This window comes from Ranitomeya variabilis, chromosome 2 (assembly GCF_051348905.1).
Source record: "Ranitomeya variabilis isolate aRanVar5 chromosome 2, aRanVar5.hap1, whole genome shotgun sequence".
NCBI lineage: Eukaryota > Metazoa > Chordata > Amphibia > Anura > Dendrobatidae > Ranitomeya > Ranitomeya variabilis.
In genome coordinates, this window is record NC_135233.1 from 574,319,678 (window position 1) to 574,391,766 (window position 72,089).

Consider the following 72,089-nt stretch of genomic DNA (forward strand, 5'->3'; position numbering starts at 1 on the left):
AATTGTTACAGATGAAAGCAATAAATCTTTTCTCTATAGAGTTGCCAACATTTAGAATTACCCTATTTAAACCCTGGATAGTTATGGCTCTTAGAATTAGTTTTTTAGGGGCTAATTCTAGTTTTTTTGCTCATTCTGATCTTGTGTTCCCTTTAGGGCGCAGAAAGACGGCCATATATATTGGAACAAGATCGGAACACAAGCAGCTCTTGAGACCTGATAGTGACAGCTTCATGTATTTCTATGCAGCTCTCACGATCGGGTGGGGAGAGCTGCCGGCCAGTCCGTGCACTACGTTCCGATGCCATTCCAATTTATATGGCCATCGAATACATATCCTTAACACACACACCAGGAACATGAACTATGATTCTATAGTGAGGCTGATCAGTGAGTGGAACAGGCTGCCACGAGAGGTGGTGAGTTCTCCTTCAATGGAAGTCTTCAGTCAGAGGCTGGACAGACATCTGTCTGAGATGCTTTAGTGAATCTTGCATTGAGCAGGGAGAGTTGGACATGATGACCCTGGAGGTCCCTTCCACCTCTAACATTCTAGGTTTCTATGAATGTGTATGCGTGTGGGGGAAGAACATAAATAAGAAAAAAGCTAAATGCATTTCGAAACAAGCCGCGTTCTTAAATTTGGTCTGAGCATGAGAACTTGGCTTGTATTTGAAATGCATTTTTTATGATGTTCTCCCCATTCCCCCATACACATTCATGCTCCTAATGTATGTAGTTTAAGAATTTATATTAAAAGGATACTTTTTTAAGATTATCATATTGGAAGGTGGATCGTTTTTCTTTTCATCAAGTCCCATGAAGAGTGTGCAGTAGCGTGATCATGGATCGTTTGAACAAATTTACAAGAGTGAGCTGATGATTTTCTTATCTACCCATGATCATATGGTACAAGGTGCAACAATTTAGACAGTAAAACACCCATGAGGGGCATCATTGGCCTCGCAAACCGATATTATCCCACTCATCGACTCTTCAGCAGGGTGGGACACGGTGCTGGGAAAGTTTTTATTTTTCAAATGCTATCACAGAACCCCAAATTTCTGGAAATTTGACTCAAATTTGAGATTCTGCAGATCGTTCTCAGATACTACTGTAGTAGAAAACTACTGCCAGCTCGATGCATCAAGAGGTCATCATCAGCCAAATTATTTTATTTCTCTCTACTTTGTGCTATCATTTTGTTTTATGGCTAAATGAGTATTTTAGGGGGTAAAATATATTTATATCTAAGAAATAACTACATAGGTGCTGCACTTTTACGATTATTTTGGTTCTATCCAGATGTAACATTTTGTTTAGTTGTTGTGTTGCGTAGTTTTCGTAGAGAAATAGGTTGGTCGTGTGTTCAGATTTCTCAATGTGCTTTGTCTTCTTTTTTTTGTTAAGATGAACATAGATGAATATTTCATGAGAATAAAGCAATATAGTGGCATTGTTTCCAGACTTGCCACCATTCCTAGGACAAATTAATTTGACTGAATACAGAGCCGTCACTAATGAAGATCGGAAAATGCCAAGTCAAACGCGTCAAGTAAAACATTTCCATCCGCACCTTGGGCACACACAATATAAGATAGTCAAATCTAGATTTTTAATTTTACTCTAAGGATTAAAACCACATTGGGATTAAGAACGTTTAACATTTTGAAATTATTTCTTTTACAAATCGCTCAAGTTCTTTGATCCGACCGCTAAAAGGGAGACGATGATTCGGAACGAAGACGTAGGACGTCTTATTAATGTTGTCCAAACGTTGTTTCTTTGGGCTTCGATGAGTTAAATCAACATGAAACAACTTGAAAGATGCTGAATATGATTGGGATCCTATCCTGCCCCAGGCTTTGGGATTACCGTGACGTCATTTTTCCTCCTCTTCCATGGATAAATGCTAAAGAACTATAGATAAGCAAATAATACAACAAGCCGTCATCACATCTAGCAAGATTTATTCATCTTTTTTTTAACTCGTCTGCTAAAGTCATCTCTCCTGATTTATTATTCTGACAGGAAGCCTAACCTCGTCGTAGCATTGTCCTGCAAGCTCAAGATGCCGTTAAGTGCAATCATATATAATTAAGTAAAAAGCCGGGGCTCGAGATGGGCATCTGATTCCGCCTTCGGTTACGACTCATCTGCGGGTAAACTATTATCTATGGTAATAAAAAAATCAGGAGCAGAGATGTCATTTTCTCAGTTTGGATATCCATATAACGGCAACTCTCAGGTAAGTGACAGCACTGCCCGGCCGATCTGAATACATAGTAATGGAAATTGGAAATCCTGGCTTTTTTTCAGATTTAAAGTTATATTTATTTTTATTTTATTTTTTTTAGATTTAAAGTTATATTTTTTTTTTCATTTTTTTAAGTTATATTTAAAAAAAATAATAATTTATTTCCTAAATCATGCAAAACATATATATATATGTGTGTGTGTGTGTGTGGTGTGTGTATGCGTATATATATATTTATATATATATATATATATATATATATATATATATATATATATACACACACACACACACACACATATAATGTAAACTTTAACTTGTAAATATCAAAATTTAACAATGTATCACTAAATTCATAGGATCAGATCTAAAGAGAAAACAAAATTTTTGCACATATATATATATTTATACATAATGTAAAGTTGTGAACTTCAACTTTCATAATTAAATATCAATTTGCAAGAATGTATCACAGTTTATTTGAAAAATATACAGCAATATTATTTTTACTTAGCTTAAAAGAGAACTGTTACTAGATATTAATAAGTAATTAATGGTGCTATATAAATAAATAATAAGTATAATCATACTAAGACTTTCCAGTAGCATATGGCATGTATTATTGCTTGTGGACTTTAATTGAATTTTGCCTTTTTATATTGCTTTATATACTCTATTATTTTCATTTTATACATTATATTATGTTTCATTTGCAGTTTTTGGTTACTACAAATCCAGGCACAATGTGTTATGACTCCTCAGTCTCCAGATCTCTGCCTGAGGTCTCTGCTGCTTCTGCCCAGACCCCAACCATCTGCTGCCCCTCTTATGAGAACAGGCTGCTGGTCAGCACAAGGACTGATCTCAGTGCAGCTCTCGGAGTGTATAACCCTCAGTATAGCACCGCCAGCCCCAGCTACACTAGTTACCTACCCTGCAGCTCGGACCCAACAGCCTTATATTCTACTTTGGTAAGTAATATAGATGAAATCATTAGTTGCATTATTAGATAGATAGATAATAGATTGAAAGATGGATAATAGATAGATAATAGCTAGATAATATAGATGATAGATAGATAGATAGATAGATAGATAGATAGATAGATAATAGATAGATAGTAGATAATAGATAGATAATAGATAGTAGATAATATATAGATAGATGATAGATAGATAATAGATAGATAGATAATAGATAGATAGTAGATAATATATAGATAAATGATAGATAGATAGATAGATAGATAGATAGATAGATAGATAGATAGATAGATAGATAGATAATAGATAATATATAGATAGATAACAGATAGATAATAGATAGATAGTAGATAATAGATAGATAGATAAAAGATAGATAGTAGATAATATATAGATAGATAACAGATAGATAGACAATAGATAGATAATAGATAGATAGATAATATATATAGATAGATGATAGATAGATAGATAGAAAGATAGTAAATAATATATATAGATAACAGATACTGTAGATAATAAATAGATAGATAATAGATAGATAATAGATAGATAGATCGATAGATAGATAATATATAGATAGATAACAGATAGATAGATAATAGATAGATAATAGATAGATAGTAGATAATAGATAGATAGATAGATAATAGATGATAGATAGATAGATAGATAGATAATAGATAGATAGATAGATAATAGATAGATAGTATATAATATATAGATAGATAACAGATAGATAGTAGATAATATATATATAGATAACAGATAGATAGTAGATAGATAGATAGATAGATGGATATGAGATGGATAAATTGATAGATAAATATGCATATAAAAAATGTGTGTGTACAGCTGTATACATCTATATATGTGAACACACACACATTTTTATCTAAATGTATTCTTTCTCGAACACGAATTCTGTTTTCTAAATGAATCACTAAGAATATATTTAAATTTTTTTATTTCAGTGGAAATTGCTGCAGATGATTTCTATACATGTGAATGGATATATATATATATATATATATATATATATCTTGTAAGAGCACAGTGTCTGTGAGAACGTCTTGTCTTCCGGCACTCAGTCCCATTAGCTTCAATAATGTTTTAGATAATTCTTTCTTTATTAATATATTGCAGACCTCACAGTATGACATGAAGGATGGCTCTGGATCCTTCCATCCAGGGCTCGCTCAGCCCGCTGCCTACTATCCATACGATCACTCCTTGGGGCAGTACCAGTACGACAGGTAACATTTTCTTTGATCAATAAGAATAACTAATGTTCTGTCTGTGATGCTGCAACAGACATCAAACCTCACCATTTCCCAGGGCCGATCGCTACATATGATGAATCCCAAAGCAAGCTTATAACACAGGAAATGTTTGTAATCTCATCAACTAAGTAAGACCCTAGCATGGCAGAATGCTAATGTGGAGTTACATTACAGAATCACCCACACTGTCACTCGTTCACTCGTCTTACTTTCTAAGGATACTTCATTACACAAAATAAAAATCATGCCCTTTACAGCGGGTACGGAAAGTATTCAGACCCCTTTAAATTTTTCACTCTGTTTCATTGCAGCCATTTGGTAAATTCAAAAAAGTTCATTTTTTTCACATTAATGTACACTCTGCACCCCAACTTGACTGAAAAAAAACCCAGAAACTTAATCATTTTTGCAAATTTATTAAAAAAGAAAAACTGAAATATCACATGGTCATAAGTATTAAGACCCTTTGCTCAGACACTCATATTTAAGTCACATGCTGTCCATTTCCTTGTGATTCTCCTTGAGATGGTTCTACTCCTTCATTGGAGTCCAGCTGTGTTTAATTAAACTGATAGGTCTTGATTTGGAAAGGCACAAACCTGTCTATATAAGACCTCACAGCTCACAGTGCACGTCAGACCAAATGAGAATTATGAGGTCAAAGGAACTGGCCAAGGAGCTCAGAGACAGAATTGTGGCAAGGCACAGATCTGGCCAAGGTTACAACACAATTTCTGCAGTACTCAAGGTTACTAAGAGCATAGAGGCCTCCATAATCCTTAAATGGAAGAAGTTTGGGACCACCAGAAGTCTTCCTAGACCTGGCCATCCAGCCAAACTGAGCAATCATAGGAGAAGAGCCTTGGTGATAGAGGTAAAGAGAAGAACCCCAAGATCACTGTGGCTGAGCTCCACAGATGCAGTAGGTACATGGGAGAAAGTTCCACAAAGTCAACTATCACTGCAGCCCTCCACCAGTCAGGCCCTTATGGCAAAGTGGCCCGACGGAAGTCTCTCAGTTCAAGATATATGAAAGCCTACATAGCGTTTGCTAAAAAACACATGAAGGACTCCCAGACTATGAGAAATAAGATTCTCTGGTCTGATGAGACAAAGATAGACCTTTTTGGTGATAATTCTAAGCATTATGTGTGGAGAAAACCAGGCACTGCTCATCACCTGCCCAATACAATCCCAACAGTGAAACATGGTGGTGGCAGCATCATGCTATGGGGGTGTTTTTCAGCTGCAGGAACAGGACGACTGCTTGTCATTGAAGGAAACATGAATGCGGCCAAGTACAGAGATATCCAGGATGAAAACCTCTTCCAGAGTGCTCTGGACCTCAGACTTGGCCGAAGGTTCACCTTCCAACAAGACAATGACCCTAAGCACACAGCTAAAATAACAAAGGAGTGGCTTCAGAACAACTCTGTGACTATTCTTGACTGACCCAACCAGAACCCTGACCTAAACCCAATTGAGCATCTCTGGAGAGACCTGAAAATGGCTGTCCACCAACGTTCACCATCCAACCTGACGGAACTGGAGAGGATCTGCAAGGAAGAATGGCAGAAGATCAAGAAATCCAGGTGTGAAAAACTTGTTGCATCATTCCCAAGAAGACTCCTAGCTGTACTAGCTCAAAAGGTGCATCTACTCAATACTGAGCAAAGGGTCTGAACAGTTTTTGTTTTTAAATAAATGAGCAAAAATTACTAAATTTCTGTTTTTTTCAGTCAAGATGGGGTGCAGAGTGTACATTAATGAGAAAAACAATGAACTTTTGGCTGCAATGAAACAAAGAGTGACAAATTTAAAGGAGTATGAATACTTTAATTTCATGAAGACAGTTTGCATTTTATAAAAAAAACAAAACTGTTGAATAAATAAATGTTATGTTTCTTGTGATTTTAAAATAGGTAATCTATAGTATATGATAGATAATAGATAGATATTGGACACATAGATAGAATGATAGATGATAGAGAGATAGATAAAATGATAGATAAATAGATAATACTGAAGATAGAATCTATCTAACATATAATATAGATTACCTACTTTAAAATAACAAGAAACACAACATTTATTTATTTAAGTTTTTTTTTTTACAAAATGTCTTCATGAAATTATTAGCTAAAAATCTACTAAACATTACGTATAAATGAATATGGATAATAATACATTATTAAAAACCACGGCTCTCCAGTGTCTAATAAATTACACTCTTCTCTTATAACACCAGAACGGACGTCCTTTAGATATCAGGACAAAGTTTCAAAAACATTTTAGTAACTGGCCGATATGTGGTAAGATTGTTCTCAGTAGCAGCCATGTATATCCGCATACATGTGAGACTTCCCGCACATGTATCCATGTGAACTACTTCTACAACCATTGGATCATACCCTGAAGGGTCCACTAGATGGTGCACCAACACCACAAATGCTTCTTCTAAATCTTTTCCAAATATTCACCTTTAGCTGCCTGATCTCTGCTTAATAAATATGATGTGTCTGGAAATAATGAATCAAGAGGAATAAAGAAGAACCAGAAAGCCGACTAGTAAAACCTTCATCATAATCCAGAGCAATACCAGGCGCTGCAGCAGATCTCCGAGAAGATACCACCGGCCCCCAGTAATGTCTCATCCTCTCTCTCTGCAGCAGGGCGCGTGCTTCTGTGATGAGATTCTGCTGCTGGGCACCTGGGAATTACCATAAAATGTCAGGAACCCAGAAGTTACGAATTACTGCCTGCTACATCTGCTATATCTACTCTTCTGACATGTCTGACTTAGTATATCATCGTTTTATAGATCCCTTTTGCAATGTCGCCTTGTTCTGTTCCTCAATTATGCCTCCTGAAAAAGTCTAAAAAAAAAATTACAGCTGATAGTTTCCATTTGCCTTGTCACATTGTGATACCATCCAGTCAGTACTTACAGCATCAGGCTAGGGCAAATCTTTATGAGACTACAAAGGACAACGCCCAGTTGTCAATTTACATATAGTTTACTAGGAGGAATAACAGAGGAACAGCACACAGAAGATCTTTGAAATTGTTATTCCATGAGTATTAAAGAGGTATTACCATCTCCAAAATCACATCCCAATATGTAGTAGGTGTAATAATAATATTATTAGGGAATACCTCCAATTACTAATGTAGTATAGTTCTTCTGATTCGCTATGTTTCTTTCCTCATGTGCAGTGTAAGAAATGGAAACAGAGGCACAGATGGTGAAGTGAACATTTGTTTAATTAAATTTTCGTGGAACCACATGACCCCTGTCCGTGGGGGCTCCGAAGGGGGCGTGACTAAGCAAACCCTAAACACCCGTAGCAAGACCCCTCAAACAGGGACAGGTTGGAATGCCCAGGGGATGCAAGGTGCTACCTCCAGTTAGACCCCGAACAAGTGGAAGCTGACCCAGCAGGACAGGCAGGCAGGAACCGCAGGTGGCGTGGAACTGGATGGATGGCAGACAGCAGGAGTGGGTAACAGGCGGCAGCTGGTAGGCTCCGGTGCCGGAGGTACTGACGTTGTCCGAAGAGAGGTGGTGGAATCCGGCAAGTACTCTGAGAAGACAAACCAGAGTTAGCAAGAGGCTTTCAGAGTAAAGACACGCTGGTACAGGAACCTGAGTATAGTGTGGCACCGCAGGAGTTCAGGTACCACAGTGGTGCTGTCTTCATCTTGGAGAGGGTAATGCTATGCCTGGAGACAGGAGGGATCCCTTTGGCAGGTAATCTTACATGCAACATTTTCTGACTCCAGGCCAGAAGGGGGAGCTCTAAACCCAGTTTAAGGGGAACTTCCCTATATACATCCTGGTCTGGAGGAGGCGTCAGTTAGTCTGGTGCAGACAAGTAGGGCAGGCAGTTGGCAGTTAGTAGCAGACAGTGAAGGAGCACAGAAGGACTTAGGAGCTAGAGGAGGGCTGTGACTGGGCCCTTCTAAGCTGAGCGCAGAAGCCAGGCACCAGGAGCCTCAGGTCGTGAGGAACTACACGTCCCACGGCAGAACCGGAGGGCAGGAATCTGAAAGGGACTTGCCCACGTAACACCTGAGGTAGAGCAGCAATCAGAGCCCGGAGTCACCATGGACAGAGACCCCAAAGAGATGGCTCAAGTTGCCTACCATGCACGTACTGTCCCTGGACAGGGGAAACAGAGGACCTTGTTAGACAACTACAGGCAGCAAGGGACTATAAACCAGTGCATAGTGGAATGCTCCCAAACTGACCTGTCAAAGGGATTTCCACTTGTCTACAGGCTGCCTGACTCCATCTACACCTGTTGCCGGTACCCTGGACTGAGGCTGCTTAACACCAGTAAACCAGGTAAAGGCTGCAACCCTGTGTCCTCCATTTATTTGCTGGCATTCACCATCCTTGCCGAATACACTAGGAGCCCAGGGGACCCCGCTTCACCTGGGAAGCGACACCATCTGTGCTGCAGCACCATCGCCCCCAGAGGACCCCTTTAAGCAGCGTCGGTCACCTCCGACCAAGAACCACAGGTGGTGTCACAAACTTTCATTATTTCTATAACCCCTTTAAAGGCCGTCCCTTTTACTTGGGCACCCAGGGCCACGGACCGGGTCGCTGCCACCGTGACCACCCCTTTAATTGCGACCGGACCTGGTACCGAGTATCCCCACTGCCCTGGCAGGTGACTGAATAGCAACAGGAAACATTTGTTGCTCAGGCACCTCCCTTAGGGAAGAGGTGTCAGAAATAGTTTGAGACGCTCCCCGTTGGTTAAGACTAATTCAGGAAATGGTGTGCTGTATCTTTAAGAGGCCGGGAGCACGCACGCACTCGCCCTTAGAACCATGCCCAGAGACCCACAGGACCAGGCAGCAGCAGCAGAAGAAGACAGCGGAACATGGGAAGCAGGTCTCCGGGGACGGTGGCGGGAAACGGACCAGGAGGTAAACCGAGGAGCGAGCGCTACCGTTGCCCCCTTTTATGACCAGTCTTCTTCAAGCCTGCAAAAATTCTCTCCAGTAGGAGAGGGGCAAGAATATTCTCCTTAGGTTCCCATGATTTTTCCTAAGGACCGAAGCCCTTCCAATATACCAAGAAAAAGGTCTTTCCTCTTACCTCTTCATGGCCAAAATATTCTCTACCTCAAAGACATCCTCCTCGCTGACGAGATCAGGAGTAGCACCCAGGTCCTTAAAGAAAGAACTCAAGATTACTGGTTTGAGGAGAGAGACATGAAAGGAGTTAGGCACACACAAAGAGGCAGGTAATTTCAATTTGTAAGAAACTGCATTGATTTGTTTCAATACCTCGAAGGGACCAAGGAAGCGAGGTCCCAACTTGTAAAATGGCATCTTCAGGTGGATGTGGAGTGCCCTGTCAGGAATGTGGGGTACTCGGTACTGGGTGTAGTCAGCTCAAAGGGGGCATGTCACAGTGGCTGACCCGGTCCCTGGCCCTGGGACGTCCGTAATAAAGGGAGAGGTCTTTAAAGGGATAAAGTTTATGTTCGTGATGCCACCTGTGGTATTCGGTTAGGGTGACCGATGCTGATTTAAGGGGTCCGCTGGGGTGATGTTATGGCAGCTAGATGGTATACCTTCCCACAGGTGAAGTATATCCCCAGGGCTTCCCAGTATGTAGATGGTGAATGGTGCAGTGAAGAATGAGGACACAAGATTGCAGTCTCTTTACCTTTACTGAAGACTTCAGCATCCACAGTCCAGGGCACCAGACCACAGGGCAGGTAGAGTCCGGCCGGTTGGGAGGCAAATCCAGAGTCCCCTTGTCCAGGTGGAAATCAATTGCCTTCCCTTGCGCTGTAGTGGTGTAGTCCCTGACTGCATAAGCTTCAAATAAGGTCCTCACAGATGTGGTGTCTCTCTCTCTGTCCCCCGTAGTAGGATAGGACAAAACTCATATGACTGGTGGCTTGAGGCTGTTTACAGGGACTCTAGCACGCCCCGGCCTCTGAGCGGTGCCACTGTTCCTCCTGGGTATAGGTGCGGACAGGTTACATGCAATTAGCTGTCCTGCCGGTCTCTGAAGTAAGGCATAGAGGTCCTTACTACCTCGGTGACCCGGCTACCGGTGTTCTGCGCCTCAGAAGGAGGCAGCCTGTTCGGGGCTGGTCCCCTTCTGGTATCCTCTCCTTTGCTTTGCCTTTCTTCACGCTCGCTGCAATACAATTCTGCCTTCCAAATGTCTCTTTCTGGGAGCTGCATTTCTAAGGGCATGCACAGCTGCGTGGACCCTCTCCTCTGTCCTCTGACAGTAATTTGTTCCTGCCAGGAACAGCTTCCCTGAAGGACTGACTGACTTTCCCTACATACTACCAGTTATATATGTATGGGGAGTCACCTAGTAAATGGGATCAGAAGCTCCCCCTGGTGGCCTGGAGTATGAAATGTGTTGCATGTTTGTGATACCTGGATGCAGTTATCCTTCCTTGCCTCCAAATGTAACATCACTCTCCCCTGGAGGAAAGCAATGCCACTGTGAGGACCAGGACCCTGGGGTGTAACAGATGTACTTGGTGGAGAGCCAAACTTTATCCCCAGGCAGAAATGTCGGCGCATCCAGATGATGCTTTCTTGAGAGTGGCCTTGGTGTCCCTCCACACTTTCGAGAAATCCTCAGTAAGAGCATCCGCAGCTGGAATACCTAAGGCCCCAAGACAGGAAGATGAATTCCGGGTTGGAGACCAAACACAATATGGTAGGGAGACTTTGCAGTGGATTGACTTATGTGGTTGTTATAGGAGAACTCTGCCCACGGTAGTACTTTGACCCAGTCATCATGATGCACACTGATGAAGTGACGCAGGATCCCAGACACAATCTCATTGATCCTCTCCACCTGACCATTGGACTGGGGATGATAAGCAGAAGAGAAACTCAGCTTCACATTCATGAGTTTACAAGTTGCTCTCCAAAACTTAGAGATGAACTGGCTTGCTGGTTGGGTGAAAGTGCAGAACGAAGTCGAACTGTGCGAAAAACAAGGACCACCTGGCCTGGCAGGGATTCAGCCTCTGTGCAGGCTGGAGGTAGGCTAGGTTCTTACGGTCCGTGAAAATTACAACCTGATGGACTGCTCCTTTGAGTAGATGCCGCCACTACTGAAAAGTTAACTTGATTGCAGTTCGTCCGCCAAAGGAGACCAATCCTTGGAATTGGTGCCTTTTTGGATCAGGGTCAAGATGGGAGCCACTTGGGATGAGAAGTGTGGAATAAATTGACGGTAGTAGTTAGCGAATCCCTGGAACCGCTGTATCGCCTTAACCCAGGTCGGGCGGGGCCATTTGAGGATAGCAGCTAACTTCTCTGGATCCATGGCTTGTTGGATGAAGTTCCCAGAGGACCCCGAATCCTGGTAACCTGATGATGAAAAACTGACCGTGACAAAGGACATGGACATGGACGTAAGCAAAGAAGGAGAGGAATGATTTACACAGAGGGAAGCCTCTCCTACACACCGTAGGCTCTGGAGTTTCCCTGCCTCTCTGGACATGAACGAATCAGATGCTCGGAACTGCCACAATAGAAACACCTTCCCTGTGAGCCATGCACCTCTTGCTTCGCCAAAGTCACCTTGTCACCTCTGGAGAAGAAGCAGAGTTATGAGAAAGAGTCAGCTTTTGGAAACTGGTAGCCGAACAAAACAGTCTCTTCTCTCACATAACCTCCCTGGAGCACTCTTGAAACCGGAGATCAATTTGAGTCGCCAGTGAAGTCAGATCATCCAGAGATGTAGGTCCTACCAGACAGACCCTCTCAGAGGGCGGCCACCAACACCTCGTCATTCCAGGACAATTCGGAAGAGAGAGTGCGGAACCACACAGCATACTGAGCCACCGTAAGATCCTGCTGGCGAAGTCGAAGAAGGGAGGAGGCAGTCAAAGTAGCATGACCGGGCTCATCAAAGGTCCTGCGGAACGCCCAGAGGAAAGACTGGAGGTCATTGACCAGAGGATCCCCTCTCTCCCATAATGGATTCAGCCAAGCAAGGGCCTCTCCAGCGAGGTCAGACATAATGAAGGCCACCTTGGCCTGATCAGATGAAAACACATGTCCCAGGAATTCAAAGTGCAGTGTGCACTGATTAATGAACCCCCGACACTGGGTGGGCTCGCCGTCGAACTGGGTGGGAGCCGCCAAAAAAAGTCCTTTACCAGACACATAACTGGGGACCTGGAAACCAGCCACTGAGGGGATCACAGGCTGGGCAGAAACGGAGGAAGCTGAGGATATCACCGACTCCACGCATGTAGAGAAGTTGCACAGATAGGTTGTGATCTTCTCCTGCTGGTTTCTCAGGTGGGAGACTTCTGGACATAGCTCTGTGGCCAGAGGTGCTTGAAAGCCAGTGGGTTCCATGGCCTGAGCAATCTCTAACGAATGGAAACAGAGGCGCAGATGGTGAAGTGAAGATTCATTTAATGAAATTTTCATGGAACAACAGGACCACTGACCAGGGGGCTCTGAAGAGGGCGTGACTAAATGAACCCTAGACACCAGTAGCGAGACCCCTCAAACAGGGATAGGTTGGAATGCCCAGGGGACACAAAGTGCTACCTCCAGTTAGACACCAAACAAGTGGAAGATGACCCAGCAAAACAGGCAGGCAGGATCCGCAGGCGGCATGGAACTGGATGGATGGCAGACAGCAGGAGTGGGTAGCAGGCAGCAGATGGCAGGTTCTGGTGCCGAAGGTACTGACGTTGTCCGAAGAGAGGTGGTGGAACTTGGCAGGTACTCTGTAAAGACAAACCAGTGTTACCAAGAGGCTTGCAGAGTAAGGGCACACTGGTACAGGAACCTGAGTATAGCAACACTTGTTGCTCAGGCACCTCCGTAAGGGAAGAGGTGCCAGAAATAGTGCGAGACGCTCCCCCATTGGTTAAGACACATTCAGGAAATGGTGTGCTGTCTCTTCAAGAGACGCACCCTTAGAACCGTGCTCGGGGACCTGCAGGCCGCACGCCTGGACTAAGAAGTGACAGCAGAAGAAGACAGCATGGAACGTGGGGCACAGGCCTCTGGGGGACGGTGCCGGGAAGCAGACTGGGAGATAAACTGAGGTGCCAGTGCTACATGCAGGCATTACAGGACCTTAAATATTCAAGGTTACGACCGTCACTAATGAGCTAACTAACTGTCACTCTATCAGTGGTAATAACCATGGATACCTAAGGTCCTGCAATATCTGTTTTTTTCTTACAAAATCCAATGACAAAATAGACAAATGGGTGTTACCAGTTGGGGCGTGTCCCTACACACTCTTATACTGTCCAATCAGTGCTGACTTTGTGGAGACGCAGGCCTTTGAGAAGGAAAACGGTAACACAAAATTGTCAATTTTTTAAATACATTTCCAATAGGAGGAATGGCGGAATAGAGCAATCACTGGCTCCTTGACCTGCACTTCCACTTCCTACTAATATCACTTATCCCCTATTATAGATCCACAGTTTAAGTCATTGAGCTTTAGTACAACCCGTATTACTTGCTAGTATTTGCCTATGAGTATTACTTGGCTGTGTGCTTTCTGCCAGAGAAAGCCAAATTCAGAGCTACAGAAGTCCGAAAGAGAATGAAAGGAGCAGTGTCACGATATATATATCGATCTCGTGGGGGGTTGGTAGCGGATGGCACAACAAAGGCATAACGGGATGGAAAAGGGGGGAGAAAGGCCCTATCACTAGGGAAATGAAGGAATGGTGACCTTATGCTCAAACCTGAACCTGCACTCCCCTAATGCCCTAAGTGGGTCCTTCCCCCCACCGCCGTCAGGAACCTTGTCCCTCACTGTCACCTCACACTGCAATGGCTAGTGCACTGGCCGGCAAGTAGCGGTAGCCTCACCACTGAAGATGGTACCACATAGAGGACAGTGACAAACACAAAAGGACAAGGAGCAAACATAGCACTTAGCTTCCAGATACCACTGCCAAGCTCCACACTGCAGATAGCACAGCAACAGGACTCCAAAACACCAGAAGTGGCTGACACCTGAGAGCTGCTCCTGCAAGGCTGGTCTCCATAGAGAAATTCTATCACCAACAGTCAGCTGATGCATCAGGTGACCATTTAAAGGATGGTGGGAGTGGTCACTACCACATCAGCTGACCCAACAGCACTGCGGTTACCCCAGATTGACAGCGGGGAAAAAACAGACATTAACCCTCGATGGTCCTGAAAGGAAAAAAACAACATTAAAAACAGAGTGTAACCAGAGCTACCACGAATCCAAAAATGGATTGTGACAAGCAGCAGTCGAGTGTGCACACTGCTAGCATATTCTGATGGGGATAAAATGGCCTCATGTCGGCGATTAATGGGGGTTTTAACGGTTGCACCTCAAACAAAATAAAAGTTATCCCCTAACATTAAACTTATTTGCATTGAACAATACCTTTAACCTCTTAACACAATGTCATTGTACATCATTGTTGGGGTGTCTATGTGTTGGAAGGGCCCAGGAGCTGAGCTCCAATGGCCGATATATGTGTTTAACAGAAGAGACCAGAGCTGAGCTCCGTTTGCTGCTGTTAACCAAAATGATATCAATCTTGCCAGCAGTGTTTAAAAGACCAGTTTGTGGTGCGCACACCTACTGGCCCCCAGCAGACACCCTCAAGGTAATCTTGGAATACTAAAGAGTTACCATGGCCTGGGTGCTTGTTAAAGGCTCCCTTTGCTGCCATCTTGTTATACCTGTGAAGCTCAGGCTGAGCTTCTTAGAGACCTCAATTTTCTCTAAATACTGCAATACTCTGTCATTGCAGTATATAGTATAAGTGATCAGATGAATGCAGGTTCAAGTCCCTCATGCGGGCTATAAATATAGTAAAACCTCTAAAAAATAGATTAAAAAAAATATAAAAATTGGATTCACCACCTTTAAAAATAAAATAAATAAATATATTTGGTATGGTTGTTCCCGTAATAGTCCGCTTTATCAAAATATAAAACTAAAGAAACTATATCAATAGGATCAACCCTTCTATGACATCTATAAAGGTATGTTGGTCATAGAAAGTTGAATAAAATGATACCTTAATATTTGAAATTTGAGGTCTTATTCTAGAGATAACCATGTTTTTTTCTACATCGCCTCCAGGCTATGGGCAGGCTATGGGTCGAGCATAGATATCCATGATAATCTGCCTCAAGAGCTAATTTTAAATGAAAGGGAGAGATACCAGTGTGAGACATATGACTAACACAGAACAGTAGAATTGAACTTTGTCTCTTTACAAACACATTAGCAGCTGCAGCTCTCACAGCTCTGCTGTATTTCTACAATATTGCAAACCTATTAGCCTGTGAGCTGGTAGATAGATGAAGCATTGAGAGGAACCTGCAAATGTGTCAGTTACTTCCGAAGTAAGTAAGAGTGATGTGGTGGCTGATTGGCTGCAGGGTTCACGTGACGTAACCAGCTCCCATAAAGATAAAGAATTGCCACCCGAGGGCTTATAAGAGACGCTCTAGGAGCTGCTGGACTATAAGTTTGATCACAACAATTGTGAGGAACTGAACAACTTGCATAATGAAAGTGAGAGCAATAAAGTATCTTTACTGTGCTTTTCAATGTTTTTTTCCTCTGCAAATAATGTTGAAGGAAATTAGGATTAATCAGTCTAAAGAAAGTTTTACTTTTTTTGTGGCAAACTTGTTTAGCGAGCACTCTGCTTGAAACACTTTTACAGAAAAAGGAATTTTATATGTCAGTTCAATGAGAATGCATTTGATACAGTTTCTCAAATATTGATCTGTTGAAAGGTTTGGAACACTGGATTTTACTGTCTCGACAAGACGGAAAAATGCAACCAGAGAGACCACAAGCACCCTTAAGACCTGGTTATATGAACATAGGAAAAATCCCTATCCAACAAAAGGTGAAAAAATTATGTTGGCGATTATTACAAAGATGACGCTCACACAAGTCTCAACTTGGTTTGCCAATGCAAGAAGGAGGTTAAAAAAGGAAAATAAGATGACTTGGTCACCAAAAAATAAGCCTGGAGATGAAGGTAAAGAAGCCAAAAGTGATGTAGACGACTACAGTCCAGGAGGTGACAGTCCAGGTAAGCTAAACATCTACAAATAGGTACAATATAGCAATACCCATTGTATTAAAGGGGCTCTCCAGGACTGTTATATCGGCAACCTATCCTTAGGATAGGCCATTAGTGTGTAGTTGGTAAAGATCTGAAATCCAAAGCTATTTCCTTTAAGCATTTGGGCCATGGAGGTATTGCAAGTGGAACATCTAGAGATGAGCAATTCAATTCATGCTGCCTTATTCCGGCGTCTAGGCCAATTCTTCTTCACTTCTGCACCTGGCGTTCTCAGCTCTGCATCCTGGACAGCTCTGGCACTCACTTGGCCCTACTATGTCATGATATCATAGAAGCCCAAGTGACATCACAGGGCCTAATACGCTCTAGAGCAGGAGTCCCCAATCTGTGCCTTGGGAGCTACATGTGGCTCATGGGCAAAGGATGTGTGCCTCGCAGCTGACTGCTATCTGGGTGCATTTAGGGCAATATTTTGGACAAGGGTAGATGAGGGTTATGAGGAGCAGCACCAGCAAAGCTAAAGTTAAAAGCAAGTAAAACCTCCCCGGGTCGATGACTATGCAATTGACAATCAAGTATTAGCTAGGTAGAAAGGCAAAATGAGCAATTGTAAGTACACAGTGCTATATAATATGATGACTGCAATATTTTAAGAGGATAAAAACTTTGATGGGAGTATTTATTTTATTGTAGCAGTATACTACAGTAAAACGTCATGATTAATGGGATAATTAAGCAGAGCAGTCTAAAGACACACCCCAGAGGATCTTATAAGTTCTGCTCCCTTAATAATGACCATACAAATTAACACAAAATAAAAAGACCATATGTCTGGAACCATAGGATGGATTAAAAAAAAACAAAAACAGAAAACTCAAGGGAGGAGCGGGAATAAAATGAGAGCAAAACCTGTCCACTTTTGTCCAAGTAAAAGGTGTTCTTTAACCAATAGATAGATCAATACAGTAACTTCATTATTAGTGTTGAGCATTCCGATACCGCAAGTATCGGGTATCGGCCGATACTTGCGGGTATCGGAATTCCGATACCGAGATCCGATACTTTTGTGGTATCGGGTATCGGTATCGAAACAACATTAATGTAAAAATGTGTAAAAGAGAGAATTAAAATAAAAAATATTGCTATACTCACCTCTCCGACGCAGCCTGCACCTTACGGAGGGAAGCATTTTAAAATGCGCGCGTGTCCAGCCTCCCGGCTTGTGACTGGTTGACCGCGACGCAACCAATCACAAGCCGGGACGTCACGGGAGGCTGGACAAGCGCGCATTTTAAAATGCGCGCGTGTCCAGCCTCCCGGCTTGTGATTGGTTGACCGCGACGCAACCAATCACAAGCCGGGACGTCACGGGAGGCTGGACAAGCGCGCATTTTAAAATGCGCGTGTGTCCAGCCTCCCGGCTTGTGATTGGTTGACCGCGACGCAACCAATCACAAGCCGGGACGTCACGGGAGGCTGGACAAGCGCGCATTTTAAAATCCCCGTGACGTCACGGCTTGTGATTGGTTGCGTCGCCCATGTGACTGCGACGCAACCAATCACAAAGCCGGGACGTAATTTTAAAATCCTTAAGGGCCTGAAATTACGTCACGGCTTGCTGTGATTGGTTGCGTCGCCCATGTGACTGCGACGCAACCAATCACAAAGCCGGGACGTAATTTTAAAATCCTTAAAGACCTGAAATTACGTCACGGCTTGCTGTGATTGGTTGCGTCGCCCATGTGACTGCGACGCAACCAATCACAAAGCCGGGACTTCATGTAAGGAAAGAAAAGCGCGAATTTTAAGCAAACAACGCTGCCGGTTCCCTCGGAGAGGTGAGTATAGCAATATTTTTTATTTTAATTCTTTCTTTTACACATTAATATGGTTCCCAGGGCCTGAAGGAGAGTTTCCTCTCCTTCAGACCCTGGGAACCATCAGGAATACCGTCCGATACTTGAGTCCCATTGACTTGTATTGGTATCGGGTATCGGTATCGGATTGGATCCGATACTTTGCCGGTATCGGCCGATACTTTCCGATACCGGTATCGCTCAACACTATTCATTATATAATTATGTTTTATATATTTTGGTTTTGTTCTTATACTCCTTTATCTTTCAGAAGAAAAAATGTGTAAAAGTGACAAGGAGCTGAAGCAAACTGATCTGGAGGACACTGAGGAAGAGCCCAACAGCCTACAGAGTGAAGACAAGACCATGGACTGTCATCATGATCTGGGCAGATCCAGCTTACAAGCTTCAGGAATAGGTGAAAGCATTTTGACACAAAATTGCAATGCAGCGACCAATCCATGTAATAAAGATAATACAGAAGACTTTTTAGGACTAATGGTGGAGAAAAAAAGCTTCCAAGGATACAGCGAACACATAGTAAGTTGTGAGAATCCTGAAAAACCTAGAATATGGTCGTTGGCGCACACAGCAGGTGCCACGATTACTGTGGACACTGAAAGTGGTAGTAGTAGGTCAATGAGCCCTGACTGTCTCTTTGTAAGAAGAAGACACTCTACCCATGGCTTGTGCAATGAGACGAGGTCCTTGCATAGTATAAAGACTCAAACACACACCGAATGTTCTTTCGAAGAAATGTCCCAGTCAGCTAAAGTTTATAGGACTTCAACATTCAACTTACAATCATTTCAACTCAGCTGTCCATACCCTGTATTGGGAGAATCATGTGAATATTCCTCTGGAGTGGAAGGTATCTACTCTTCCTTGTTACTGTAAAAGCTATTGAGACCCATTTTGGTAATATAATACATGCACCCTTAGTTGACAAGTGATTTTTTTAATTACGTAACCACCATAATTAGGGTAGTAATCTAATTAAAGCATTCCTAAAATATTAATTTTAGTAAATGCATGTTCCCCAGGAAAAAAACAAATCTAGGGCAACTTTTATTAGAACTCATTGTTGTGCCTTTATCCCTACTGACAACGCATGAATAGCTTGAAAAGTGTTAAGGTGTCCATAAATGTTGTCTGATCTCACCTAACAAGCCCAGCATTCACGTTTTCTCTAGTGAGAGGGCAGAGTAACCACTACTAGATTAATCTGGCCAAAACTTATCTGCCTGGAGAAGAAAAGGAGCAGGCATTTCACATCACAGGAGGTCAAGAGGCCCAATACATATTTGAAGATCTGCCGATCTCAGCATATTTGGCCACTTTCAATCTTTTGTGTGTGGGGCATCTTAGGGGCATGTTATGATGCAGCGGTAGGACCATACACAGTGAAACGGCAGTGACCCAATCAAGTTCAAACAAAACGTTTCTTTATTGTGCTACTTCACACAGTCTATTAGCAATACACATTAAACGGCTTCTTCATCCAGGCCAAAAGAAAATGTACAGTACACGGCTTCTTAACACAGTCCATCAGAAATACACAGTAGCCGGCTTTACTTTTGCAGTCAGTACACAGGCCAGTAGTGTTGAGCGATACCGTCCGATACTTGAAAGTATCGGTATCGGAAAGTATCGGCCGATACCGGCAAAGTATCGGATCTAATCCGATACCCGATACCAATACAAGTCAATGGGACACCAAGTATCGGACGGTATCCTGTATGGTTCCCAGGGTCTGAAGGAGAGGAAACTCTCCTTCAGGCCCTGGGATCCATATCAATGTGTAAAAGAAAGAATTAAAATAAAAAATAGGGATATACTCACCCTCCGACGCAGCCTGGACTTTACCGCCGTAACCGGGAGCCGCTGCGCTCTGATTGGTCCGTAGCGGACGCGTGACCGCTACGCGACCAATCACAAAGCAGTGACGTCACCTAAGGTCTTTCAAGCGCTTGAAATACCTTAGAAGACGTCCGCAGCTTCTGATTGGTCGCGTAGCGGTCGCGTGACCGCTACGCGACCAATCACAAAGCAGTGACGTCTTCTAAGGTATTTCAAGCGCTTGAAAGACCTTAGGTGACGTCACTGCTTTGTGATTGGTCACGTAGCGGTCACGCGACCGCTACGGACCAATCAGAGCGCAGTGACCTCATCTAAGGCCCTTCAAGCGCGCATTCTTAGGTACAACGGCTCCCGGTTACGGTGGTAAAGTCCAGGGGCCGCCGGAGAGGTGAGTATATCCCTATTTTTTATTTTAATTCTTTCTTTTACACATTGATATTAATCCCGATACCTATTCCCGATACAACAAAAGTATCGGATCTCGGTATCGGAATTCCGATACCGGCAAGTATCGGCCGATACCCGATACTTGCGGTATCGGAATGCTCAACACTACAGGCCAGACTTCCCTTTGTCCAGTTTCCCTGGGGAGACCGCCCGCCGATGCCAAGTCTCTACTGATGCCGTGCACATCACGCTATCCTCCGGATTGCAACCTGGCAACACAAGACAGCCCAGGACTCAGGGTGTCAGTTCCTTTTGCCCCGGTGTTGCTCCACACACAAAGAGTTCTGCAGACAACTGCTCAGTCTGCTTCCAAACCAACACTGGCATACCTCCCCCTCTACTACAGGGCTTTTAATCAGTCACTGCTTCACTATTCTAATTACAGCCACACCTGTGTCTGCAGTACGTCCTCACGGCCTCACTACGCTTCCATGTGGAGCGCCCCCAGACGCAGGGCCGCGGGGTACTCGGTACCGGGCCTCTCTGTCTCAGTTCTGGGGTTGTCACGGTGGCTAGACCCGGTCCGTGACCCTGCTAAGGGGCGTCCAATGAAAGATGTGATGGTGGTGCGTTGTGCAAGTCGCGGTGAATAACGAGGACACAGGGTTGCAGTCTCTTTACCTCTTTACTGTAGGCTTCAGGATCCGCAATCCAGAGCACTGCTAACAGGGCTGGCTGAGACCGGCCGGTCCGAAGGCACATCCAGAGTTTCCTTTGCAGGTGGAAATCAGTGCCTACCTTCTAGCGCCTGTGTGTTGTAGTACCTCCCTGCTGAGCACCACGGGATAGTCCTCACAACTGTTGTGTCTGTTTCTGATGTTCTATTCTCTGTCCCCCAGATGATATGCATAGGATGCACCCGTATGATGGGGTAGGCCTGGAGTTATTCTGAGACCCTAGAGACGCCCCTCTCCCGCAATTGCCTCCTTTGTCTTCGTTAGGTGATTTAGGTGAGACAGCCAACCTATAGTTAACTGTCCTGCCGCTGTTTGAAGTAGTACGTAGAGTCTCTTACTTCCTCGGTGCTCCGGCCACCGGCTACGCGCCTCAGAAGGATGTTGCCGCGGTCTTAAGGGCACGACTCCTTCTGGTTCTATCTCCTCTGCGCTGTGATCTCGCTTCCCACTTCTCCACAATATACTCCGCTTTCGTATCCTAAGGAGCCTGCAGCTATACCTTACAGGCACGACTCCTTAACGATCTGTCTTTTTTGCTAGGCCGCTGTCAGGATCCCACCCCTGACAGGTCCTCTCCCGAACTCTCCCGGGCTCTTTCTCTCCCCACTTCCTTTCCAACCCCCAGTTTTACCAAAGTGTGAGGAGTAGCCTAGTAGATAGAACCACCCCCCCCCTGGTGGCCGGAGTGTGGAGTGTAGTGTGTGTCTGTGATACCTGGTCAGGTGAACTCCTTTAGTGCAATAAGACGTAACATCACTCCCCTTAGTGGCAGAGGGACATTACTGCAACGACCAGGACTCTGGGGCACTGCACTCCCCCCCGGTTAAATCCAGTACTCCCGGACTGGGAAAAGAAGAACAACATTACATGTTATTAGAAAACACACAAAATTTTGAAACACTATAAACAAGTAAATGCTATGAACAAGTGAATATATAACAGTGCTTCCCTTTATGGGAGGTGAGGACGCTTGAACGTTGCAAAAGTTTGGTCATGCATAGTTCATGACTCCCAGTTCAGTAGGTGCAACCTTGAACAGCAGGGGCCCCAGGGTAAACAAAGGGGTCCCCGTGAAAGTTTTGGAGCAATTCACTGTCCATCACTCCATTGTCCATTTTTAAACCTGTAACACGAAACTTAGGGTACTGTCACACAGTGCAATTTTGATCGCTACGACGGCACGATTCGTGACGTTGCAGCGTCGTATAATTATCGCTCCAGCGTCGTAGACTATGGTCACACGTTGCAATACACTGCGCTGGAGCGATAATTTCATGACGTATTTGCGATGTAGAAGCCGTTGGTTACTGTGCGCACATCGTATACAACCTGTGTCACACGATGCAATCATGCCGCCACAGCGGGACACTAGACGACGAAAGAAAGTTTCAAACGATCTGCTACGACGTACGATTCTCAGCGGGGATCCGGATCGCAGGAGCGTGTCAGACACAACGATATCGTAACTATATCGCTAGAACGTCACGAATCGTGCCGTCGTAGCGATCAAAATTGCACTGTGTGACAGTACCCTTACATAAACATTTTCAACCAAATATTAGCTATTGTTAGTATCTCCAAGTTTTGTGGCAAAGTGGAGTTTGATTCTTGGTGCTACGTGTAGACCTCCGCAGTGCAGGAGTGGCTATTGACCTAACAGGGCCTTGCTAGGCTGGCTACCGCTGGTGTAGTGCACTGTCTCCTAGCTACACTTCTAGTGAGTCTGGGTAGCACTGGCAGGCTGGGGCTCTCAGGACTGCTGCCACGACCGATGGGCATGGCAGATTCACCGATAGCAGAGGGAGGTCTGACCAGTTCAACGGTTGGCATGGCATCCTCCAGTGGGGTCCGCTGTGGTTGCAGGTCGGGGGGGCCTGGCTCCACATTTAGTTCTGGCGGCATCAGTTGACGAAAAGTTAGGACAGGTACCACAATGGCCTGGTTTATTTGAGTCCAAGACTGGGGAAAATCGCCAAGAACAGTGTGTATCATTGTCTCCTCTTCCATGGGTGGAGGCGTCCCGGGGTCTGTTTCCCCATCTCTCAGCTTATCAGGGCATATCTTAAGGTGGTCTCTGGATATTGCCGTTGAGGTTTCTCCTCCATCCTTGCTGATGAGACAGACCTTGGTATTGTCGAAATCAGATGGCAGGATGGTGTATGGTTCCGCTTCCCATTGATCATCAAGCTTGTGTAGTCTCCGTTTTCACTTGAGTACCTGCTCCCCGGATGACAAGGGAGTCGCAGGAGCATGCTGGTTGTAATCCCTTTCCTGTTTTTGTCGGGCTTGGGCGAGACTTCTTTCCACACATTCTTGTACTTTGCGGTACCTTTGCTGCCTCTCGGTATCCCAGTCCGCATCCGGCGAGATATCCTCGGGGGTCAGGACTCCCATATCCAGATCAACAGGTAACTTGCTAGACCTCCATCGCATCAGGTACGCTGGGGTGCAGTTGGTGGAATTCACAGGGATGTGGTTGTACATATCCACCAAGTCGGGTAACTTTGTGGGCCACAAGTTCTGTTCCTCCACAGGTAAGGCCTTCAGTAAGTCGATCACCACTTGGTTCATCTTCTCACACATCCCGTTGGTTTGGGAATGGTATGGCGTGGTTCTGATCTTCTTACATCCATGCAGATTGCAGAACTCCTGGAACACTTCTGCTTCAAATGCTGGCCACTGATCGGTCAGTACCTTCTCCGGGTACCCATGAGGTCGACAGAAGTACTGCTGGAAGGTTTTAGTGGCCGTTCTAGCCATTAGATCTTTGACCGTCACGACTACCAGGAATCTGGAGTAGTGGTCCACGATGGTGAGAGCATAGGTATAGCCTGACCGGCTAGGTGTTAGCTTCATGTGATCGAGCGCGACCAGCTCAAGCGGTCGTTTGGTGATGATGGGCTGCAAGGGAGCCCACTGTCTGTCACGATCCTTCCGGCGTAGGCTGCATGGGCCACACTCTCAGCACCACTTCTCGATGGCTTTCTTCATACCAACCCAGTAGAACCTCCCTCGGAGCAGCCTCTCTAGCTTCCTCCATCCGAAGTGTCCTGTCCCATCGTGGTACGCTCCCAGGATCATTGGCACATCTTGTCTTGGGACCACAATCTGCCATACCAATTCGTAAGTGCGTGGGTCAACGCTCCTCCGGCACAGCTTGCCATCGTGAATAAACAGTCTGCCCCTCTCCTTACACAACTGTAATGCCTCCGGTGGATCTTCCAGGCTGGGATGCAAACCCGCCTGCGTCAGGAGCTCTTTCACCCGACGGACCGCAGGGTCGCCATCCTGGTTCTCTGCCCACCCGTGGTGGGGCAGGGGATTCCACGGGGCACTTTGCTTATTCCTGCGCCTGGCCTCCACCTGATGGGAACACTGGGTGGCCTTGGGGTGATGGAAAGCGGGCAGCTCTACCTCTTCAAATGCTTCTGCATCCTCCTCCGTCTCAGACAAATGAGGCATTTGGGACAATGCATCGGCATTCGCATTCTTGTGCCCCGCCCGGTACTTGATGGTGAAATCGTAATTGGATAACCGGGCCATCCACCGCTGCTCCAAGGCGCCGAGTTTTGCTGTGTCCAAGTGCGTTAGTGGATTATTATCTGTGAAGACGGTGAATTTTGCTGAAGTCAGGTAGTGCCTGAAACCTCTCCGTCACGGCCCAAACGACGGCGAGAAACTCCAGCTTAAAGGAACTGTAGTTGTCAGGGTTCCTTTCGGTGAGGCGAAGTTTCCTGCTGGCGTAAGCGATTACCCTTTCCTTGCCTTTCTGGACCTGGGACAGCACAGCTCCCAGCCCCACGTTGCTGGCATCCGTATACAATACGAACGGTTGGTCATATTCAGGGTAAGCCAGTACCTCATCTCCCGTCAGCGCCGATTTTAAGCAGGTGAACGATCTTTCCAGTCCGTCGTTCCAATCAAATGGGGTATTCTTACCCTTGGGTTTCTTGGATTGGCCCACCAACAGGTCTTGCAACGGCGCGGCCTTCTTGGTGAAGTCTTTAATGAACCTCCGGTAGTAGCCCACCAACCCAAGGAATTGCCGGACTTCATAGAGGTTACCGGGCTTCGGCCAGTCCTTGATCACCGTGACCTTGTCGGGGTCTGGGGCCACTCCTTCGGCACTCACCACATGGCCCAGGTACTGCACATTGGGTTTTAGTAGGTGGCATTTGGACGGTTTCACCTTTAAGCCAAAGTTGGACAGAGCTTCAAACACCTCGGCCAGGTGCTTCAAATGGTCTTCATAGGTCTTAGAGAAGACAATAACATCGTCCAGATAGAGCAGCACAGTTTCAAAGTTCTTGTGTCCCAGACAGTACTCCATCATCCTCTGAAACGTCCCCGGGGCGTTACACAATCCGAAGGGCATGTAGTTAAACTCAGAGACCCATCGGCGTCGTGAAGGCCGTCTTCTCCTTGTCCGCCTCGGCCACGGGAACCTGCCAGTACCCACTGGTGAGATCCAAGGTAGAGAAGTAGTTAGCAGACTTTAGAGCAGCCAAGGACTCCTCTATCCTGGGCAGGGGGTATGCATCCTTATGTGTAATGCGATTTAGTTGCCTATAATCCACACACATCCTCATGGTGCCATCTTTCTTCCTAACGAGGACTAATGGAGCTGCCCAGGGGCTACAACTGTCTCTCACTACCCCAGCCTCCTTCATCTCTCGTAACATGTCCTTGGCACACTGATAATGAGCTGGGGGTACAGGACGGTATCTCTGTTTGATGGGTGGGTGATCTCAAGTGGGGATATGATGCTGAATCCCTTTTACCTGCCGAAATCTAGGGGGTGTTTGCTGAATACCCGCTCATATTCGTGAACCATCCTGTAAGCCCCCTGTGTCTGGTGAGATGGGGTAGAATCAGTGCCCACATGCAATTCCCGACACCAATCTTTTATTTGCCCTGCAGAGCCGTTGTCCTCCGCCGGGCTGGATGGAACCAAGGGCCCAGGTGCATGTATCACACTATTATTAACAGTAAACAGGTTGGCAAGCGTGACATATTTGGTTAGGTGGACTTCTTCCTCCCCACAGTTAAGAACACGTACTGGCACCCTCCCTTACGGACATCAACCACCCCTATGGCTGTCAGGAGGGTAGGCCTTTTATCGGAATACACAGGTTCTACCAGGGCCTGATAGTCTTTACCCCTAAGGCCTATGGCTGCCCGACACCATATCAACATTTTGCTCCTGGGGGGTATCGCAATGGGGTTTGAATCACTCACTGTGACCCGGCCAATCTCACCACCAGTCAACTCCACTTGCTGTCTCTGCATTAGAGCTATGATTTCTTTCTGTAAGGCACGTTGTTCACTGTAACCCGCTGTTTCGGTGACCTGCTGCAACAAGACAATAACTTCTGCAAGACAATTTTCTATGACATTAGTACCGATGGTCATCATGGGGTTACATTCACGTCGGTCAATATCAACAATAACAATTCCCTGGGCCTCCAATTCTACCCGCCCCACCTTAATGGTGACCTCTTTATACCCCACTTTTGGCAGTGGCTGACCATTACTAGCTATTATGGAGAAATCATCATCAGGGACACGGGTAATGTCGGTGTCCTCCCAATAACGTCTATAAAGGATGTAAGGCATAGTCGTCACCTGGGAACCCGTGTCCAGCAAAGCGTTCATGGGGATACCGTCGATCACAATGGGGAGGACAGGTCGCCCTCCGATGTACTTGGCTCTCCAATTCTGCGGGCCTGACCGTCCTACTCCTGGGGGTTGGCCCTTTGCCCCAGGGGTTGCTCGTTTAAAGGACAGTACCTTGCAAGATGGCCCACCTGGTGGCAGCGGCGGCAGATAGGTCGTCCATCCCGATGGAAGCGATCGTCGTCCCTGCCTCTGGTCGGTGGAGTCCTCCTCTGTCGCTGCCAGGGGCATCTTCCGGACCAGAAGCCAGCTGGATCTTCTCCTTGGGGGCCTCCTGGAGGGACTGGACGGTCCGGGCTAGGGCAGCAACGCTCTTTGTCAGCTCTTGCATCTGGAGGCGTAGTCCTGCAGGGGAGTCGTCTTCTAGGATCTGGGCATCGGCCTCGGCGGAGACGGGTGCTTCCGGCGCCACCTCCTGGTGGTACGTGAAGGCTTGACGCCTGGGAAGTACAGCACAGCTGGGCTGTCGCTCTGGTAGTGCTTGGATGGCTTTTTCTTTAAATTGCGCAAAAGTCAGGTCGGGATTCTGCATGGCTAGGAAGTGTAGCTGGGCCCTTTGGTGACTGCACAGGAGCCCCTCAATGAACCGCTCTTTTAGGAGTTTATCTTCATCTTGCATACCGCTTGGATCACTCTGCTTAATGGCCCTCAGTGCCTCCTGCAGATTAAGGGCATAGTCCCGTAAGCTATCCTGCGGCCTTTGCTTGCATCCATAATATGTCAATTTAATTTCTGTAGCGGTGCGGGTGTCAAAGGTGGTTTTAAGCTTTGCAAAGATCTGTTGCGCAGTCTTCTTATCTGCGGCGGGCCAGGACTTCACTTCTCTCAAGGCCGCTACAAAGAGTTGGTTCTTTATCATATGAACTTTCTGAGGCTCTGTCATGTGATAAAACTCGAGCAGGCAGCAAATCCCCTCTTTAAAGTCAGTTAACGTATGGGACTCTCCAGAGTATCGCGGGAGCCAAGCGGCTCCGGGTAGGTACGGAATGGAAAAGGGCATTATGGCTGTTGTAGCTGCGGCAGTATCAGGCTGGTCGATGGGGGCGGCAAGCCCCGCGGCATCTGGCGGTGGTACAAGGCCCGTGGCTGCGTCTGCTACAGGGCCTGGAGGTGCCCCCGCATCCGCAGCTGCGACCGCCGCCTCCGCCCCTCCGGAGTCCGACATGGCCGTTCCTTCCACTTGCTAACCTGCCGGGGCCGGGGTTCCTCTTCTGGAGTCGGCACCTCCCCGCGGTTTCTCGTCCCGTGCTCTTTTTAGCCGGCTCCGCCCACGAAACTATGGCTCCTCCCTCCGTGCTCCACTCAGCGCGGCAATGGCGGATTTGTGGCGGCAAACAGCAATACACAGTCTTTGCAATAAATCACTGTTCAAGTACAATCCAACACAGTTCCAAGGCACACATGACCTGATTCTTCAGGCTTAGGTAGATCCTGTTCGTGACGCCAAGTTGGGGTGCCCCCAGACGCAGGGCCGCGGGGTACTCGGTACCGGGCCTCTCTGTCTCAGTTCTGGGGTTGTCACGGTGGCTAGACCCGGTCCGTGACAACAATGAAAGATGTGATGGTGGTGCATGGTGCAAGTCGCGGTGAATAACGAGGACACAGGGTTGCAGTCTCTTTACCTCTTTACTGTAGGCTTCAGGATCCACAATCCAGAGCACTGCTAACAGGGCTGGCTGAGACCGACCGGTCCGAAGCCACATCCAGAGTTTCCTTTGCAGGTGGAAATCAGTGCCTACCTTCTAGACGCCCCTCTCCCGCAATTGCCTCCTTTGTCTTCGTTAGGTGATTTAGGTGAGACAGCCAACCTATAGTTAACTGTCCTGCCGCTGTTTGAAGTAGTATGTAGAGTCTCTAACTTCCTCGGTGCTCCGGCCACCTCCTCTGCGCTGTGATCTCGCTTCCCACTTCTCCGCAATATACTCCGCTTTCGTATCCTCTCTAAGGAGCCTGCCGCTATACCTTACAGGCACGGCTCCGTAACGATCTGTCCTTTTTGCTAGGCCGCTGTCAGGATCCCACCCCTGACAGGTCCTCTCCCGAACTCTCCCGGGCTCTTTCTCTCCCCACTTCCTGTCCAACCCCCAGTTTTACCAAAGTGTGAGGAGTGGCCTAATAGATAGAACCACCCCCCCTGGTGGCCGGAGTGTGGAGTGTAGTGTGTGTCTGTGATACCTGGTCAGGTGAACTCCTTTAGTGCAATCAGACGTAACATCACTCCCCTTAGCGGCATAGCGACATTACTGCAACGACCAGGACTCTGGGGCGCTGCACATGCACATTCTGGAGAGCCTATACAGTGCTCCCTAGCTGTAATAGGGGTCACTGCCTCACAATGTGTATCTTGAATAGCCATCTTTAATGGTCAATATATACCAGTTGCCTACGGGTGTAAGCGGTTCAATTAGACTCAGAGAATGTTAGAGTTGAAAATGGCCTCCAGGGTAATCGTGTCCAACAGGGGGCTCAATGCAGGACTCACTAAACCATTTCAGGCAGATGTCTGTCGAGCCTCTGTTTGAAGACTTCCATTGAAGGAGAACTCACAACCTCTCCTGGCAGCCTGTTCCACTCATTAATCACCCTCACTGTCAAAAAGTTTTTTCTAATATCTAATCTGTATCTTCTCCCTTTCAGTTTCATTCCATTGCTTCTCGTGTTTCTATGTTCAAATGAAAATAAGTGAAGCTCTGGTCTGACTCTTTAGGAAGTATTACCCTTGTAGCCTTGGAATGAACGCAGCATTCGCATCTTACAGTATTTGGAAAAGTGGACACTAAAATCCTTTGTCAGGTTGACTTTTTGAATTTCCTTAATGCCTTAATGCTTTCTAGAGTCTGCAACCCAGATGTCTATGCCATTTGTGGACAGTCATTGTGTCCATGCTTTAGTGTATTGAGTGTGACAAAGTCACTGGCAAGGTGCTGGAGGGGAGATATGTTTCGATGAGGCTAATGGCTTCAGTGATGTGAACCCAGAAGTTTCCTCCAGCACATTAAGTGTTGCAAGGGGTTAAGTAGCCATTTTGTTGAAAGGCTGGGTTTTTGTAGGTTGAGGGATCATACTGTGTTGGGGTCATCATACTTTGCCAGTGGAGTTGAGGGGTGTACAATAGGGTCATCAAACTGTGCATGTGGAGGACACTGTTGAGGAAGTCACTGTGTGGATATCATACAGTATTTGTGTAGCACTTTTGTTGGCATCATACTTTAAGAGTGCAATGAAAGGGCTTCAGTAGGAGGAAAATCACTTTGTAAAGGCTATAAAGTTATGAGATATGCTCTTCTGTGACCCCGCCAAATATTAGTTATTTTCTTTTTTTGTTGGGGGGCAATTAGAACTTATGCTATGGGACCTCATGTTTTCAATGCACACCCCTGCTCAGCACTCAGACATCTCGGGAGAATTTGTTATTTTGCTTTGTAAATACAGGAATCATTGCCTTCATCATCCCAATATGGAAAAATGCAGGAAAAAACTTAAACACACTAAAACTTGAGAGGTTATACATTAGAATCTACAATAACAACATGCACATAAACAAGCTGCAACAGTTAAAACGCTGCCATCTGCTTTTTGCCGAAGGTACTCCAAACCATAAGCCTGCAGCTGTTGCACACTATAATAGTCCTTCTCAACACTTAAAGGCTGTATATTCCGAAAGGAAAAATTGGGAAAAAGGGAAAAATTATAATTTAGTTTTTTCCATTGGTAACTAAATGTAATTTGTTTAATCAAACAAGCTTATGGCGCAAAAGAATCTTTGCACTCCCCCTTAAATACAAAATATATGTAATGAGAAGGTTTAATTTATTTCTCTCATGCCTGCTGTCATTATTTGGTATGTAGTACATGGAAACTGTGCTAAGCACCAATGTAGAAAATTTTTATTGTGAAAATAACTGGCTGAAGAGACAAAAGCTAATGACTGTAGATAAATTATCCGGCTTTAACATATACCAATTCTCAATAATATGAAAAAAAATGTAATGTCAGAATAAAATGCATCCAATTCAATTGAGACCTACTCTTGAGTCAAGCAATGGAACTGGGCTGGGAAAGTTAAAATGTATATATATATATATATATATATATATATATATATATATATATATATATATATATATATATATATACAGTGCCTACAAGTAGTATTCAACCCCCTGCAGATTTAGCAGGTTTACACATTTGGAATTAACTTGGCATTGTGACATTTGGACTGTAGATCAGCCTGGAAGTGTGAAATGCACTGCAGCAAAAAAGAATGTTATTTCTTTGTTTATTTTTTTTTTAAATTGTGAAAAGTTGTTTCAGAGGGTCATTTATTATTCAACCCCTCAACCCACCAGAATTCTGTTTGGTTCTCCTAAAGTATTAAGAAGTAGTTCAGGCACAAAGAACAATGAGCTTCACATGTTTGGATTAATTATCTCTTTTTCCAGTCTTTTCTGACTATTTAAGACCCTCCCCAAACTTGTGAACAGCACTCATACATGGTCAACATGGGAAAGACAAAGGAGCATTCCAAGGCCATCAGAGACAAGATCGTGGAGGGTCACAAGGCTGGCAAGGGGTACAAAACCCTTTCCAAGGAGTTGGGCCTACCTGTCTCCACTGTTGGGAGCATCATCCGGAAGTGGAAGGCTTATGGAACTACTGTTAGCCTTCCACGGCCTGGACAGCCTTTGAAAGTTTCCTCACGTGCCGAAGGCCAGGCTTGTCCGAAGAGTCAAGGCTAACCCAAGGACAACAAGGAAGGAGCTCCGGGAAGATCTCATGGCAGTGGGGACATTGGTTTCAGTCAATACCATAAGTAACGTACTCCACCGCAATGGTCTCCATTCCAGACGAGCCTGTAAGGTACCTTTACTTTCAAAGCGTCATGTCAAGGCTCGTCTACAGTTTGCTCATGATCACTTGGAGGACTCTGAGACTGACTGGTTCAAGGTTCTCTGGTCTGATGAGACCAAGATTGAGATCTTTGGTGCCAACAACACACGTGACGTTTGGAGACTGGATGGCACTGCATATGACCCCAAGAATACCATCCCTACAGTCAAGCATGGTGGTGGCAGCATCATGCTGTGGGGCTGTTTCTCAGCCAAGGGGCCTGGCCATCTGGTCCGCATCCATGGGAAGATGGATAGCACGGCCTACCTGGAGATTTTGGCCAAGAACCTCCGCTCCTCCATCAAGGATCTTAAGATGGGTCGTCATTTCATCTTCCAACAAGACAATGACCCAAAGCACACAGCCAAGAAAACCAAGGCCTGGTTCAAGAGGCAAAAAATCAAGGTGTTGCAGTGGCCTAGTCAGTCTCCTGACCTTAACCCAATTGAAAACTTGTGGAAGGAGCTCAAGATTAAAGTCCACATGAGACACCCAAAGAACCTAGATAACTTGGAGAAGATCTGCATGGAGGAGTGGGCCAAGATAACTCCAGAGACCTGTGCCGGCCTGATCAGGTCTTAGAAAAGACGATTATTAGCTGTAATTGCAAACAAAGGTTATTCCACAAAATATTAAACCTAGGGGTTGAATAATAATTGACCCACACTTTTATGTTTAAAATTTATAAAAATTTAACTGAGCAACAAAACTTTTTGGTTTGTAAGATTTATGCATCTGTTAATAAATCCTGCTCTTGTTTGAAGTTTGAAGGCTCTAACTTATTTGCATCTTATTAAACCTGCTAAATCTGCAGGGGGTTGTATACTACTTGTAGGCACTGTATATATATATAATATATATATATATACACTCACCGGCCACTTTATTAGGTACACCATGCTAGTAACGGGTTGGACCCCCTTTTGCCTTCAGAACTGCCTCAATTCTTCGTGGCATAGATTCAACAAGGTGCTGGAAGCATTCCTCAGAGATTTTGGTCCATATTGACATGATGGCATCACACAGTTGCCGCAGATTTGTCGGCTGCACATCCCAAAGATGCTCCATACAAGGCAGGATGGATCCATGCTTTCATGTTGTTTACGCCAAATTCTGACCCTACCATCCGAATGTCGCAGCAGAAATCGATACTCATCAGACCAAGCAACGTTTTTCCAATCTTCTACTGTCCAATTTCGATGAGCTTGTACAAATTGTAGCCTCAGTTTCCTGTTCTTAGCTGAAAGGAGTGGTACCCGGTGTGGTCTTCTGCTGCTGTAGCCCATCTGCCTCAAAGTTCGACGCACTGTGCGTTCAGAGATGCTCTTAGGCCTACCTTGGTTGTAACGGGTGGCGATTTGAGTCACTGTTGCCTTTCTATCAGCTCGAACCAGTCTGCCCATTCTCCTCTGACCTCTGGCATCAACAAGGCATTTCCGCCCACAGAACTGCCGCTCACTGGATTTTTTTTCTTTTTCGGACCATTCTCTGTAAACCCTAGAGATAGTTGTGCGTGAAAATCCCAGTAGATCAGCAGTTTCTGAAATACTCAGACCAGCCCTTCTGGCACCAACAACCATGCCACGTTCAAAGGCACTCAAATCACCTTTCTTCCCCATAATGATGCTCGGTTTGAACTGCAGGAGATTGTCTTGACCATGTCTACATGCCTAAATGCACTGAGTTGCCGCCATGTGATTGGCTGATTAGAAATTAAGTGTTAACAAGAAGTTGGACAGGTGTACCTAATAAAGTGGCCAGTGAGTGTATATATACTGTATATAAGTTTGGACACAGCTTCTCATTTAAAGATTTTTCTGTATTTTCATGACTGTGAAAATTGTACATTCACACTGAAGGCATCAAGACTATGAATATACACAGGTGGAATTATATACTTTACAAAAAAGTGTGAAACAACTGAAATTATGTCTTACAGTATATTCTAGGTTCTTCAAAGTAGCCACCTTTTGCTTTGATGACTGCTTTGCACACTCTTGGCATTCTCTTGATGAGCTTCAAGAGGTAGTCACCGGGAATAGTCTTCCAACAATCTTGAAGGAGTTCCCAGAGATGCTTAGCACTTGTTGGCCCTTTTGCCTTCACTCTGCGGTCCAGCTCACCCCAAACCATCTCGATTGGGTTCAGATCTGGTGACTGGAGGCCAGGTCATCTGGCGTACCACGCCATCACTCTCCTTCTTGGTCAAATAGCCCTTACACAGTCTAGAGGTGTGTTTGGGGTTATTGTCCTGTTGAAAAATAAATGATGGTCCAACTAAACGCAAACCGGATGGAATAGCATGCCGCTGCAAGATGCTGTGGTAGCCATGCTGGTTCAGTATGCCTTCAATTTTGAATAAATCCCCAACAGTGTCACCAGCAAAGCACCCCCACACCATCACACCTCCTCCTCCATGCTTCACGGTGGGAACCAGGCATGCAGAGTCCATCCGTTCACCTTTTCTGCGTTGCACAAAGACACGGTGGTTGGAACCAAAGATCTCAAATTTGGACTCATCAGACCAAAGCACAAGTCTAATGTCCATTCCTTGTGTTCTTTCGCAAAAACAAGTCTCTTCTGCTTGTTGTCTGTCCTTAGCAGTGGTTTCCTAGCAGCTGTTTTACCATGAAGGCCAGCTGCACAAAGTCTCCTCTTAACAGTTGTTGTAGAGATGTGTCTGCTGATAGAACTCTATGTGGCATTGATCTGGTCTCTAATCTGAGCTGCTGTTAACCTGTGATTTCTGAGGCTGGTGACTTGGATAAACTTAGCCTCAGAAGCAGAGGTGACTCTTGGTCTTTCTTTTCTGGTGCGGTCTTCATGTGAACCAGTTTCTTTGTAGCGCTTGATGGTTTTTGCCACTGCAATTGGGGACACTTTCAAAGTTTTCCCAATTTTTCGGACTGACTGACCTTAATTTCTTAAAGTAATGATGGCCACTCGTTTTTCTTTACTTAGCTGATTTTTCTTGCCATAATACAAATTCTAACAGTCTATTCAGTAGGACTATCAGCTGTGTATCCACCAGACTTCTGCACAGCACAACTGATGGTCCCAACCCCATTTATAAGGCAAGAAATCCCACTTATTAAACCTGACAGGGAACACCTGTGAAGTGAAAACCATTCCCGATGACTACCTCTTGAAGCTCACCAAAAGTGTGCAAAGCAGTCATCAAAGCAAAAGGTGGCTACTTTGAAGAACCTAGAATATAATACATAATTTCAGTTGTTGCACACTTTTTTGTTAAGTATATAATTCCACATGTGTTAATTCATAGTTTTGATGCCCTCAGTGTGAATGTACAATTTTCATAGTCATGAAAAAAGTCATGAAAATACAGAAAAATCTTTAAATGAGAAGGTATTTCCAAACTTTTGGTCTGTAATATATATATATATATATACAGTTAGGTCCATATATATTTGGACAGAGACAACATTTTTCTAATTTTAGTTATAGACATTACCACAATGAATTTTAAACAAAACAATTCAGATTCAGTTGAAGTTCCGACTTTCAGCTTTCATTTGAGGGTATCCACATTAAAATTGGATGAAGGGTTTAGGAGTTTCAGCTCCATAACATGTGCCACCCTGTTTTTAAAGGGACCAAAAGTAATTGGACAATTGACTCCAAGGCTATTTCATGGACAGGTGTGGGCAATCCCTTTGTTATGTCATTCTCAATTAAGCAGATAAAAGGCCTGGAGCTGATTTGAGGTGTGGTGCTTGCGTTTGGAAGGTTTTGCTGTGAAATAAACATGCGGTCAAAGGAGCTCTCCATGTAGGTGAAACAAGCCATCCTTAAGATGCGAAAACAGAAAAAACCCATCTGAGAAATTGCTACAATATTAGGAGTGGCAAAATCTACAGTTTGGTGCATCCTGAGAAAGAAAGAAAGCACTGGTGAACTCATCAATGCAAAAAGACCTGGGTGCCCACAGAAGACAACAGGGGTGGAGGATAGAAGAATAATCTCCATGGTGAAGAGAAACCCCTTCACAACAGCCAACCAAGTGACCAACACACTCCAGGAGGTAGGCGTATCAATATCCAATCTACCATAAAGAGAAGACTGCATGAAAGTAAATACAGAGGGTTCACTGCACGGTGCAAGCCACTCATAAGCATCAAGAATAAAAAGGCTAGACTGGAGTTTGCTAAAAAACATCTAAAAAAGCCAGCACAGTTCTAGAAGAACATTCTTTGAACAGATGAAACCAAGATCAACCTCTACCAGAATGATGGAAAGAGAAAAGTATGGCGAAGGCGTGGTACAGCTCATGATCCAAAGCATACCACATCATCTGTAAAACACGGCGGAGGCAGTGTGATGGCTTGGGCATGCATGGCTGCCAGTGGCACTGGGTCACTAGTGTTTATTGATGATGTGACACAGGACAGAAGCAGCCAAATGAATTCTGAGGTATTCAGAAACATACTGTGTGCTCAGATCCAGCCAAATGCAGCCAAACTGATTGGTCGTCGTTTCATACTACAGATGGACAATGACCCAAAACATAAAGCCAAAGCAACCCAGGACTTTATTAAAGCAAAGAAGTGGAATATTCTTGAATGGCCAAGTCAGTCACCTGATCTCAACCCAATTGAGCATGCATTTCACTTATTAAAGACTAAACTTCAGACAGAAAGGCCCACAAACAAACAGCAACTGAAAACCACCACAGTGAAGGCCTCGCAGAGCATCAAAAAGGAGGAAACACAGCGTCTGGTGATGTCCATGAGTTCAAGACTTCAGGAAGTCATTGCCAACAAAGGGTTTTCAACCAAGTACTAAAAATTAACATTTTATTTAAAATTATTGAATCTGTCCAATTACTTTTGGTCCCTTTAAAAACAGGGTGGCACATGTTAAGGAGCTGAAACTCCTAAACCCTTCATCCAATTTTAATGTGGATGCCCTCAAATGAAAGCTGAAAGTCTGAACTTCGACTGCATCTGAATTGTTTTGTTTAAAATTCATTGTGGTAATGTCTATAACCAAAATTAGAAAAATGTTGTCTCTGTCCAAATACATATGGACCTAACTGTATATATATATATATATATATATATATATATATATATATATATATATATATATATATATATATAAAATAACTAGTAGTAGTGCTAAAGTACCAAACACTTTCAGCTGCAAATGCACAATGACCACAAATTGTAAAAAGGTAAAAGACAGTAAATACGGATTTGTGCTGGAGGAGTATAATAAAGGGGACACCTGTTGATATTAAAAGGAAAAAACAGTATATAAATATTCCACCTGTAGAGCCACTATTCTAACCACACAAAGGTCCAAAGGTGCCCAAAGTTTTGCATTGGCCCATTTTCCTTTTTGTAATTTTTAAAATGAAAAAAAAAACCTGTATATTTTGTTTTGCCTAAAATACATAGGAAATATGTCATCTTTAACTTTAGTCCTTTTAGAGATCATTTAATCTTTAACTTGCTTAACTGTTCACTAGTGATGAACGAGTATACTCCTTGCTCGGGTTTTTCCGAAAGTCGAAACCCGACTTTGTTAAAAGTCGAAACCCGACTTTGTTAAAAGTCGGGTGGGGTGAAAACGGCCGATTATTGCGAAAAGTCGGGGGCCGACTGAAACACGAAACCCAATGCAAGTCAATGGGGAATCAAAGTCGGCAGAGAGTGGAGGACAGGAAAACACCTACAGTGCCTATTTTAATGCCAAAAACATCAATTCTTATTACTGAAGCTTGTCAATCTTTATTTACTTTATAATAATAGTTAGGCATTGATAATTGGGGGTCATTTGGCTAAAGTTGTGGGGGGGTAGGGCTGGTTCAAGTTTTTCGTAGGCTCAGGAAACGCAGACTACGTCACGGCGGTGGAGCAGGGAGAGGTAAGCATTTCAACTTTGTGAGTGCTGTGATCCTGAGCAAGCAATGGGGGCCCACTCGTTCGCATTGGCACTGGCACAGGGCCCCTCAAAGTACGGCGGTGTTTTTGACGGCGGGGGCGCCTCCCACTGGCGGAGACACTTTTGCGTACTATGAGGGGCCCTGTGCCAGTGACGTTGCCAACGAGTATGCCCCCCCACCTGATGAAGAAACCTGCACTTTCATCTGCACCTTCCTCTTTGTCCCCGTGTAAGGTGGCATAGTATACGGGAAGGGGAACCTGACTTTCAGCAGGGTCAGATTCTGGCTGTGTAGAGTGCAAGGGGAATGTAGTGGTCTGGGTCAATGTACCAGCAGACTCATCTAGCAGTGGCTGGGCAATGGGCAGGATGAGGAGGAAACACAGATATAGGCCCAAATAATAAAGTGGGCTAAATGCAGTTCAAAATTGGTAACAGGACTAAACAGGCGGCATTGCTTTGTTCAGTGGAGGACAACTGTAATGAGTGGCAGACATAGTTAGTAGGCCCAAATAATAAAGTAGCCTTAATGCAGTTCAAAATTGGTAACAGGAGTACACTGGCGGCATAGCTTTGTTCAGCGGAGGACAATTGTAAGGAGTGACAGACACAGTTAGTAGGCCCAAAAAAGTAAGTAGGCTAAATGCAGTTCAAAATTGGTAACAGGACTAACCAGGCGGCATTGCTTTGTTCAGCGGAGGACAACCGTAAGGAGTGGCAGACACAGTTAGTAGGGCCAAGTAATAAAGTGGGCCAAATGCAGTTCAGAATTGGTAACAGGAGTAAACAGGCGGCTCAGCTTTGTTCAGTGGAGGAGAAAAGCAAGGAGCGGCAGACACCGTTAGTAGGCCCAACCAAACAAGTAGGACGAATGCAGTTTAATATGTGATATAGAACCAGAAACACATGGGCCACTTGCACATTGAACAAGTCTGTAGGAACCTGTTCACACCACCAGAAAACTTGAAGACACAAAAGAGCACAGTGAGGTCAAAAATACTCTGTTGTAAAAAAATCACAGTAATCAGCAAGTGCTAGTCAAAAGATGTAAAGAAAACAGGGTATTTAGTTGATACGTTTTTTTGCAAAAAAATGTATACTAAGCTGCTCCACCAAATCGTCAAGGTATACCCTTATAGAGCAGTCCTAACTAATGTATAGAATCCCTATCTGATGTATTTAAAACCTGATCATCTGTATAGTACCTGTATAAGCAGGGTTCAGAGAAGGACTATCCATGTGGACATGCAGGATGGAACAGCTTAAATGCAAATGACCCACAGAGGAGTGGTGGACTCCCCAGTCTTGTAGAAACAAGAGAACAATTATAGAACCAGAAACACATGGGCCACTTGCACATTGAACAAGTCTGTAGGAACCTGTTCACACCACCAGAAAACTTGAAGACACAAACGAGCACAGTGAGGTCAAAAATACTCTGTTGTAAAAAAATCACAGTAATCAGCAAGTGCTAGTCAAAAGATGTAACGAAAACAGGGTATTTAGTTGATACGTTTTTTTGCATTGTGGGTCATTTGCATTTAAGCTGTTCCATCCTGCATGTCCACATGGATAGTCCTTCTCTGAACCCTGCTTATACAGGTACTATACAGATGATCAGGTTTTAAATACATCAGATAGGGATTCTATATATTAGTTAGGACTGCTCTATAAGGGTATACCTTGACGATTTGGTGGAGCAGCTTAGTATATATTTTTTTGCCAAAAAACGTATCAACTAAATACCCTGTTTTCTTTACATCTTTTGACTAGCACTTGCTGATTACTGTGATTTTTTTACAACAGAGTATTTTTGACCTCACTGTGCTCTTTTGTGTCTTCAAGTTTTCTGGTGGTGTGAACAGGTTCCTACAGACTTGTTCAATGTGCAAGTGGCCCATGTGTTTCTGGTTCTATAATTGTTCTCTTGTTTCTACAAGACTGGGGAGTCCACCACTCCTCTGTGGGTCATTTGCATTTAAGCTGTTCCATCCTGCATGTCCACATGGATAGTCCTTCTCTGAACCCTGCTTATACAGGTACTATACAGATGATCAGGTTTTAAATACATCAGATAGGGATTCTATACATTAGTTAGGACTGCTCTATAAGGGTATACCTTGACGATTTGGTGGAGCAGCTTAGTATATATTTTTTTGCAAAAAAACGTATCAACTAAATACCCTGTTTTCTTTACATCTTTTGACTAGCACTGTTGTGGATTCTGTTTGCGGGCTCCCTCTGGTGGTTACTGCTGGTACTGGGTGACTTTGGTGGGTTGCGGCCATTGGTTTCCATCTGTCCATCAGAGGCTGGGTGTTTCCTATTTTACCTGGCCTCTCTGTCATTTCCCTTGCCGGCTATCAATGTGTTCAGATGTGCTCTGTTTGGTTCCTGCCTACCTGCTCCCAGATCTTTCAGGATAAGCTAAGTGCTGATTTTCAGTTGTTTGGTTTTTTGTCCAGCTTGCTTAGAATGTCTCTTTGTTAGCTGGTTGCTCTAGTGGACTGAGGATCTCCCCATGTGCCATGAGTTGGCACATGGGTTCTTGTAATCTCAGGATGGTTTTTTTGATTAGGGTTTCTTGCTGACCGCTCAGTCCCCTTTTGTGTCATTCTGCTTTCTAGTTTTCAGCGGGCCTCTATTTGCTAAAGCTATATACATCATCTCTATGTATGTGCCTTCCTCTCATTTCACCGTCAATACATGTGGGGGGCAACTATATCTTTGGGGTTAATTCCTCTGGAGGCAAGTGAGGTCTTTGTTTTCTCTGCAGTACTAGTTAGCTCTTAGGCTGGTGCGTGGCGTCTAGAACCAACGTAGGCACGCTCCCTGGCTATCTCTAGTTGCGTTTGTCAGGCGTAGGGCAGCGGTCAGCCCAGGTTCCATCACCCTAGAGCTCGTCCGATATTTATTATACTTTGCTTATCCTGTGCTATCCCTAGCCATTGGGGATTCATAACATAGCACTTGCTGATTACTGTGATTTTTTTTACAACAGAGTATTTTTGACCTCACTGTGCTCTTTTGTGTCTTTAATATGTGATATAAGCTGAAAATTAAAGCTCAGCTTTGTTCAGTGGAGGAGAAAAGCAAGGAGTGGCAGACACCGTTAGTAGGCCCAACCAAACAAGTAGGCCAAATGCAGTTTAATATGAGATATAGGCTGAAAATTGAAGCTCAGCTTTGTTCAGTGGAGGAGAAAAGCAAGGAGCGGCAGACACCGTTAGTAGGCCCAACCAAACAAGTAGGTCAAATGCAGTTTAATATTCGAAACAGGAGTAAACAGGCGGCATAGCTTTGTGCAGTGGAGGACAGCTTTGTGCAGTGGCGCAGACACAGGTTGTAGGCTCACATTTAAAAAGTAGGCTCCAAGCAGTTCAAAAATGGTAACAGGAGTAAACAGGCGGCATAGCTTTGTTCAATGGAGGACAGCTGTATTGAGTGGCGCAGACAGACACATGTAGTAGGCATGTAGTAGGCCTAAAATAAAAAAGTAGGCTCAATGCAGTTTAAAATTGGTTACTGGGGTACACAGGCGGCATAGCGTTGTGCAGCGGAGGACAATTGTAAGGAGTGGCGCAGACAGACTTAGTAGGCCTAAAATAAAAAAGTAGGCTCAATGCAGTTTAAAATTGGTTACAGGGGTACACAGGCGGCATAGCGTTGTTCAGCGGAGGACAATTGTAAGGAGTGGCGCAGACAGACTTAGTAGGCCTAAAATAAAAAAGTAGGCTCAATGCAGTTTAAAATTAGTTACAGGGGTACACAGGCGGCATAGCGTTGTTCAGCGGAGGACAATTGTATGGAGTGGCGCAGACAGACTTAGTAGGCCTAAAATAAAAAAGTAGGCTCAATGCAGTTTAAAATTGGTTACAGAGGTACACAGGCGGCATAGCGTTGTTCAGCAGAGGACAATTGTAAGGAGTGGTGCAGACAGACTTAGTAGGCCTAAAATAAAAAAGTAGGCTCAATGCAGTTTAAAATTGGTTACAGGGGTACACAGGCGGCATAGCATTGTTCAGCGGAGGACAACTGTAAGGAGTGGCTGACACAGTTAGTAGGCCAAAATAGTAAAGTGAGGTAAATGTCTGCCAAAAATTTTTTCAAAAATAAACAGGTGGCATAGCTACGTACAGGGGTGGGCTCCTGTGCTGAGTAGCAGACAGTGGTAGTTGGCGCAAATTATTAAATGGTCTAAATGGAGGCCAGGGCCCGTGTATATTTTAACTATCATCTATCATTTCAACAAATTTGTATTGGCAGTGCCATTGAAGGATTTATCAGCACAGACTACACTGTGGTGGAGAAGGGAGAGGTAAGTATTGCAAGTGGTAGAGCACTGTTCGACCAGGGGGGAAACACTATCTCGTTGGCGGCAGTACTGGCACAGGGCCCCTCATATTACAACAGTGTGTCTGACCTTGGTTGTGCACCACCACCGTCAGAGACACTTCATTGTACTATGAAGGACCCTGTGCCAGTGCCGTCGCCCAAGAGTGGGCACACCCACCTGTCCAGGCAAACGGCACTCGCACGGGTGCTTGCGCTAGGTGGTGACCACGGCCCTGTGGGGGGAGTCAGCCCATTTAGGGAGGTAAAAAAATGGCCTATGGTGGACATTCAGCAGCTGCAAATGGAGGAACTGGCGCAGTCAGTAAGAGGAGGCCAAAAGCAAGACATTTTTCAGGCAAGCTACGTGTCATCAGGGGAAGGTGGGGCAAAATAATTAGAAATCCATGATTGGTTCATTTTAAAGAAGGTTAGATCATCAACATTTTGGGTAGCCAGACGAGTCCTTTTTTCGGACAGTATTGAACCAGCAGCACTGAAGACTCTTTCTGATAGCACACTAGCAGCTGGGCAAGCGAGCTCCTGTAATGCATATTCTGCCAATTCAGGCCAGGTGTCTATTTTAGATGCCCAGTAATCAAAGGGGAATGACGTGTGAGGGAGAACATCGATAAGGGAGGAAAAATAGTTTGTAACCGTACTGGACAAATGTTGTCTCCTGTCACTTTGAATTGATGCAGCAGTACCTGTCATGTCTGCGGTCACTGCGAAATCACTCCACAACCTGGTCATAAAACCCCTCTGTCCAACGCCACTTCGGATTTGTGCACCTCTAACACCTCTGCCATGTTGCCCCCTGCAGCTTGTGTGAGAATCATCACCGCCGCTGTGTGCTGGGAATGCCTGAACCCAACGGTCTACAAGAGTTGCTTGTTTGGTAGCCAATATTTGCTCAAGGTTCTCATGTGGCATGATATTTTGTAATTTCCCTTTATAGCGTGGATCCAGGAGGCAGGCCAACCAGTAATCGTCATCGGTTATCATTTTTATAATGCGGGGGTCCCTTTTTAGGATACACAAGACATAATCAGCCATGTGGGCCAATGTTCCAGGTCTCAATTCACTGCTTGTGCTGGGTTGAGGAGCACTTTCTTGCAAATCAACATCACTTGCCTCCTGCAAAAACCCTGTACCTGACCTTGCAACGCCACCAGTTTCTATTGCCCCCTGAGAAGCATCCTCCTCCCACAAATATTCATCCCCATCATCCTCCTCCTCTTCGTCCGCCACCTCGCCCAGGAGAGTTCCCTGAGCAGAAAATGGCTGACTGTCATCAAGGCTTCCCTCATCCTCGGCTGCAGACGCCTGCTCCTTAATGTGCGTCAAACTTTGCATCAGCAGACGCATTAGTGGGATGCTCATGCTTATGATGGCGATGTCTGCACTTACCAGCCGTGTGCATTCCTCAAAACACTGAAGGACTTGACAGAGGCCTTGTAGCTTCGACCACTGCACACCTGACAACTCCATGTCTGCCATCCAACTGCCTGCCCATGTATGTGTATCCTCCCACAAATACATTATAGCACGCCTCTGTTCACACAGCCTCTGAAGCATGTGCAGTGTGGAGTTCCACCTTGTTGCAACATCGATTATTAGGCGGTGCTGGGGAAGCTTCAGCGATCAGCTGATGGTTCTGCATACGGCTGGAGTGTACGGGCTACCGGCGGATTTGAGTGAGCAAAGTCTTCGCACCTTCTAGAGCAGGGCTGGTAACCCCGGATAACTTTTCAGGAAGCACTGCACCACCAGGTTCAAGGTGTGAGCCAGGCAAGGTATGTGTTTCAGTTCTGAAAGGGTTATGGCAGCCATAAAATTCCTTCCGTTATCACTGACTACCATTCCTGCCTCAAGATGTACACTGCCCAGCCATGACTGAGTTTCTTGCTGCAAGTACTCTGCCAGTACTTCCGCGGTGTGTCTGTTGTCGCCCAAACACTTCATTTCCAACACAGCCTGCTGACGCTTACCACTAGCTGTTCCATAATGGGACACCTCATGTGCAACACTGGCAGCTGCGGATGGAGTGGTAGGGCGACTGCGCTCTGTGGACGAGCTTTCGCTTCTGGAGGAGGAGGGGTGTCGAACGCCTACTGCCAACTGTTTCCTAGACCGTGGGCTAGGCAGAACTGTCCCACTATGGCTGTCCTCTGTGGACCCTGCATCCACCACATTAACCCAGTGCGCCGTGATGGACACGTAACGTACCTGGCCATGCCTACTGGTCCATGCATCTGTTGTGAGGTGCACCTTTCTACTGACTGATTGCCTGAGTGCATGGACAATGCGGTCTTTGACATGCTGGTGGAGGGCTGGGATGGCTTTTCTCGCAAAGAAGTGTCGACTGGGTAGGTCATAGCGTGGTACTGCATAGGCCATCAGGGCTTTGAAAGCTTCGCTTTCAACCAACCTGTAGGGCATCATCTCTAATGAGATTAGTCTAGTAATGTGGGCGTTCAAACCCTGTGTACGCGGATGACAGGATGAATTCTTCCTTTTCCTAAAGAGAGTCTCTTGTAGGGTGAGCTGGACTGGAGAGCTGCATATGGTGGAACTAGCGGGGGTAGTTGTGGACATGGCAGATTGAGAGAGGGTTGGTTATGGTATTCTTGATGTTGGCCTACATACATTGTTTGCTACCAAGAACCTGGTGATTCCCTGACTGCTTTGGCCTTGCGACGATACCTCCACATTTGCTGCTGGTTGTGTCCTAAACGGTGGGCTTACAGTGAGGGAAGCAATGTAGCGTTGCTGACTACCTTCATTCTGAGCGGGTGCACCAACGTTACGGGTCGTTTGGTAGTTAGTCCAGGCTTGCAAGTGCATGCTGGTTAATTGTCTACACATGCACGTTGTATTTAAATTTTGGACATTCTTCCCTCTGCTAAACGTCTTTGAGCATTTCTTACAGATAACTTTGCACTGATCATACGGATCTTGGTTAAAAATTTGCCAAACTGCACTCTTCCTACTATCGAATACCTTTTCAGGCATTGCACGCTGTGCTACTTTCACCGGATGGCAACGCTGTCCTAAAACAGTTTTTGTTTTTGACAAACGTTTTTGGCCTGATACGGGCCTGCCAGATGACAGCTGTTGCAATGTAGATGGCTGCTGCGGATCATCCACCTCCGCTTCTGAGCTACTGGCAATGGCACCCTCTTCCCCCAATGGCTGCCAATCTGGGTCAACAACTGGGTCATCTATCACCTCCTCTTCAATGTCATGTGCACCTTCCTCTGTGTCACCGTGTAAGGTGCTATAGCGTTCGGGACAGGGCACCATAGTCTCATCAGGGTCAGATTCTGGCTCAGTACACTGCGAGGGTAATGTAGTGATCTGAGTCAATGGAACAGCATAATAATCTAGCTGTGGCTGTGCATCTGTGCACTCCATGTCCGATTCATCTTGTAATGGGCAGTTAACTATTTCCCTTTCTAACCCTGACACGGTGTGTGTAAAGAGCTCCATGGAGTAAACTGTAGTGTCCCCTGCCGCATCCTTCACTGGTCGGAAGCATCCACTGACGACTCGCTGCTTTTATATTTCGAACTTTCTGAACAGGAGGCGAAAGAGCTAGAGGCTGAGTCAGCAATGAAAGCCAAAACTTGTTCCTGCTGCTCCGGCTTTAAAAGTGGTTTTCCTACTCCCAGATAAGGGAGCCTTCGAGGCCTTGTGTAGCCAGACGATGACGCTGTCTGAACAACTCGAGCCTTAGGTGCTATTTTGCTTTTCCCACTACCACCAGATGCTCCATCACCACCACCACCATCATTACCAGCTGGCAATGACCACCCACGGCCTCTTCCACTAGACTTCCTCATTTTGGGGAAAATGTAACCAAACTAACAACCGTTATATGGTACTGTAAAACAAGGTAGAAGGTGTATATAAACTTGTTGAGAATTTAAATCTCCCTTTTTTTGGGGGGGAGACTGCACCCAAACTCAGGTCCTGTGTATTACACTACACAATGTAAGTGGCAGAAAGTGGCTGGCAGATATACGACAAACAGAACTAATGCAGATCCACTTAGTGGCAATTTAAATCTCCCTTTTTTGTGTGGGAGACTGCTGCCAAAATCAGGCCCACTGTATTACACTAGACAATGTAAGTGGCAGAACGTGGCTGGCAGATATACGACAAACGGAACTGACGCAGATCCACTTAGTGGCAATTTAAATCTCCCTTTTTTGTGTGGGAGACTGCTGCCAAAATCAGGCCCACTGTATTACACTACACAATGTAAGTGGCAGAACGTGGCTGGCAGATATATGACAAACAGAACTGACACATATCCACTTAGTGGCAATTTAAATCTCCCTTTTTTTGTGTGGGAGACTGCTGCAAAAATCAGGCCCACTGTATTACACTACACAATGTAAGTGGCAGAAAGTGGCTGGCAGATATTCGAAAAACAGAACTGACACAGATCCACTTACTGGCAATTTAAATCTCCCTTTTTTGTGTGGGAGACTGCTGCAAAAATCAGGCCCACTGTATTACACTACACAATGTAAGTGGCAGAAAGTGGCTGGCAGATATACGACAAACAGAACTGACGCAGAATCACTTAGTGGCAATTTAAATCTCCTTTTTTGTGTTGGAGACTGCTGCAAAAATCAGGCCCACTCTATTACACTACACAATGTAAGTGGCAGAACGTCGCTGGCAGATATACGACAAACAGAACTGACGCAGATCCACTTACTGGCAATTTAAATCTCCCTTTTTTGTGTGGGAGACTGCTGCAAAAATCAGGCCCACTGTATTACACTACACTATGTAAGTGCCAGAACGTGGCTGGCAGATATACGACAAAGAGAACTGACGCAGATCCACTTATTGGCAATTTAAATCTCCCTTTTTTGTGTGGGAGACTGCTGCAAAAATCAGGCCCACTGTATTACACTACACAATGTAAGTGGCAGAAAGTGGCTGGCAGATATATGACAAACAGAACTGATGCAGATCCACTTAGTGGCAATTTAAGTCTCCCTTTTTTGTGTGGGAGACTGCTGCAAAAATCATGCCCACTGTATTACACTACACAATGTAAGTGGCAGAACGTGGCTGGCAGATATACGACAAACAGAACTGACGCAGATCCACTTAGTGGCAATTTAAATCTCCCTTTTTTGTGTGGGAGACTGCTGCAAAAATCAGGCCCACTGTATTACACTACACAATGTATGTGGCAGAACGTGGCTGGCAGATATACGACAAACAGAACTGACGCAGATCCACTTAGTGGCAATTTAAATCTCCCTTTTTTGTGTAGGAGACTGCTGCAAAAATCAGGCCCACTGTATTACATTACACTATGTAAGTGGCAGAAAGTGGCTGGCAGATATACGACAAAGAGAACTGACACAGATCCACTTAGTGGCAATTTAAATCTCCCTTTTTTGTGTGGGAGACTGCTGCAAAAATCAGGCCCACTGTATTACACTACACAATGTAAGTGGCAGAAAGTGGCTGGCAGATATACGACAAACAGAACTGACACAGATCCACTTAGCGGCAATTTAAATCTCCCTTTTTTGTGTGGGAGACTGCTGCAAAAATCAGGCCCACTGTATTACACTACACAATGTAAGTGGCAGAAAGTGGCTGGCAAATATTCGACAAACAGAACTGACACAGATCCACTTACTGGCAATTTAAATCTCCCTTTTTTGTGTGGGAGACTGCTGCAACAATCATGCCCAGTGTATTACACTACACAATGTAAGTGGCAGAACGTGGCTGGAAGATATATAAAAATAAAGGTACTGTACTACAATAACAATCTCCCTACAATGATCTCAGGACAAGTATGGCAGCCAGCAATAAAAAGGACTGCTGCACACAAAAGTGTGGACAAATAAACAATAGAACTGTGCAGAAAGGAGCAACAGGATTTTTGCTTTTAAAAAAGCAGTTGGTTCGCACAGCGGAGTACAAACAGCGATGCAGCTATCAGGGAGGGTTATAAGCTACAGAGCTGATGCACAAAAATCTAGCCTCCACTGTCCCTGCAAAGAACAGGTGGTGTTGGACAGTGGAAATCACTACAGCACAAGCGGTTTGGGGGTTAATCTTCCCTCCCTAAGTATATCCCTGCTTCTGATGAAGCTGCAGCAACCTCTCCCTATGCTCAGATCAGCAGCAGTAAGATGGCGGTTGGCGTGCACGCCCCTTTATAGCCCCTGTGACGCCGCAGAAAGCAAGCCAATCACTGTCATGCCCTTCTCTAAGATGGTGGGGACCGAGACCTATGTCATCACGCTGCCCACACTCTGCGTCCTCCTTCATTGGCTGAGAAATGGCGCTGAAAGAGTCATACGAAACGCGACTTTGGCACGAAGATCGCCGACAGCATGGCCGATCCCACACTGGGATTGGGTCGGGTTTCATGAAACCCGACTTTGCCGAAAGTCGGCGATTTTTCAATTTGTCCGATCCGTTTCGCTCAACCCTACTCACCACTACTGTTCACAATAACAGTAATTTTGACCAGGAGTGTCCAAACCTTCACATTCCATTGTATACATTTATGGTGTAAATATATATATATATATATATATATATATATAGTGTAAAGTCAATCTTATGCAGCGGCGACCCTGACATATAAGTATATTAAAATCTAAGTGTTAGAAAGTTCATATACATTGGAACTTGTGGAGCCTTGCGTTGTGCTTGAACTTCTGACTCAAGTTTCTTATAAGTACGAGTGTCACTTAGGAGACGTATCGACTCTCTCATGTATTTCTCATGATCCAATACCACGATCCCCCTTTGTCTGCTGGACATATAATAATTTCCTTATTGTTCTGAAGTTGCTCAATGGCCTTCTGATCGGTCTGGGATAAATTGTACCTGAATTTAGAACATCTCTTATTGCTAGGCCTCTGGATTATAAAAAAGAAACACCGACATTAACCAATAAATTCTTAAAAAAAAGGGTATGATAACCAGCTTCTAGCAGACGCAAGAATGGCAGTAGAAGCGAAATCACGATCAGATCTCCTTATGAGCTCCAAGGAACCCTCTATTGAAATAAACTGTATCACCCTCATTAGTCATTACCCAATATAATTCCAATTCCTACCTACTAAAAAGAATAGTTGGAGAACACTGAAAGACAAAATTATGGGGGACAAGATCCCCACATCCCCTAGATTCATATATAGAAAAGTTCAGAATATAGGTAATTTAGTTGCTCCAACAGTCCCAGTTCAGTTTAAAACAAGAGCTACACCATCATTTTTTCAGAAGAATTTGGTTGTTTTTTTGCTATGCAAAAAATGTAAATGTTGCCAACAAATAGAAACGAAGAAACAAACTATTATCACAGGGGGTAATACGGCATTCAAAATACGGGACTTTATTATGTGTACCACAACAGGAGATATCTATACCATCAGATGCCCCTGTAATAAAATTTATGTTGGAAGTACAAAACGTTCCCTGCATGTTAGAATCAGCAAACACGTGAGGAATATTAAAAATCAATTTATGGGACATCCCTATATATATTTTTTTCCCTGCGTCCACACAGAGTAGTGATGCTGCAGGTGGAATATTTATAAACTGGTTTTTTTCAGATATATATATATATATATATATATATATATATATATACACTACAGTAGATGGTGGCCCAATTCTAACGTATCGGGTATTCTAGACTATATGGGTAGTATATAGCACAGGCCACGTACCATATTGCACAGTCACGTAGTATATAACACAACCGACGTAGTATATAATATAGCTACATAGTATATAACAGAGCCACGTAGTATATAACACAGCGCACGTAGTATTTAGCACAGCCACGTAGTATATAACACAGCCACGTAGTATATAGCACAGCCATGTAGTATATTGCACAGCCACATAGTATATTGCACAGCCACGTAGTATATTGCACAGCCACGAAGTATATTGTATTGCACAGCCACGTAGTATGTAACACAGAGCATGTAGTATATAGCACAGCCATGTAGTATATTGCACAGTCACGTTGTATATTGCACAGCCACGTAGTATATAACACAGAGCACGTAGTATATTGCACAGCCACGTAGTATATTGCACAGTCACATTGTATATTGCACAGCCACGTAGTATTTTGCAGAGCCACGTAGTATATTGCACAGCCACGTAGTATATTGCACAGCCACATAGTATATAACACAGAGCATGTAGTATATAGCACAGCCACGTAGTATATAGCCCAGCCATGTTGTATATTGCACAGCCACGTAGTATATGACACAGAGCATGTAGTATATAGCACAGCCACGTAGTATATTGCACAGTCACGTTGTATATTGCACATTCACGTAGTATATTGCACAGCTACGTAGTATATAACACAGAGAAGTAGTATATAACACTGCGCATGGAGTACATAACACAGGTTACGTAGTATAAAGCACAGCGATTTAGTATATTGCCCGGCTACATAGTGTATAGCACACAGATGTAGTATATAACAGAGCCCACGCAGTATGTAACACAACCCACATAGTATATAGCAATGTGGGCACTATATGCGTGGTAAAAAATAATTAAAATAAAAAATAAACATATACTCACCTTCCGAAGGCCCCTTGAAGTCCTGGAGCCTGTGTGCGGTGCACACGGCAGCTTCCGGTCCCAGGGTTGCTATGCGCATAGGACCTGTGATGACGTCGCGAACACATGACCGTGACGTCATGGCAGGTCCTTCTCGCATAGCATTCTTGGCACCGGAACCTGCCGCTTGCACTGCCGAGGACAGCGGGCCACGTCGGAAGGTGAGAATAACTTTTTTTTTAATTATTATTATTTTTAACATTATCTTTTTACTATTGATGCTTCATAGGCAGCATCAATAGTAAAAAGTTGGTCACATAGGGTTAATAGCAGCGTTAACGGAGTGTGTTACCCGCGGCATAACGCGGTCCGTTAACGCTGCCATTAACTCTGTGTGAACGCTGAATGGAGGGGAGTATGGATGGGACACTGACTACAGGGCAGTAAGCAGTGGCCATTTCGCTGCTGGACTGTGCCCATCGCTGATTGGTCGTGGGGGCGTTTTGCCGGGACCAATCAGCGACTTAGATTTCCATGACAGAAAGAGGCCGCAACCAATGAATATCCATGACAGACAGACAGACAGACGGAAGCGATCCTTAGACAATTATATATATATATATATATATATATATATATATATATATATACACCGTAAATGTATACAATGGAATGTGTGAAGGTTTGAACACCCCTGGTCAAAATTACTGTTATTGTGAACAGTTAAGCAAGCTGAAGATTAAATGATCTCTAAAATGTTTAAAGTTAAATATGACATATTTCCTATGTATCTTAGGCAAAAGAAAATATACTGTTTTGTTTTGTTTTGTTTTTTCATTTTAAAAATTACAAAAAGGAAAATGGGCCAATGCAAAACTTTGAGCACCATTGGACATTTGTGTGCGTAGATCACTATGACCAAGGTTTCAGACCTTAATTAGCCTGTTAAAGTTATGGCTTGTTTCCTATCATTGTTAGAAGGGCCAGGTGACATAAATTTCCCTGCTTTATAAAAACCCAGCCTCCTATAACCTTGTGCCAAAAAACTGCTACCATAGGTTCTTCTAAGCAGCTATACAGCACTCTGAAAATGAAAATGGTGGTGACCCACAAAGCAAGAGAAGGCTATAAGATAGCAAGGTGTTTTCAAGTTGCCATTTCCTCAGTTCGAAATGTAACACCAGCTTGAGAAATGATTTTAAAATCCAAAGTGTTGGCCTACTGAAATGAATGTTCAGTAAATGCATTCAATACTTGGTCAAGGCTCCTTTTGCATCAATTACTGCATCAATGCAGCATAATTGATAGCAGCCTTCAGCTCGTCTGCATTGTTGGGTCTGGTATCTCTCATCTTCCTCTTGACAACACCCTAATCTATGGGGGTGAAGGTCAGGCGAGTTTGCTGGCAAATCAAGCACAGTGATACTGTTGTTTTTAAACCAGGTATTGGTACTTTTGGCAGTGTGGACAGGTGCCAAGTCCTTCTGGAGAATGACATTTCCATCTCCAAAAAGCATGTTGGCAGAGGGAAGCATGAAGTGCTCTAAAATTTCCTGGTCGATGTCTGCGCTGTCTTTGGTCTTAATAAAACACTGTGGACCTACACCAGCAGATGACATGGCTCCCCATACCATCACTGATTGTGGAAACTTCACACTAGACCTCAAGCAGCTTGGATTGTGGCCTCTCCACTCTTCCTTCAGACTCTGGGACCTTGATTTCCAAATAAAATGCAAAATTTACTTTCATCTTTAAACAACACCTTGGTCCACTGAGCCACAGTCCAGTTCTTTTTCTCCTTGGCCCAGGTAAGACGCTTCTGGTGTTGTCTATTGGTCATGAGTGGCTTGACACAAGGAATGTGACACTTGTAGCCCATGTCCTGGATACGTCTATGTGTGGTGGCTCTTGAAGCAATGACTCAAGCAGCAGTCCACTCCTTGTGAATCTCGCTCAAATTTTTGAATGACCTTTTCTTAACAATCCTTTCAAGGCTGCGGTTATCCTGGGAGCTTGTGCACCTTTTTCTACCACACTTTTTCGTTCCACTCAACTTTGCATTAATATGCTTGGATACAGCACTCTGTGAACACACAGCTTCTTTAGCAAGGACCTTTTGTGGCTTACTGTCATGGTTCCCAATGGCAAGGGAACGTAAGAAACATATAAGTAACGAACGAGCTCTCGGGTGATGGAAACTCGAGTTGACCGTGAGCTAAATCTACCACACAACTAACAGTAGCCAGGGAGCATACCTACGGCTTCCTATATGCCACGCGCCAGCCGGAGGACTAACTACGCCTGGTAGAGGAAGAAACAGACCTGGCTTACCTCTAGGGAAATACCCCAAAAGATGATAGCAGCCCCCCACATGTAATAACGGTGAATTAAGAGGAAAAGACATACACAGTATGAAAGTAGATTTAGCAAAGAGATGTCCACTTACTAGATAGCAGAAGGATACAAAAGAGGACTTCACGGTCAACTGAAAACCCTTTCAAAAACCATCCTGAAATTACTTTAAGACTCCTGTGTCAACTCATGACACAGGAGTGGCAATTTCAGCCCGCAAGAGCTTCCAGCTACAGAGAATTACAAAAACTGCAAACTGGACAAAAGGTACAAAACAAAAGGACAAAGTCCACTTAGCTGATCAGCAGACTAGTAGCAGGAACATGCAACCGAAGGCTCTGGTTACAATGATGACCGGCAAGGAAATGACTGGAGAGCAAGGCTAAATAGGAAACTCCCAAACACTGATGGAAGCAGGTGAACAGAAGCAGCAAAGTGCAAACAAGTCACCAGTACCACCAGCAACCACCAGGGGAGCCCAAAAAGCGGATACACAACAGCTTACCCTCCTTGTGGAGTGTGTCAATGACTGCCTTCTGGACATCTGCAGCTCAGCAGTCATCATGGAAGACTGTGGTCTCCTCCCACCAGCCCAGGAAGAGGTTGGCATACAATGGAGACCAGGGGCTGCCCATTGCAGTCCCCCTGAGCTTGTGGTACATCTTTCCATTAAACAGAAAGCAATTGTGTGTAAATATATATGATATAAAAGTTTAGATACAAAAGAATTGTGCCTTCCATAATGCGTGAGTTGTGATTCAAAGGGAATCTGTCACTCCCTGGGACTTTTTTACCTATTGATATGGACATACAGGTAATAGAATGGTTAAAATATTCATAGCTGTATGCCCATATCTGTCAACTTGATGTGCAGAAATTGTCTTTTATTCTGATATGGTAATGAGCTCTTCCAGGCTCCGGGGCATGAAGTGCCTGGAAGAAAACTCAGCATCAATGGATGCTAAGAATGTGTTTTCATCTATAGTAACATCATCAAGCTTCACCAATAAATCAGACGTGTAATAAACGATAGTAATGACAATACAAATGGATGTAATACTTTGACTACATATGTACCAAAGTTCTGACTATTTGAATTCACCCCTGACACAACTGGTCATCACTTCAAGGGGGTAAATCCTTTATATACCATAGGTAAGGCATAAAAGGTGGGCAGTGTAGAGAAGGTGGGTACCATGAAATCTAACTCATCTATATAACTATCTAAAATATATCTAATGTCATTTTTAGGGCTCTTTGACTTTTCCGAGCGCTTCCGCACTGCAGTACTTTACTCTGCCCTTAACAGGGCAGAGAAGTACCCCAGCGCAGGAGTGCGATGCCGAGGAGACTTCTGTGGATGACGCAGGGATGCGTCATCCACACGAACCAAGAAGGAGGATGGCATAGCAAGAAGATGGGAGGCGCCAGCCAAGAAGAGCGACACACCCTAGACCAGACCGCCCTGCAGGTGAGTATAATAAAAGTTATTTTTCTTCTCTTTCTTTCGTCTCTCTCTTGGGTTAAGGGCTCATATACAGAATTATAGAATGCTGTATATCAGCCCTGAAAGGTGGTGGCGGTAACTCATATCGGCCCAACCCCTGGTAACATGTTCCCTTTAAGCAATTTTATCACTTATCACTGTATCTCTGAAACCATATGGTGGTTTTAAAAAACAAAGTAAAAGAAACACATACTCGGAGAAGCATGGAGAATAAAAAATGAAAAAAAAAATCACCAATTTAGATCCGGTGATAGGTCTATTTTAAAGGAGTTTTCTGGTAATTAACCATTCTGGAGAGTCACTGTCAGACAAACAGACATTAAACCTGTAAGTGATCATTTTACAATGCTGTTTTTATTCTTTATGCAGGGAGTGAAAGGTCAATGAAGACAAATAAAGATGTTTCAGAATACAGACATACCAGTTTTATGGATGACAATGACTTGCTAAGGACAGCCTTCAGGCCAGTAATGAGGAGGTGAGGAATTGGCAAGTATATTGTATCTTGATTATATTGATCATTTTTGCAACCAATTTATTATTTTCAGTGCATCTAAAACAAAAAAAGGCAAACATCCCTGCAAATGATGGTAGTTGGCGATATTGAAGTTTATGTATACAGTTCCCATGCAGACCTATGTGCTACCAAGCTTAAAGACTATATGGAAACCATAGTCTCCTCCTGAAAAAAATAATCTCTTTTAACTGCTGTAGCAAAGCCTGGTAGGCTAGGGTTAAATCCTAGCTCTACAGGTGCTAATTATATCACCTGGCTGGCCTGCATATAACCAGGCTAGCTGCTCTCCTTAGTCAGTCACCTCAGGGAAGCTGACCACACTGGATGTGTCTTGGAGCTTAAGAGAGAGACAGGACAGAATTCCTCTCTGACAAGACATTGCACAGGCCGTGTGCAGAGAACCACAAGCATCAGTGGTTTCAGTGGTTGCTATGGACAATATCTGTTTTGTGGGTCAGAGCTGGGGCTAGCTTAGACATTTTTGAGAAGCCAGGGTCTATTCTGTTTAGTTAGGGCCTAGTCAGGCTCGGGATTTATGTTTATGAGTTGCATGTGTTTGGACCAAAACTATTGTCTGTGTGAATGCTACCCAAGGTCCAATGCCTACCATAGAGAGTGAATCCCTACACTGCCATCTACTTTTTATTGACCTACTTATATAACAATACTGTATTTATGGACATAGTCTCTTCATAGAGCAAGAAGACTAGACCTCTAGTGCCCCTATTGGAGAAAACAGTCATAAAAGTCAATATCAGCTCTTTAACAATTGTTGCCACATGACAAAGGATAAAAAGCCAAACCAGACTATATTTATACATTAAAATTAGTATGAATTATGCTCATGAGCACCTTCTAGTGTTGGATACATGTAGCCAGATGTATATCACGTACTATTACACTTATACTGGAAATTTGAAGCTATAAAACGGTGTATGTATGTGGCTAAAATATTGTCTATTGTTTGATTTATGATTTAACATAGATAGATATTAGAACTGAAGTTGCTCCATAAAATATTATAATTCATTAAATATTCAATTCAATGATTTTCAGCAAAGCAAGAAGGAATTGGTACACTAACTGAATGCTTTTTTTTTTTTTTTTTTAAGATTCATTCACCAGGCCTAAATATGAAGTAGATTAGAAGGAAAAGAAACTTGCGTCAAAGAGAGGAAATGCTCCTACATGCCTGAAAAAGTTTGAGAAATTATATGTTTAACTATCCATCATACTGACCATTAACTGACTGTTTTAATTTATGTTTACATTAGTCAAAATTAACTTTATATCATTGTTATGTTGTTCTAAGCCAGTGAAGCCAAACTGGTGACAGAAAGTGGCATTTTGCACTTGCATTCCAGATCTGTTGCCCAAGTGGTGGCCCAAAGTAGCATTTTGCACTTGCATTCCAGACCTGTTGCTTAACTAGTAGCCCAAAGTTGCATTTTGCACTTGCACTTCTATTGTCCCAGGAAAAGCAAATTTTTGTGACTTGACCCTTGTGGCCCAAAGTGGCATTTTGCACTTCCATTCCAGATCTGTTGCCCAAGTGGTGGCCCAAACTAGCATTTTGTTTTCCAGATCTGTTGGCCTCCTGGTAGCCCAAAGTTGCATTTTGCACTTGCACTTCTATTGTCTCAGGACAAGCGAATTCTTATAATGTAGCTGTGTCTCGAGGATATGATGAGGCATAAGTCTTCCCAACCATAAAGAACAGGAGATCTAGGGGTATTGTGGTATCTTCCCATTTCCAGTTGTTGAATCTTTGCTTTATATATACCATATATATGAGCTGCAAAACCCCCAAACAAAGCTGTGTAATAAAATGTAAACATGTATTCCTACTACTTGGCCTGGCTCCAGCTGAATGGCATGTGTGACCCATTGGCGATGCCCTTGTTGCATTTAAGGCCCCCAAAATATGCTGGATTGAGCTCTACTGTATTTCGCACCATGTTATTGAACACTCAAGTTTCTTGCTTATCAATGGCATATGGTTCCTCACATACTTTCATCCAGGCAGTCTTCCTCAATATTGTAGCATTAAAGCCATGATTTGTAAGGAATATCCAGTGAAGTTATTTCATTGCATTTTCCATAAAATAAATTACTTTTTCAGTGCCCGTTACATTATATTGTGATGCATTTTTCCTATATTACAAAACTTTAAGTAAAGATACAAAAAGTTACCAGCTTATTTTATTGCCACTGTTAAATTTGTGTATATTTATGTTTATTAGTTGTTTAATTTGTTCATTAGTATCACACAGAGTTTAGATTTTTTTATGTGCGAGTTTGTATTGGTTTTGTATGTTTATATATTTATTTGATGACCACCCACTTTATCCTTCCCATCAATTTATCCATTTAGTTTTTTTCTATTTAAAATCTGCCTGAATTTGTTCTTCATTCCATCATGTTTGTTATTTATACCGTACAAGGGCTATAAACACTAACCCATGCTACGTAGTCCTGATACGTCTAAATAAAACTGATTCTTTATGGGGGTTTTTTTTTTTAAATATTGTCTAAGTTTTTAGTATTAAGATATTCAGAGTGTGACAGCAGTGGGCGTGGACCCACTGTGCCAAGGGCCGGACTTACCCTGGAGGGGTGTGCCCAGGTGACTACCTGGATTCCACTAGATCCTCTGGTGGTGAGTATAGGCTTGGCCTCAGGTAGTCACCAGGTGCCACTCCAGGGCAGTTTGTTGATCTGCAGCAGCTGACCCACAGGTTAAAGCAGGAATGTAGAGCACCAGAGGATGAAGATAAAAGCTTAGTCAATGGTCTGAGGTCAGGGCAGGCAGCACAAGTTCACAATACAAAGCTCAGGTATGGATTGGAGAGGTCAGACAGGCGATGTTCAGCACAGGAATGGCGAAACAAATAGCAATGTCCTGGACCCGTAGAAGCGAGTAATCGCGAAACGGCCATCATCCGTCTCTCATCTCCCCCAGCATTCCTCTCGTGTCCTGCTTATCCTCTCTTTTGTCCATGGCACGAATGTGAAATAAAGGACATGTAACTTTTCACTTCAGCTGGTGAGTGCTGCATTTTTTTTCTTCATGAATCATTAAAATATCAATTAACCTCATTGCTGCAGACAGACAAGAACCAGAAACCTAAGTTAAGGCAGAGAATAGGTAGAGGAGTCGCCTAATATATCCTCTGCTGACAGGCGATAGGCTAGGGAAGCATAACCCTGCAGGACACAGCAGGGTTAAATTCCTGCAAGATCTGGCCACACCTCCCTATCGCCAGGTGGAAAGAGAAGGAACATGCGGCAGAGTTGGGAGAGCAGCATGAGGTAACTCAGCAAAGGCAGCCTTACACGGGGAGCAGCAGAGTGGCAAACGCACCACAGCACTGAGAACATGTGCAAATTACCTTCATGTCACAGAGATTGGTCTGTGACAGTATATTACAGAGATTGTCCAGTCTGGAAAATTATTTTCCAGTAGAAAATATTTAGTCAGTGGAAGCTATGGTTAGTTAGATATTTGCACTGCAGCAAAAACATGGCATGATTTAGCACCAATGCAAATTAAATTGGATATTATGTAATACATAGTCATTCTATGTCCTACAGAGTGGGAAGAAAGCTACTGTTAATAGGTACCAGTTGACCCCAGGAGTCTGGTGAATTAACATATATTAACATATAAACTACATTAATAAAATATATAGAATATTTAACATAGAAATTACATTAATAAAATATATAATATATTAACATAGAAACTATAAACATATCTGCTATGTCTGCACACAGCAGAATAAGTCATGAAAGGAAAAAAACTCTTTTCACTTCCTTTTCTGCTAATGATTGTGAGATGGGGTGGCCATGTCAACTTATGTACTATTACGGTGCCTTAGCGATTTTTGCTGGTTCTATGTATTGCATCCAATTGTGGGGTGCAAAAAAAGAAGATTTCAATAATGTCAAGATGGCCAACAAGTAAGAAAGGTAAGCTGTATTTATTTATTTAATCACTTATATAGCACTATTATTTCCACAGCACTTTGCCGACTTCATTACTGTCCCTATTTGGGTTCACAATCTACAGTCCCTATCAGTATGTCCCTGGAGTATGGGAAGAATTCGGAGAACTCAGAGGAAACACATGAAAACATGGGGAGAACATACAAACTCCTTGCAGATGTTGTCCTTGGTTGGATTTGAACCCAAGTGCTTCAAAGCAACAGGGCTAACCACTGAGCCACCCTGCTGCAGCACCGGGAGATGCTGTCCCTGTTACTTCTTTAACCTCTAGAGAAGATCAAATCAATCCAATGCAAATTGACTTGGGGTCAAATTTCACAAAAATTAACAGATTCCGGAGTATTCAACAATTTGTATTTCGATTTGCATGGATCGCTGAAAAATGCACCTTACCGTTTCACACATTGCCCAGAAAAACATCAGCCAGCGAGCGGGCTCAATTTATGTGACTGCGAGGCTTACCCATAATGTCTTGCAGCTACAGTATCACATCACATGGTCTAGCATAGCCAATAAGATGTAACTATCACAGCCACTATAAAAGATGAGGGAAGGAAAGCAGTGGCCATTTTTGAATTTTACAACCTATGGACAGGAGGTCAGAGTGCATAACTCATCATTAGAGAGCGGGATAGAAGGGCCTAAATCAGAGCGTATTGTACCACTATACCGCTGAAGAACATAGGAAACGGGAATGGTAGTCTCAGTCTGTGAATTATAATCCAAAGATTCAAGTGGTAAGGAGGTGCTTGACCTGCAGAGTCAGTGTGACTGTGAATTGATTAATCTTTGACAGTCTGCAGTACAGCACTCTAATAACTTTTTTTTTCATTCATGTTTTATGTACTTCAAGAAAGCTAAAGCAGTGTAAGTCTTTTCAGCCCTTATTTTTATTTTGACTAATACTACTGAAACCATAAAAAAGTCTGCCTGAGAAAGTGTGCTAACTGGCTTCTGAGATGGTCAAGCCATAAGCAATTTCTTTTACAAAGGGTTTTTATTAATTTTTTTAATTCTTTTTTTAAGACAAAAGAAAAATCTCAACTTTTAAAAAATTCAAATTTAACAGGCTATCTCACAAAGTGTTTAAAAAAATATATGATTTTTGCACACTGGTTTTAGTAGTCCAATAATACACCCATATACAGTCATGCTCATAGTTATTGGCACCCATGAAATTTAAGTAAATAATGGGGAATATCTCCTGAAAAAAATTAATCAAGTGAACAGGTTTTTTTTACATAGAGCACTCATGTAAAATACAAAAGAGCAAATGATAACCAATAATTTAAAACAAAAAACTATGGAAGGGAATAAAAGAAAAATCTAAAGCTTGTTGTGCCACTGGTATTGGCACGCTTTACATTAAATTAGTATGGAAACACATTTGACTCGCCAGTGGTACATCACAAATGAGAATCACCTCTGAGTACTTGTCAGTACCCATGTGACATGAATTAGCCAATGAATGATGATTTCAGTGTTTTAAAAAGCCACATGGTAGGCCCTGTTCCTTTGTCATAATGGAAAAGACAAAGGAGCTGTTTTAGGACATCAGATCGGCTATTATTAGCAAACATAAGACTTACAAATGGTGTAAGGTCATCTCTAAAGTCCTTGGTATCCCAATTTCAGCAGTGTGCAATGTTAAGAAGAAGTTTGCCAAGCATCAAACCGTCAAGAACCTCTCTGGACATGGGAGAAAGAAGAAAATTGACAAGAGATGTCTTCGAAGGTTGGTCCGAATGGTGGAAAAAACGCCACGCCAAACATCCAAAGGCATGAAGGCCAACCTGTAACAGTCTGGAATCATGGTTTCAGCAAGTACCAGATGCCAAACACTAAACCAAGCAGAGGTTTAGGGGTGAAGGCCAAGGATGAAACCATTGCAGAAGAAAAAACATGAAAGGAAAGATTTATATTTGCCAAAGAATATCTTGACAAAGCACAATCCTTCTGGAAAAATGTTCTGTGGACAGATTAAACAAAAATAGAGCTTTTTGACAATGCAAAACAACAGTTTGTTTCTAGACAGCGCAATGAAGCTAATAAGGAAAAGAACACCCTACCAACAATTAATCATGGTGAAAGATCCATAATGCTGTGGGGTGCTTTGCTGCGTCTGGTACTGGAGGCCTTGACCGTATCACAGGAATCATGAAATCAGAGAATTATCAAGAGATTTTAGAGCAATATGTCCTACCTAGTGTAAGAAAACTTGGTTTGAGTCGAAGATCATGAGTCCTCCAGCAAGACAATAACCCAAAGCGCACATTTAAAAGTACACAGGAATGGTTGAAAAAGAAAAAAAATTGACTGTATAAAATGGCCATCAATGAGCATGGCTGGGAGAATACAGAGTACCCAGACGATACACCTCCCTACAAGGACAGCTTGTCATTGCCTCTGGGCAGCCTGGCACACATGAGCCAATATATGCTGCTGTGCCTGCGCAACAACCACCGTATTGTTACCAGTGCTGATTACTAGGTGGTCACCCTGCTGGATCCCAGTTACAAGGACAGCATGCCATCCTTTCTTCCATCACTGGGGTGGGATTGGAAAATGTGTGAATACAAGCGCACTCTGGTAGATGTACTACTGACTGTGCTCCCCCTTGACAGAGGTGCTTCAGTGTAAGATGAAGGAAGGGGAGAAGGAGGTAGTCGCCAACACAGCTGGGGCACCGGAAATGTTAGCATAGCCAAAATATGGGAAACCTTCCTTAGCACGCAACAACATCTTGCGCACCACTATCTCATATGACCCGTATTAGAAGGATGCAGCATTTCAACAACATGGCAGAAGAGTACATGTCTACATGTCTCCATGTACTGAGTGATTGGTCTGCCCCTTTTAACTTCTGGGTCTCCAAATTGGACACGTGACCTGAGCTTGCCCTTTATGCCTTGGAGGTGCTGAAATGCCCTATGGCAAGTGTACTTTTGGAACGTGTGTTTAGCACAGCCATTATTATACTCCACAACAGTTTGTTTGTTTCGATCTGCCCTTCCCAATGTTTTGGGCCTCTCCAAATTAAAAAAACAGTATTGGATACTTCCTTTTCCACCTCTTCCATCTACACCGCCACATCCACCTCCACCTCTATTTGATCCTTTGCCTCTTGGTTCAAGATTGTTATTCTTTATTTTTTTATCTAATTTTAAGTAATATCAATAACAACATTTGCTTGCAGGGCAATTGTCCTGCTCTTACCCCATTTTGCTTCCTTTTGCAGCCCCTTACACCTTACTACCACCAATTTAAAGCACCAAAGTTTGGGTCCCCATTGGTTTCTGGGGTTTTGGTTCAAGGTCAAGTTTGTGTCAAGTTCTGGAATCCAAACCGAACCCAAGGAACCCGAACATCTACAGGTCATCACTAGTCAGGACCAATTAGACAAGAAAAAGTGAAAATTAACAATTCTTATCAGATAAGATGTCGTTTCTGAGACATTTATTTTAAGAGTACTGTATTCACTTTTTAATGTGAGGAAATGGGGTTCTCCCTGACCATTTTTTGTTGACTGCATTACTTTCTATACAGATTTAATATATATCATGGAAGAGCCACAGTATCTATGCGTACCATGTTATAAAATAGTCTTATACTCTTTTTTATGCCCATGGTGGGAGGTGGGCAAATATTTAGTAAGGCATGTCCTATGCTCACACTCATTTGATGCTTCAGTACAGAAGATAGGGTTAGTGTCTGTTGATTATGGTTAGTGTACATGTGTTGTTTCCTGAAACAACAGGAAGTTAGAGTCTAAAACATCCCCAGTGGCTGGTGTAAATATTGCAAGATTTCTCTTTTTTTATGTGCAACAAAAATTTGATGAAAAATACATTTTAACACAAAAAACACATCTAAACAATGTCATTTTCAGATTATTGATTCCCTTTTCATTTAAAAGTGTGATATCGGAGTCTTAATTAAATTTGGGTTCAACTCTAACATCAGAATTAAGCATTTGTAATCATCAAGTATCTCTGGTATCTGCATCTCATCGGCAGTGTTGGCCATATCATAACTATTAAAAGCACAGTGCATTGGAAAGGGTATAGTTTTCATGTCATAGGCAGTGCAAACTCCACAGGATGACCATAACCTTCCATTCGGGTGTAGTAATATCAAAGTGAAGTATTTATTAAGCCATGGTACAGCAACGTTTCGACCAAAGCGTGGTCTTTTTCAAGCATACACATCAATACAACATGCTGGCTTAAATAGTGTGGATATCACGCTGTCAGGACTCTGAACATTTTTTACCTTTTTGTGCATTACTGCCCTTTTCCAAGATGGCATCTTCGGTCTCATGTGCACTGTGTCCTCCTGCTATAAAACTCCACCCCAGCCTTCAGTCTGTGCTAGAGTATTCTGCTTTGCATCCAGCTCCTGACATCTGATTACTCCCTGGCTATATACCTGCTCCTGTGAACCTGTGTGGTGATCCTGCTACTCTGCTCTGAGTTCCTGCTGCATACACCAGTTCCAGTAATCCTCCTTCATCTGCTGCTCGTATTTACTTCCATCTGCATTTGCAGGACATGTAAGCATTTGCTGCTCTGCAAAAACCTGAGACTATTAACCAGGCCTCCCTGGTTGAGCTAAGATATTATTTGAACTGCCTTATAAGCTTATCTGTGTTTGGACTAAGACAAGGATTTATTTGTGTCAAGTATCCTCAAGAATAACTGTGCTTCATAGACTTTCTGCTTGATTGCATTTTCCTCTGAAGTTTCCTATAGACTGCTAAGCTGCATTTAATATTTACACCAAGTGTTGTGGACTTGAGTTTCTCTCTGCACCTGTTTGAATCACCGTGTGATAATATAGACTTAACCACTTATAAAACTGTGTCCTGTAGTTTTCTTGTTCCACGCAAAGAGTCTCCTGAGTTATCCCCTATAGTTATTACAGGATACTCTAGCCATAAAAAAAAGGAGACTGCTGGAACAATGACTGCAGAAAGCAGACTAGAGCAGGTGTTTTCCATAATTAGATCACTGCAGAAAGATGTGGAAAGTCTGCAAAAGAAGTTTGGAAGCTTTGAACACAATCAACAAGTGTTTGGACAAACTTTGCAGGACTTAAGCAATCGCATGGCAGCCCAGGAAAACAAACTTGCTGCCATAGAGTCCCAGTATGGATGGGCTTTTCAGGACATAAGCACGCAAATAGCTGCACAAGTGACTTTACCCTCTGGGTAACCGCCACCAGCTAGCCCACCTAACTTGCCCCCATTCAGATTTAATGGTGATCGCGACAAATTTCGTGTCTTTGTGAATCAATGTATGCTATATTTTGATGTGCATGCTGACCGTTTTCCTACTGATAGATTCAAAGTATTGTGTGTAATAATGCTACTGACCTCACGAGCGCTCGCCTGGGCAAATCCGATGATTGAGTCTCGTGACCCACGGCTCGCTCTGAGTCACCACAAGAGCTAGAGACATTTATACAGCATTGTGTGCGCATAGACATTCGCCTTACTGAGCGTAGGCAGGAGAAATTTGCTGCTTATAACCGTGTTTCTAACTTTTCCCTTCCTTTCCAAAGAGCCTGCAGGTAAAAACTCTCGGGAGGTGGAGGAGGTGCCCATGCAAATTGATTCCGTTCAGAGGCGCGAGATTAATGAGCGCCGGGAGCATTGCCTTCGTGAAAGTCTATGTTTCTACTGCGGCCAGTCTGACCACTTCTTGATCAATTGTCCTAAGTGTCCTAGACAGCCTAACAAGGTGCTAGCAGTAGGGGAGTATGACAACTGTGATGATGAATCTGACATCTCTGAACGCAGCCTGCCTTTAAACGCTGTATTCCATTCACTTTCTATGACTTCACCCCCCAAGGAGCTGAAGGAAAAGAACTCTTACTGTTCTCTCCCTATTAAGATCCTGTGTTCAGGACAGTGGATTTCCAGTGCAGCTATAATTGACTCTGGTGCAGGTGGCAATTTCATGGATATCGCATTTGCCAAGGAACATGGTATTGAAATTCAGCAAAGAGCCTCTCCAATTACCATGGAAACAGTGGATGGGTCACCTTTAATCTCTGGGCCTGTGGATCGGGAGACCGTACTCCTTGAAATTGTGTTGGAGCCTAATCATCAGGAGCAACTTTATTTCTTGCTAATTTCTTCTCCTCATTTTCCTGTGATTTTAGGCATTCCTTGGTTGCGTTCTCAGAACCCAATTATCAACTGGGAGACCAAGGAGATTACCTTTCCAACAAGGAGCAACTCAGCATTAACATAAGCTGTCCCGGAGTCCACGGCTACGGAACCACATGTACAGGTATTTTCTTTACCTCCAGCATATAAAGAGTTCTCTGACATCTGTGACAAGAAGAATGCAGATCAACTTCCTCCACACAGGCATTATGACTGTCCCATTGAGCTGCTTCCTGGGGCAGCTATTCCGTTTGGTAACGTATACCCTTTGGCGGCACCTGAGCTTCAAGCCTTAAAGGAGTATATTGATGAAAATCTGGCCAAAGGCTTCATACGTCCTTCTTCCTCACCAGCAGGGGCACCTATATTTTTGGTAAAAAAGAAGGATGGGACCCTGAGACCCTGTGTTGACTATCGGGAACTCAATAAGATAACCGTACGAAACCGTTACCCTTTGCCTCTGATTCCCGAATTACTGGAGAGAGTCCGCCATGCTAAGGTGTTCTCTAAACTGGATCTTCGTGGGGCTTATAATTTGGTGCGTATTCGTCCAGGGGATGAGTGGAAGACAGCATTCAGATGCCGGTATGGACTCTTTGAATCTCTTGTGATGCCCTTCGGGCTTTGTAACGCCCCTGCAACGTTTCAACACCTTGCAAATGACATTTTCAGAGATCTGTTGGACCAGTTTGTGGTGATCTATTTGGACGATATACAAATCTTTTCTGACTCTCTACAGGAACATGAAGATCATGTCAAAACTGTTTTAAGACGTCTGAAAGAGAACCATCTGTATATTAAGCCGGAGAAATGCGAGTTCCATCGTTCCGAGATACAGTTCTTAGGTTATATCATCTCTTCCCAGGGGCTGAACATGGAATCTGGTAAGATTCAGGCTATCCTTGACTGGCCGGTACCCAAGAACGTTAAGGAGGTCCAACGTTTTATTGGTTTTGCAAATTTCTACAGACGCTTCATTCGAAATTTTTCTGATATTGTCCGTCCCATTACTTCCTTGACAAAGAAGGAAAAGCCCTTTAAGTGGTCATCACAGGCTCAAGAAGCTTTTGATCGGCTTAAGATCTGTTTCACATCAGCACCGCTGTTGATACACCCAGATCCAACAGTTTCATTCATTGTGGAGGTGGACGCTTCTGATAATGCTTTGGGGGCTATTATCTCCCAAAGAACTGGAGAGAAGGGTCTGCTACATCCTTGTGCTTTCTTTTCCCATAGACTAACCTCAGCAGACAAGAATTACGACGTGGGAGACAAGAAATTGCTGGCTATTATTGCGGCTTTCAAAGAATGGAGGCATCATCTGCAAGTAGCTGCACAACAGATCATAGTGCTAACTGACCATCGCAGTTTAGAGTTCCTTAAATCCTCTAGATGTCTTTCTCCTCGTTAGGCTCGTTGGAACTTATTTTTAAATTAATTTAACTTTATTATCTCGTACCGTCCAGGTTCTCGTAATGGGAAGGCTGATGCTTTATCCGAATCCATGCTGCAGATTCCGTACCTGGAGCCCCGTCCAAGACCATTCTATCTGATGCCAATTTCATCGGAGTTATCCACGATCAGGACTTGTGGAAGGATTGCAGGGAGGCCTATGACGGTGATGTATTTCTGGCCAACCCACCTGTAGATATTAATCTTGTCTTTAAGGGTGGCATGTGGTTCAGAGATCTAAGTCCCTGAGGTCGTCCGTCTGCAGATCCTCAAGTTGGTATATGACTCCAAGTTGGCTGGTCACAGGGGGGTAAGAAGAGTTCCTGAGCCGATTCTTCTGGTGGCCAACTTGCCTGAAGGATACCAAAGACTATGTTCTCTCTTGTGAGGTATGTGCCCATTACAAGACTCCTCATGTGGCCCCTACGGGTCTTCTACAACCATTACCTGTTCCGTCCTGCCCTTGGGGTCTATATCAATGGACTTTATTGTGGAGCTGCCTACATCGGGGGGCATGAATACAATCATGGTGGTAGTTGATCGCCTGACTTAAGCTGCTCATTTTGTTCCGTGCACCGGCCTCCCCTCAGCTAAAGATACAGTGAACTTGGTTATACAGAATGTCTTTCAGTTGCACGGGGTTCCGGATGAGATCATCTCTGACCATGGAGTACAGTTCACTTCAAGATTCTGGAAGGGGTTTTGCTCTGCACTCAATATTAATGTCTGTCTCTCTTCCGCTTACCATCCCCAGACAAATGGTCAGACTGAGCGTACTAACCAGACGCTGGAACAATATCTAAGATGCTATGTCAGCCATCTCCAGGATGATTGGTTGGAGTAGCTGCCGTTAGCTGAATTTTCATATAATAATTCTCAGAGCGCCTCCACTAAATTTACACCTTTCTTTAGCAATCTGGGTTATCATCCGTGTACTTTACCTAGGTCTCCAATTAATTCTCCAGTTCCGGCAGTGGAGGAAAGGCTGACTGCGATGAGACAAAATCTGGAGGTTCTGAAGGAATCCCTGACCACAGCTCAAGAACGTTATAAGAGATCAGCTGATAGATTCCGTAAACCTACACCCATGTTCAAGGTAGGAGATTCCGTGTGGTTAGCATCTAAGAATTTGAAGTTAAACGTTCCTTCACAAAAACTTGGACAGAAATTCATTGGCCCTTTCAAGATCAATGGTATTGTGAGCTCTGTGGCCTGCCGGCTGAAGCTGCTTAGGACTATGAAGGTACACCCAGTTTTTCATGTATCTTTACTAAAGCCTGTATCTCCGAATACCTTCCAGGGACGTGTTGTGCCACCTCCGCAGCCTGTGGTGATTGATGGGTGTTGTGAATTAGACTTTTTTGGCTCCCTCTTGTGGTCACTAGTGATATGACTCTGGGATTGTCTTTCCTCAGTTTGGCACCCACCTGAGTCGTTAGTCCAGGGGTGTTGCTATATAAACTTCCTGAATTCTCAGTCTGGTGCCTGGCATCGTTGTAATCAGTTCCTTTCTGTTTGCTCCTGTCTGCTGGTCCTGGTTCTTGCAAAATTAAGCTAAGTCCTGCTTCTTTGTTTTTTGGTTATTTGCATTGCTCTTATTTTTTGTCCAGCTTGTACTAAATGTGATTCCTGATTTTGCTGGAAGCTCTAGGGGGCTGGTGTTCTCCCCCCGGGCCGTTAGACGGTTCGGGGGTTCTTGAATATCCAGCGTGGAAATTTTGATAGGGTTTTTGCTGACCGTATAAGTCATCTTACTATATTCTGCTATTAGTCAGTGGGCCTCTCTTTGCTAAATACCTAGTTCATTCTTACGTTTGTCTTTTCTTCTTACCTCACCGTTATTATTTGTTGGGGGCTTGTATCCAACTTTTGGGGTCTTTTCTCTGGAGGCAAGAAAGGTCTATCTTTTCCCTTCTAGGGTTAGTTAGTTCTCCGGCTGGCGAGAGACGTCTAGAACCAACGTAGGCACGTTTGTCATGATTCTCAATGGCGAGAGAACATAGCCCAGCATATATGAGAACTAGCTCTTGGAAGATGGAAACTATACTGACCATGAACTAAACCTGCCGCACAACTAGAAGTGGCCGGGTAGCATGCCTACGTTTTTTTATCCCTAGATGCCCAGCGCCAGCCGGAGAACTACCTAATCCTAGCAGAGGAAAAGACAGTCCTGGCTCACCTCTAGAGAAATTTTCCCAAAAGGCAGACAGAGGCCCCCACATATATTGGCGGTGATTTTAGATGAAATGACAAACGTAGTATGAAAATAGGTTTAGCAAAATCGAGGTCCGCTTTCTAGATAGCAGGAAGACAGAAAGGACACTTTCATGGTCAGCAGAAAACCCTATCAAAACACCATCCAGAAATTCCTTTAAGACTCTAGCATTAACTCATAACACCAGAGTGGCAATTTCCGATCACAAGAGCTTTCCAGACACAGTAACGAAACAGCAGCTGTGAACAGGAACAAAATGCAAAAACACACAAGGACAAAAGTCCAACTTAGCTGGGAGTTGTCTAGTAGCAGGAACAAGCACAGAAGGCTTCTGATTACATTGTTGACCGGCAAGAAACTGACAGAGGAGCAAGGTTATATAGCGACTCCCACATCCTGATAGGAGCAGGTGAACAGAGGGGATGATGCACACAAGTTCAATTCCACAAGTGGCCACCGGGGGAGCCCAGAATCCAATTTCACAACAGTACCCCCCCCTCAAGGAGGGGGCACCGAACCCTCACCAGAACCACCAGGGCGATCAGGATGAGCCCTATGAAAGGCACGGACAAGATCGGAGGCATGAACATCAGAGGCAGTGACCCAAGAATTATCCTCCTGACCGTATCCCTTCCATTTGACCAGATACTGGAGTTTCCGTCTGGAAACACGAGAGTCTAAGATCTTTTCCACAACGTACTCCAACTCACCCTCAACCAACACCGGAGCAGGAGGCTCAATGGAAGGCACAACCGGTACCTCATACCTGCGCAACAATGACCGATGAAAAACATTATGAATCGAAAAGGATGCAGGGAGGTCCAAACGGAAGGACACAGGGTTAAGAATCTCCAATATCTTGTACGGGCCGATGAACCGAGGCTTAAACTTAGGAGAAGAAACCCTCATAGGGACAAAACGAGAAGACAACCACACCAAGTCCCCAACACAAAGCCGAGGACCAACACGACGACGGCGGTTGGCAAAAAGCTGAGTCTTCTCCTGGGACAACTTCAAATTGTCCACCACCTGCCCCCAAATCTGATGCAACCTCTCCACCACAGCATCCACTCCAGGACAATCCGAAGATTCCACTTGACCGGAGGAAAATCGAGGATGAAACCCCGAATTACAGAAAAACGGGGACACCAAGGTGGCAGAGCTGGCCCGATTATTGAGGGCGAACTCCGCCAAAGGCAAAAAAGCAACCCAATCATCCTGATCCGCAGACACAAAACACCTCAAATATGTCTCCAAGGTCTGATTAGTCCGCTCGGTCTGGCCATTAGTCTGAGGATGGAAAGCAGACGAAAAAGACAAATCTATGCCCATCCTAGCACAGAATGCCCGCCAAAATCTAGACACGAATTGGGTCCCTCTGTCAGAAACGATATTCTCCGGAATACCATGCAAACGAACAACATTTTGAAAAAACAGAGGAACCAACTCGGAAGAAGAAGGCAACTTAGGCAAGGGAACCAGATGGACCATCTTAGAGAAACGGTCACACACCACCCAGATGACAGACATCTTCTGAGAAACAGGCAGATCCGAAATAAAATCCATCGAGATGTGCGTCCAAGGCCTCTTCGGGATATGCAAGGGTAACAACAATCCACTAGCCCGAGAACAACAAGGCTTGGCCCGAGCACAAACGTCACAAGACTGCACAAAGCCTCGCACATCTCGTGACAGGGAAGGCCACCAGAAGGACCTTGCCACCAAATCCCTGGTACCAAAGATTCCAGGATGACCTGCCAACGCAGAAGAATGAACCTCAGAGATGACTCTACTGGTCCAATCATCAGGAACAAACAGTCTACCAGGTGGGCAACGATCAGGTCTATCCGCCTGAAACTCCTGCAAGGCCCGCCGCAGGTCTGGAGAAACGGCAGACAATATCACTCCATCTTTAAGGATACCTGTGGGCTCAGAATTACCAGGGGAGTCAGGCTCAAAACTCCTAGAAAGGGCATCCGCCTTAACATTCTTAGAACCCGGTAGGTACGACACCACAAAATTAAACCGAGAGAAAAACAACGACCAGCGCGCCTGTCTAGGATTCAGGCGCCTGGCAGACTCAAGGTAAATTAAATTTTTGTGGTCAGTCAATACCACCACCTGATGTCTGGCCCCCTCAAGCCAGTGACGCCACTCCTCAAAAGCCCACTTCATGGCCAAAAGCTCCCGATTCCCAATATCATAATTCCGCTCGGCGGGCGAAAATTTACGGGAAAAAAAAGCACAAGGTCTCATCACGGAGCAGTCGGAACTTCTCTGCGACAACACCGCCCCAGCTCCGATTTCAGAAGCGTCGACCTCAACCTGAAAAGGAAGAGCAACATCAGGCTGACGCAACACTGGGGCGGAAGAAAAGCGGCGCTTGAGCTCCCGAAAGGCCTCCACAGCATCAGGGGACCAATCAGCAACATCAGCACCCTTCTTAGTCAAATCAGTCAATGGTTTTACAACATCAGAAAAACCAGCAATAAATCGACGATAAAAGTTAGCAAAGCCCAAAAATTTCTGAAGACTCTTAAGAGAAGAGGGTTGCGTCCAATCACCAATAGCCTGAACCTTGACAGGATCCATCTCGATGGAAGAGGGGGAAAAAATGTATCCCAAGAAGGAAATCTTTTGAACCCCAAAAACACACTTAGAACCCTTCACACACAAGGAATTAGACCGCAAAACCTGAAAAACCCTCCTGACCTGCTGGACATGAGAGTCCCAGTCATCCGAAAAAATCAGAATATCATCCAGATACACAATCATAAATTTATCCAAATAATCGCGGAAAATGTCATGCATAAAGGACTGGAAGACTGAAGGGGCATTTGAAAGACCAAAAGGCATCACCAAATACTCAAAATGGCCCTCGGGCGTATTAAATGCGGTTTTCCACTCATCCCCCTGCTTGATTCGCACCAAATTATACGCCCCACGGAGATCAATCTTAGAGAACCACTTGGCCCCCTTTATACGAGCAAACAAATCAGTAAGCAGTGGTAACGGATATTGAT

At 44.2% G+C, this 72,089-nt stretch overlaps 1 protein-coding gene and 1 long non-coding RNA gene across 2 annotated transcripts; both read left to right on the forward strand.

Moving 5' to 3' along the window:
- The first annotated feature begins 2,176 nt into the window (after positions 1-2,176).
- IRX6 (iroquois homeobox 6) lies at positions 2,177-18,880 on the forward strand. The gene is made up of 6 exons (XM_077281644.1): positions 2,177-2,248; positions 2,974-3,228; positions 4,387-4,496; positions 16,308-16,606; positions 18,737-18,814; positions 18,861-18,880. Exons 1-6 carry the CDS (start codon positions 2,177-2,179, stop codon positions 18,878-18,880), a joined length of 834 nt encoding a protein of 277 aa, XP_077137759.1.
- A 23-nt stretch (positions 18,881-18,903) lies between these two features.
- Positions 18,904-57,501, forward strand: LOC143809731 (uncharacterized). The gene is made up of 3 exons (XR_013222421.1): positions 18,904-19,333; positions 55,072-55,180; positions 56,332-57,501. It is a non-coding gene; the product is annotated as an uncharacterized LOC143809731 (long non-coding RNA).
- Positions 57,502-72,089: the final 14,588 nt, after the last annotated feature.

Excerpts from the sequence above, each read along its gene's own strand:
- IRX6 (XM_077281644.1), top strand. The coding sequence starts at position 2,177 with ATGGTAATAAAAAAATCAGGAGCAGAGATGTCATTTTCTCAGTTTGGA. Across the intron at positions 16,607-18,736 it reads CTACAGTCCAGGAGGTGACA|AAAAAATGTGTAAAAGTGAC; the intron begins GTCCAGGTAAGC and ends ATCTTTCAGAAG. Across the intron at positions 18,815-18,860 it reads AGAGCCCAACAGCCTACAGA|CTTACAAGCTTCAGGAATAG; the intron begins GTGAAGACAAGA and ends GGGCAGATCCAG.